Genomic DNA, 71901 nt, shown 5'->3' with positions numbered 1-71901 from the left:
ACGGTCCGGAGTCCCAGGCGACGATCTACGGTCCGGAGTCCCCGACAACGATCTACGGTCCGGAGTCCCCAACGACGATCTACGGTTCGATTCCTCCGGCGATGATTCACGGTCCGGAGTCCCCGACGACGATCCCCGCACCAGAGGCGCCACTGAAGTTGGCGGAGCCACGAGCGGAGCGGGGTCTGCGTCCCGCACCGGAGCCGCCACCGAGGGTAGATGCCCACCCGGACCCTCTCCTATAGGTTCAGGTTTGCGGCCAGAGTCCGCACCTTTGGGGGGGGGGGGGGGGGGTACTGTCACGCCCTGACCTTAGAGATCCTTTTAATTCTCTATTTGGTTAGGTCAGGGTGTGACTAGGATGGGCAATCTATGTTTTCTATTTCTTTGTTGGCCGGGTATGGTTCCCAATCAGAGGCAGCTGTCTATCGTTGTCTCTGATTGGGGATCATACTTAGGCAGCCTTTTTTTCCACCTGTAGTTTGTGGGATCTTGTTTTTGGTACTGTGCTGTTTAGCCCTACTAGACGTTACATTTCGTTTTGTATTTGTTGTTTTTTCGGTGTTCATTTAATAAATCAAAATGTACGCCTACCACGCTGCACCTTGGTCCGATCCTTCCATCGACGAACGTAACAGGCCCATTATCAGCAACCATTACTCCTGTGTTCCAATGGCACATTGTGTTAGCTAATCCAAGTTTATCATTTTAAAAGGCTAATTGATCATTAGAAAACCCTTTTGCAATTATGTTAGAACAGCTTAAAACCATTGTTCTGATTAAAGAAGCAATAAAACTGTCTGGCTTTAGACTAGTTGAGTAAATGGAGCATCAGCATTTGTGGGTTCGATTACAGGCTCAAAATGGCCAGAAACAAAGACCTTTCTTCTGAAACTCGTCAGTCTATTCTTGTTCTGAGAAATGAAGGCTATTCCTTGCGAGAAATTGCCAAGAACCTGAAAATCTCGTACATTGCTGTGTACTACTCCCTTCACAGAACAGTGCAAACTGGCACTAACCAGACTAGAAAGAGGAGTGGGAGGCCCCGGTGCACAACTGAGCAAGAGGACAAGCACATTAGAGGGTCTAGTTTGAGAATCAGACGCCTCACAAGTCCTCAACTGGCAGCTTCATTAAATAGTATCCGCAAAACACTATTATTATTATGTGACTTGTTAAGCACAGTTTTACTCCTGAACTTATTTAAGCTTGCTATAACAAAGGGGTTGAATACTTATTGACTGAAGACATTTCAGCTTTTCATTTTGAATTAATTTGTCAAATTAAAAACAAAACTCCACTTTGACATTTTGGGCTAAATTATGTGGTGTGTAGGCCAGTGACACATAATCTACATTTAATCAATTTTAAATTCATGCTGTAACATAACAAAATGTGCAAAAAGTCAAGGGGTTTTAAAACTTTCTGAAGGCACTGCATGTAATGTGTTGTCATAAAGAGTTTCATTTGAATGATAACATTCGCCTAGGAACTCACTTGAACTCAAATGAAGGAATTAAAAAATCTGTCACTAAAAATTACAGTCAAGGATGGTAACTATACAATTCACTTGAAAGGCAAGGCACTGGGAAATAAGCAAATAAGGCCTTACAGTAAGAGTATTTGTTACTGTAAAATGACTAAAGTAGAATTATTAGCACTTGAAATATATTACAGTAACGGTATTGGTATTCTGTAAAATAGTATACCGAAAAAATAGTAACAGTATACCATAAAATACTGTACAGTAACATACTGTTCCTTTTTTTTACAGTAACTTACAAGTAACTTGCTGCCAGTAAGTTACTGTAAAATCAACAGGACATTTTTTACAGTGTAACATTCATTACATAAACAAGTATAGTAGATATGCTTTCCTGGAATCTCAAAAATGTCCCAGTAGCAGCAGGCATATGGAAAATAATGACATACAAAGTTGGGGTTTGTAAAGACAAATGCCTTAAACCTCAATGAATTCATGAATTGATTAATCCATCCATTTATTCATTCATTACATATTCACGAAATAGATGCTGAATTTACAATGACCGTGTCATGAATAACCCACACTGACTTCAGAACAGAACAGAGATGAATAGGCTACTGCATCATAACGCAGTGCCCTTTCTTCCTCCATCTCACATGATGAGAGGTCGTGATCGTGGTCCCTGTGTCCTTTACCCACATCGCCCCTAGCGAGAAAGTAGGCCTAAGAGGTGTATCTAAACACCACCAGAGCTATTCTCAGATATTATGACCTTTCCTATCTGCTCATGTTTATGGAACATTTCTGGGACAATACTGCCTGTGACTCATCAATCTTAAAACTCACTTAGACTTGAACCCAAAAATAGTGAGCCAACATTATGGACTGGAGGTAATGCGTACAAGTTGATCAGATTTGTTGATATGTCTCCATTACTACAAGTTAAAACATGTGTCACTTATTTTTATAGTTTTTGTTTTTGTCTGTAGAAAGGGAAAGAAAAAAGAGGGGAGGAAAAAGAAGAAGGAGAAAAGAGAGAGAAGAAGAAGTAACAGCCAAATGAACTAGCTCCCCGAGTGAGCGTCAGCAACGGTGTTGAGAAACACCACATCACTTGTTAGCAGATAAGTATGTCATCAATGTAATAGGAAAATAATGTAGTGCTTTGCTGTAAACCGCATACCGGTCAGGGAGGAAATGTTCATGGCTCACAGACAGAGAAGTGACTGTGTTTGGCATTTTACACTGAGGCTCATAGAAGCTGTGTGGGTGTCAGAAGAATCGGTCAGTGAAATCGTTCAGTGAAACATTGTGGTTTTAAAGAGAGGACCAGAGGTCACGTTTGGATGAGCCACTAAAATGTGTCAAGGCTGAACTCTATTCACCTATCCAGCCTCTTTCAGGCTCTCTGCCTTTATGGACATTTGCCCTTTTATCGCATCATGATCGTTGACCTTAAACATGTGCTCAGGCCAAATTTATATGAGCTTTATTATATAATTATGCTATATTTAAATTCCGTTTCATACAGTAAGTAGGGAGTCACCTTACACTTCCTGAGAAAGAAAGCATGCCAAACTCCAGACAGCAACACACTCCATAATTACAATGGAAACACACTCCATAATTACAATGGAAACACACTCTATAATTACAATGGAAACACACTCCATAATTACAATGGAAACACACTCCATAATTACAATGGAAACACACTCCATAATTACAATGGAAACACACTCCATAATTACAATGGAAACACACTCCATAATATGTGTTGCCTGCAGTTACGGCAAAAATCTCAATTTCCTTTGGAGGTTGCGTTAAAAGAATTAAGACTAGTTCCATAGTCCCTGTTGACCACACATGACCACCAGTAGGGCTGCAGCCAGAACGTGCCTAATTAGAGCCTGACGAATAATAGGATGCCATTGTTTCTGTTCGGACTGCAGTCAACGGAGGAAACTGAGCTGTTGAGCTATATATATATTTAGTCCTATGTACGTAACGTTCACACATCTATCCAAGGCCACTGGCTGTACGGCATATCCATCATGAGTCAAGTCACTGGTGGAAGTATTAGTCATGATAATGACGGAATGAACGCGAGAGAGAGAAGAGAGAGGGAGAGAGAGAGAGAAAGAGAGAGAAGAGGGAGAGAGAGAGAGGGAGAGAAAGAAGAAGAGACAAGATAACAACGATAGTAATTCAATCATATCATACAGTAACAGCTGCAACATCTGTTAACATCTGTTTGTATAGACCATCTCGTCTGAGAGGGAGGACATGATCCTTTGACCCTCAAAAGTGTCAATCAGGGAAGAAGTAGGATTTTGGTTCTAGTGGGGGGGGGGGGTCAGAGTAGCGGTTTAAGAGGGGCTTGGGGGGACTGAAGTGGAGTATGGGTCGAGGCCTATGTTAGGGCTGGAGGTAAGCGCAACACCAAAGGTTAATGGACCAGAATTAGGCAGCAGGACTGACCTTAACTCAACTCTGAACTGGCCCGAGGCTCCACTGCCAACACCAATCTACACCAACCTCCCCACTCTGGATCTGAGTGCCAACACCAATCTACACCAACCTCCCCACTCTGGATCTGAGTGCCAACACCAATCTACACCAACCTCCCCACTCTGGATCTGAGTGCCAACACCAATCTACACCAACCTCCCCACTCTGGATCTGAGTGCCAACACCAATCTACACCAACCTCCCCACTCTGACGGAAAAAAGTAAACAACCCCAAAACAGGATAGCTTGTAATGCTTAGAAACATCATTTATATGTAAACAGCTTCATATTTGTGTTTATATGAAGGACATTTATATTGAAGCGTTTTAATACAGTGCGCTAGCTATTTAACCACTCTAGGCCATGATGGGAAAAACGGAATAAAAGTAAATACCAAGAGCAATGGAAAATTAGATCTGGAACCCTTGACCCGTTTTGGATCTGTGAAAAAGCCCTCAAATATTTTAGTGAGTGCTGTCATTTCTCAATGGCTGATAAAGCTCTCTCTGTTTGGAGGAAATGGGGGTTAGACAAGGCCAGTGTGTGTGAGTGTGCGAATGTGCGAGGGTGTACATCATTGCGCATTTAATGTAGCTGAATGCTGTTCAATGATCTGCCTGTGTATAAAACGTTCCATCTTATAAAACGATCCATCGTTGTGTGTATGCGTGCATGGAACGTTCACCTTTCTGTTTTATATCTTATACGAGTACGTTATGTATCTGTATGTGGCAAGAGGTCTAAGAATGTACTGTACATGTATGTTGGTATGAACGTGTGTGTGTGTGTGTGTTTTGTAGGAATATGTGTGTCCATGATCCACACAGTATGAATGTGATGTGGTTATTAAGTTGTCACTTCTGTAGAGGGTGATTTATGCCTCTCTCTCCACTTCATGGTTTTGATGTGAGTTGTTATGGGACGCGGGCAGATGTAGGATCCTCTGTTTGATCTGAGTGCTGGTCTTATCTGTGGGGAAATCCCTCTCTCATCAGATGCATACTGTACCTGCTCCTCCCTTTCCATTTCTATCTCTCCCTGGAAACCAAATACAGGTACACACTCCACTCAAGCTGCAAGACGAGAGGCTATAGTTTAAGATTTCTTTTTTAACGGTTACTTTGTATAGCAAGTGAAGGAGGATTGACACAGAAGTCATTATTCATCTTTTTGTGTGTGTGTGCAGTTTTGAGCTGGCTCATCAGGATTGTACAGTATGATTCTTCTCTGTATTGCCAGCATTGGAGTCATCTACTAAGTATTCTACTAAACCCTGGTCTACAGTTTATCTACCCCCCCTCATCTACAATGTTCCCCTCTTGAGAGGTTAAAGCTACACCTGCACACACAGCAAATGGTCCAGTGTTAAATCAAAACTGAGTGTTAAATTTAACACTGGTCCAGTGTCTATATGGGTCCACACTTTTTATTGTTAAATGAACACACTGCTTAGTGTAAAGCTCATTTGCATATTTCCCATAGTACCTGGCCTTTCGGTGAGTTGTACATTTAACACCCATGACTGTATTTGTTAGTTACAAAGACATGATGGTTGCATTCATCCCTTTTTAGTCCTGTGTCCTTCACCAAGTGATATCTTAAGTGAATATGTTATCATTGAAATGGTATTATTTAATACAATAAAACACATATTTAATTAGGCCTTAATTTGAGGGCCTAGTTTTACCCTAATATAGTTGCCTGAAACTCATGGTTTATAGGCAATATCAGGCCTGCAAGTCATATTATGCTGGCTTGCAAAGTGATGTGTAATTCCTATTGGAATCCAGCCAGAGTGGGGATATCCAACATTTGCAATTTGTATTCACCCGCAACCTGCATTCAGAATGACTGAATATATGAGACTACCTAAAGCATTTAAAATAAGTCCAAGTAACAGATTGGATTAGTTTAGAAAAAGGTATGTTATTTATATTTGAGTAGCATACAATTAATTAATCAATCAATCAATGTACATGCATGAACATAGATATTGAAACAAACAATTCTAAAAATCAACCTGCAATAGACCATGCTGGGAAAAGTGATAATGATTTATATTGGTTTAACACTTGTTATTAACTCCAACACTGGAGTTATCAGCAGCACCTGACCCCTTAAATATATTCATAAATGTGGACTACAATCCCACTTCGGGATATCGCCTCGTGCCATGTGTTACCTATATCCACATGGAAAACGTTATATCTTGTCTATTCCATGCCTATTACAGGCCATATAATTTCATTCTAGGTGATATCTGGCCTATTCCATGCCTATTACAGGCCATATCATTTCATTCTAGGTGATATCTGGCCTATTCCATGCTTATGCTGTTCCACCTTGCCCTTGATCCATGACCAGTCCAGCTCCAACTGACATAATGTCTCAGTAGGGAGCCTTGTGGAACTCCACAGACTGATCTTCCATTAGTGCCTAGCCTGCTGATAACAGAGTATCAAATACACCAAATGGACAGCAGGGAATCATTAGCTCCACCTTTATGCTAGCACCACCATTACCATTCACATGGCTCAGGTTCCCTTGCTGGATGGAGGAATGTGGCTATCTTGATTAAAAAAAATATATATAATAATTATTCGGCTAGAGACAAAACCAATTCTTATGTGGAGACAATGCAAAGCAAACCAAGGAGCCATCTTGTTTCATTGACTCACACTGAATTTTGATAGTGTAAGTTTCCACATAATAAAAGACCACAATGCATGATTATTTATCAAGATAAACCGATAGCAAGATGTTATGTGAAAAAAAATGTACCTAGCAAACATGTTTTCTGTATAAGATGAGAGAAGATGGGCAGGTTGTCAATTGAACCCAAGCCAAAGCCTTATTTGCATCCAAGCAGAAATATTCAAGGACAGTCTAAAGCTCTTTAGGATAGTGCACAGATTACTTTGGCAGGCAAAAGTCCGCATCTCGCCCCCAGGTGACCATAAGTTAACTAATGCAATAGATGAATGTGGTCGACATGCATGATTCTTATGAAATAGACTAAATGCTCATATGATTAAGTATTACTGCACGGCAAAAGTAAGCAGACAACAGCAGAACTACAGTTTCTTCAGAAAGTATTTAGACCCCTTGACTTATTCTACATTTTGTTGGTGTTACAGCCTGAATTAAAAATGGATTAACTAGATTTCTTTTCGTACCCATCTACACACAATACCCCATAATGACAAAGTGAAAACAGGTTTTTATAATTTTTCGCAAATTTATTGAAAATGAAATACAGAAATACAGTGCCTTCGGAAAGTATTCAGACCCCTTGACTTTTTCCACATTTTGTTACGTTACAGCCTTATTCTAAAATGGATTGAATAAAAACATTTCCTCAGCAATCTACACACAATGCCCCATATTGACAAAGTGAAAACAGGTTTGTAGACATTTTGGCACATTTATTAAAAAAACTAAAACAGAAATAACTTATTTACATCAGTATTCAGACCCTTTGCTCTGAGACTCGAAATTGAACTCAGGTGCATCCTGTTTCCATTGATCATCCTTGAGATGTTTCTACAACTTGATTGGAGTCCACTTGTGGTAAATTCAATTCATTGGACATGATTTGGAAAGGCACACACCTGACGATATAAGGTCCCACAGTTGACAGTGCATGTCAGAGAAAAAACCAAGCCGTGAGGTCGAAGGAATTGTCCGAAGAACTCCAAGACAGGATTGTGTCACGGCACAGATCTGGGGAAGGGTACCAAAAAAGCAGCATTGAAGGTCCCCAGGAACACAGTGGCCTCCATCATTCTTAAATGGAAGAAGTTTGGAACCATCAAGACTTTTCCTAGAGCTGGCTGCCCGGTCAAACTGAGCAATCGGGGGAGAAGGGCTTTGGTCAGGGAGGTGACCAAGAACACGATGGTCACTCTGACAGATCTCTAGAATTTCTCTGTGGAGATGGGAGAACCTTCCAGAAGGACAACCATCTCTGCAGAACTCCATCAATCAGGCCTTTATGGTAGAGTGGCCAGACAGAACCCACTCCTCAGTAAAAGGCACATGACAGTCAGCTTGGAGTTTGCCAAAAGGCACCTAAAGACTCTCAGACCATGAGAAACAAGATTCTCTGGTGTGATAAAACCAAGATTGAACTCTTTGGCCTGAAAGCCAATATCACGTCTGGAGGAAACCTGGCACCATCCCTACGGTGAAGCATGGTGGTGGCAGCATCATGCTGTGGGGATGTTTTTCAGCGGCAGGGACTGGAAGACTAGTCAGGATCGAGCCAAAGATGAACGGGAGCAAAGTACAGAGAGTTCCTTGATGAAAACATGCTCCAGAGCGCTCAGGACCTCAGTCTGGGGCGAAGGTTCAATTTCCAACAGGACAATGACCCTAAGCACACATTTACATTACATTTACATTTAAGTCATTTAGCAGACGCTCTTATCCAGAGCGACTTACAAATTGGAAAGTTCATACATATTCATCCTGGTCCCCCCGTGGGGAATGAACCCACAACCCTGGCGTTGCAAGCGCCATGCTCTACCAACTGAGCCACACGGGACCACAACCAAGACAACGCAGGAGTAACTTCGGGGCAAGTCTCTGAATGTTGTTGAGTGGCCCAGCCAGAGCCCGGACTTGAACCCGATCTAACATCTCTGGAGAGACCTGAAAATAGCTGTGACGCAACGCTCCCATCCAACCTGACAGAACTTGATATGATCAGCAGAGAAGAATGGGAGAAACTCCCCAAATACAGGTGTGCCACGTTTGTAGCGTCATACCTAAGAAGTCTTGAGGCTGTAATTGCTGTCAAAGTTGCTTCAACAAAGTACTGAGTAAAGGGTCTGAATAATTTGTATAAATTAGCAGAAAATTGTAAACCTGTTTTTGCTTTGTCATTATGGGGTATTGTGTGTAGATTGATGAGGGATTTTTAAAAAAAGTTTTTTTTTAATAAGGCTGTAACGTAACCAAATGTGGAAAAATGTAGTCGATACATGTTAGTATCACCTTTGGCAGCGATTACAGCTGTAAGTCGTTCTGGGTGAGTCTCTAAGAGCTTTGCACACCTGGATTGGACAATATTTGCACATTATTCTTAAAAAATTATTCAAGCTCTGTCAAGTTGTTTGTTGATCATTGCTAGACAGCCATTTTCAAGTCTTGACATACAGTTGAAGTCAGAAGTTTACATACACTTAGGTTTGAGTCATTAAAACTCATTTTTCAACCACTCCAGAAATGTCTTGTTAACAAACTATAGCTTTGGCAAGTCGGTTAGGACATCTACTTTGTGCATGACACAAGTCATTTTTCCAACAATTGTTTACAGACAGATTATTTCACTTATAATTCACTGTATCACAATTCCAGTGGGTCAGAAGTTTACATGCACAGACTACGGTTTGCAACTGCACATGGGGACAAAGATCATACTTTTTGGAGAAATGTTCTCTGGTCTGTTGAAACAAAAATAGAACTGTTTGGCCATAATGACCATCGTTATGTTTGGAGGAAAAAGGGGGAGGCTTGCAAGCCGAAGAACACCATCTCAACCGTGAAGCACGGGGGTGGCAGCATCATGTTGTGGGGGTGCTTTGCTGCAGGAGGGACTGGTGTACTTCACAAAATAGATGGCATCATGAGGGGGGGAAATTGTGTGGATATATTGAAGCAACATCTCCAGACATCAGTCAGGAAATTAAAGCTTGGTTTCAAATGGGTCTTCCAAATGAACAATGACCCCAAGCATACTTCCAAAGTTGTGGCAAAATGGCTTAAGGACAACAAAGTCAAGGTATTGGAGTGGCCATCACAAAGCCCTGACCTCAATCCCATAGAAAATTTGTGGGCAGAACTGAAAACGCTTGTGCGAGCAAGAAGGCCTACAAACCTGACTCAGTTACACCAGCTCTGTCAGGAGGAATAGGCCAAAATTCACCCAACATATTGTGGGAAGCTTGTGGAAGGCTACCCAAAACATTTAACCCAAGTTCAAAGGCAATGCTACCAAATACAAATTGAGTGTATGTGAACTTCTGACCCTCTGGGAATGTGATGAAAGAAATGAAAGCTGAAGTAAATCATTCTCTACTATTATTCTGACATTTCACATTCTTAAAATAAAGTGGTGATCCTAACTGACCTAAGACAGTGAATTTTTACTCTGATTAAATGTCAGGAATTGTGAAAAACAGAGTTTAAATGTATTTGGCTGAGGTGTATGTAAACTTCCAACTTCAACTGTAGATTTTTAAGACGACTTTAAGTCAAAGCTGTAATAAGGCCACTCAAGAACATTCAATGTCGTCTTGATAAGCAACTCCAGTGTATGGCCTTGTATTTTAGGTTATTGTCCTGCTGAAAGGTGAATTTGTCTCCCAGTGTCTGTTGGAAAGCAGACTGAACCAGGTTTTCCTCTAGGATTTTGCCAATGCACTTGCTCTCTTCCGTTCCTTTTTATCTTAAACAACTCCCTAGTCCTTGCCGATGACAAGCATTCCCATAACATGATAACCAATTTGCCTGAAAATGTGAAAAGTGGTACTCAGTGATGTGTTGCGTTGAATTGGCCCCAAACATAATGCTTTGTCTTCAGGACATGAAGGTAATTTGTTTGCCACATTTTGTGCAGCTTTAATTTAGTGCCTTATTGCAAACAGGATTAATTTTGTATAGGCTTCCTTCTTTTCTTTCACTTTGTCATTTAGGTTAGTATTGTGGTCATTTAGGTTAGTATTGTGGTCATTTAGGTTAGCATTGTGGAGTAACTACAATGTTGTTGATCCATCCTCAGTTTTCTCCTATCACAGCCATTAATCTCTGTAACTGTTTTAAAGTCACCTTTGGTCTCATGATGAAATCCCTGAGCGGTTTCCTTCCTATCCGGCAACTGAGTAAGGAAGGACGCCTGTATCTTTGTAGAGACTATGTTTGTTGATACAGCACCCAAAGTGTAATTAATAACTTCACCATGCTCAAAGGGATATTCAGTGTCTGCTTTTGAAATGTTTATCCATCTACTTATAGGTGCCCTTCTTTGCGAGGCATTGGAAAACCTTCCTGGTCTTTGTGGTTGAATCTGTGTTTGAAATTCACTGTTCGACTGAGGAACCTTACAGATAATTGGGGTACAGAGATGAGTTAGTCACTCAAAAATCATGTTAAACACTATTATTACACACAGTGTGTTATTATTATGTGACTTGTTAAGTACATTTTTACTTCTGAACTTACTTAGGCTTGCCATAACAAAGGGGTTCTATTCATTTGTCAAAATGTCTCAAAACATTATTCCACTTTGACATTATGGGCTATTGTATGTATGCCAGTGACACAACATCAAAATGTTATCCATTTTAAATTCATGCTCTAACACAACAAAATGTGGAAAAGTCAAGGGGTGTGAATACTTTCTGAAGGCGCTGTATATCTTTTCCATCTCTACAGAGGCCTTGGCAAACTGAACTTTACATTATGGCGACTTCAATTGTCCATGATTTGTCCGTTTACATTCAACATGGATGCACCTAAAAGTACTGGAGTTCAGAAATGTTTCGCATTACTACAGTAAATAGCAAAACACTCAGATACTATTTGTCTTTAAAAAGCACCAGTAAATGATTTAACGGTGTCTGCCAGTCATTAATTTCACTGAGAATATTCTCCTGGTCAGCGATAGAGAGGTGAAGTTGCTGTGTGTGCTGATGTGAAGAGTGTGACGGAGCAGGTAGACTACAGAGTTAATGTGGCACACATTACATTCTTGACGGTCCAGGTAGTCATGTTTCAGCAGAACACTGTAAAGTAGTGCCAAGAGAACGACTGAGTCTAGGAGAGGGAGTGCGAGATAGAGGGAGAAAGAGAGAGTGAGAAAGAAAGAGAGCAAGAGAGAGAGAGAGGGGGGGAGGGAGAGAGCGAGAGAGAGAGGGGAAGGGAGGGAGAGAGAGAGCGAGAGAGAGAGAGAGAGAGAGAGAGAGAGGGGAAGGGAGGGAGAGAGAGAGAGCAAGAGAGAGAGAGATGGAGAGAGAGGGAGGGGGGCGAGAGAGAGAGAGAGAGAGAGAGAGAGAGAGAGAGAGAGAGAGAGAGAGAGAGAGAGAGGGAAAGAGAGAGAGAGAGAGAGAGAGAGAGAGAGAGAGAGAGAGAGAGAGAGAGAGAGAGAGAGAGAGAGAGAGCAAGAGAGGGAGCGAGTGAATGAGCGACAGAGAGGCATTACTAGAACGTACTGTGTCTGTAGTAATACATAGAGGAGAAGGAGTGAAGGCTTGACAAGGAGAAGGAGTGAAGGACAAACAGAACATGCTAAAAGAGAGGGATAATAAAGACGAAGAGAGAGACAGCAAAGGATATATATGGAGAAATGAGACACAAACTCACACAGATGTTCACAGAGCTGAAGGTATGCATGCTGTTTCAACACATAGTCGAAGTCTCCCCCTTCCAAAGGCGTTATTCTGGCTACGAGCCAAGAATCAAGATCCTCTAACATTTGCAGGCTTAGTTGCCCAAAGTAATTTACAACTTGATCATCTCCTGAATGTTTTTCTATCTTCATGCCTCCCTGTACGCTGGCTAATGTAAATTACATTTTTCCAAGCTACGTGTATGTCTGCACTATGGTCCTGTAGTTTTGCACGTGCCAACACCCTACCCACCTACCCACCATCCATTAAACTGATTATTGGATCCTTAGGTAATTTATGAGGAAATGATGCCAATACTTGTTATTCACTTTGCCAAAAACATGTCCTGACTGTGTTTTGGCACACATTTGCCTGCTCAACATATTAAGCCTCGATGATCTGTAGGGTAAATGCCAGGCATGCCTGTCTCGGGATGTCAACATGCTCTGTTTGCTAATGGTGTCTACTTTTCTCTCTATACTGATGTCAACACTGGTCTGAGATCAGATCATGCCTGTCTCGGGATGTCAACATGCTCTGTTTGCTAATGGCGTCTACTTTTCTCTCTATACTGACGTCAACACTGGTCTGAGATCAGATCATGCCTTACTAAGGGCTGTCATTGAATCTGTGCCATAGGGACAGGCATTTGGGTCTCTAAATACAGAATTATACAGAAGTAGAGAACCACAACAATCGAAATATGTTGTGTTGTACACATATCAGCCCTCCTTTGACTGCCTGTCCTCAGTACCTGCACTTGTATACAGTATATTCTCTGACTGCCTATTCTCCCTATCCTGGTTGAGAGGGGGGCTTAATATAGGATATATTAATATCCTATACAGGTCTCTGCCTGAGACTATTCCTATGACAGGAAACCCATTACCTCACTACACAACCCCCCTCCCATTTCTCAAACAAAATCCCTCCAACATTATTTCAACCCACCATCAATATTCCCTAAATCTCCACTCAACTTCCCATCAACCTCCTCCCAACCTTCTCCCAAATTACGATCAACCTTCACCCAACCTCCCAGGTCTGAGCAACATACAGGCGTTGTCAGAGAGGAGCACACACCTCAGTAAATGTAAATGTACATAAAAACTAGCCAAACAGAACAAGGGAGAGAGTGTGGAGAGGAGAGCAGGAGACAGCCGGAGAGGAGACCAGGAGACAGCCAGACTGGGAGGGACCGCCACATCCACCACAGAAATAGAAACAGGGAGGGTCACAGGTGTGTACTCTACTGGTCAGTCTGAAGGCTCTTCCCTTCCCCCCACCGCTGTCCTTCCTGTTTAGAGTGTAGCTTCCTGATGACGTTGTCAGAGTGTCATATTCCCTCATCTGGTATTGCTCTCAGATGAGAGATCACTGTAAGACAGGAGGTCTAGGCACAGAAATATGATTATTAGAACAGACATTCTCACTTGAGTCAATGTTCTGTGCTGTAGCGGTAATACTATTTCTATTGGTCTAGATTCCTGGAGGCTGGGACTGTGATTACATTCAAACCAATATCAAACGGAAAGCATACCAAGTTTCAACAAATTGTTCATTTTGCATTATAATCATATGCATTTGTAACCGATATTTAGTCCGTCCCCTCCCCCCGACGCGAACCAGGGACCCTCTGCACACATCAACAACTGACACCCACGAAGCGTCGTTACCCATCGCTCCACAAAGGACGAGCAAGGGGAACCACTACTTCAAGGTCTCAAAGCGAGTGACGTCACCGATTGAAACGCTATTAGCTCGCACCACCGCTAAGTAGCTTGCCATTTCACATCGGTTACACTCACCCCCCTTTCGACCTCCTCCTTTTCCGCAGCAACCAGTGATCCGGGTCAACAGCATCAATGTAACAGTTTAACTTTACGTCCGTCCCCTCGCCCATACCCGGGCTCGAACCAGAGACCCTCTGCACACATCAACAACAGTCACCCACGAAGCATCGTTACCCATCGCTCCACAAAAGCCGGGGCCCTTGCAGAGCAAGGGGAACCACTACTTCAAGGTCTCAAAGCGAGTGACGTAACCGATTGAAACGCTATTAGCGCGCACCACCGCTAACTAGCTAGCCATTTCACATCCGTTACACATTCTCACGGGACAAGAGGAATGTTGTGTTTTTATTTCTTGCTGAAAAGTGTGTTTTTATTGTTTTTATTGTTCAAGTCCAAAGCACTTTATTGCTTGTTACATGGTTGTATGCATTTACAACTAAGCCTCCCAGTTGGCGCAGTGGCCTAAGGCACGGCATCTCAGTGCAAGAGGCATCACTACAGTCCCTGGTTCGAATCCAGTCTGTATCGCATCTGGCCGAGATTGAGAGTCCCATAGGGCGGCGCACAACTGGCCCAGCGTCGTCCGTGGTAGGCCGTCATTGTAAATAACAATTTGTTCTTAACTGACTTGCGTAGTTAAATAAAGGTTCCATTTATTATAGTGCCTGGTCAAGTTCAGGTGAGAAACAAGTAACATGGACAAATTAAGAGAGTAAGGAACACAAGACGTAGAAGGTTGAAAAACAAAGATAATTCATTTGTCCCAATGCCTAACCCAAAACCTTTATAGTGTTGCCATGCAGCTGCACAACCAAAGTGAAAATCCTTATAGGAACTCATAAATTAAAGACGTCAGATCAACTGGGATTCTTGGAAGACATTTATACACAGCAAATCACATCTGCACTTACGTCAACACACGCACACGTACTGTGTATACACACACCATGCAAACACACAGTGGAGGAGTAGGTGCTGACTGGTTCACCTCAGGACCCAACAATCAAAGCAAATATTCAGACAGGCCCAGACAGCACTGAGCCACTGCGCAATAATCACAAAAGACAAAAAGCAGTAACCACATCCGAATATCTACCACATTTATATCCCTGTGTCTATATACACCTCCTCAGTATACAGTTGAAGACGGAAGTTTACATACACCTTAGCCAAATACATTTAAACTCAGGTTTCACAATTCCAGACATTTAATCCCAGTAAAAATTCCCTGTCTTGTGTCAGTTAGGATCACCACTTTATTTTAAGAATGTGAAATCTCAGAATAATAGTAGAGAATTATTTATTTCAGCTTTTATTTCTTTCATCACATTCCCAGAGGGTCAGAAGTTTGCATACACTCAATTAGTATTTGGTAGCATTGCCTTTAAATTGTTTAACTTGGGTCAAATGTTTCGGGTAGCCTTCCACAAGCTTCCCACAATAAGTTGGGTGAAATTTGGCCCATTCCTCCTGACAGAACTGGTGTAACTGAATCAGGTTTGTAGGCCACCTTGCTCGTATGCGCTTTTTCAGTTCTGCCCACAAATTTTCTATAGGATTGAGGTCAGGGCTTTGTGATGGCCACTCCAATACCTTGACTTTGTTGTCCTTAAGCCATATTGCCACAACTTTGGAAGTATGCTTGGGGTCATTGTCCATTTGGAAGACCCATTTGCGACCAAGCATTAACTTCCTGACTGATGTCTTAAGATGTTGCTTCAATATATCCACATAATTTTCCCCCTCATGATGCCATCTATTTTGTGAAGTGCACCAGTCCCTCCTGCAGCAAAGCACCTCACAACATGATGCTTACACCCCCGTGCTTCACGGTTGGGATGGTGTTCTTCGGCTTGCAAGCATCCCCCTATTTCCTCCAAACATAACGATGGTCATTATAGCCAAACAGTTCTATTTTTGTTTCATCAGATCAGAGAACATTTCTCCAAAAAGTACGATCTTTGTCCCCATGTGTCACGGCCGTTGAAAAAAGAGGACCAAGGTGCAGCGTGGTGAGTGTACATGTTCCTTTATTAAACAAGACGCCGAACAATACAATAAACACTACAAACAAACCGTGAAGCTCAAAGGCTATGTGCCCTAAACAAAGTCAAATTCCCACCAAGACAGGTGGAAAAAAGGGCTACCTAAGTATGGTTCCCAATCAGAGACAACGACAGACAGCTGTCCCTGATTGAGAACCATACCTGGCCAAAACATAGAAATAGAAAATCATAGAAACACAAAACATAGAATGCCCACCCCAACTCACGCCCTGACCAAACCAAAATAGAGACATAAAAATTATCTCTAAGGTCAGGGCGTGACACCATGTGCAGTTGCAAACCGTAGTCTGGCTTTTTTATGGTGGTTTTGAACCGGTGGCTTCTTCCTTGCTGAGCGGCCTTTAAGGTTATGTCGATATAGGACTCGTTTTACTGTGGAAATAGATACTTTTGTGCCTGTTTCCTCCAGCATCTTCACACGGTCCTTTGCTGTTGTTCTGGGATTGATTTGCACTATTCGCACAAATTGTACGTTCATCTCTAAGAGACAGAACACGTCTCACTCCTGAGCGGTATGATGGCTGCCTGGTCCCATGGTGTTTATACTTGCGTCCTATTGTTTGTACAGATGAACATGGTACCTTCAGGCATTTGGAAATTGTTCCCAAGGATGAACCAGACTTGTGGAGGTTTTAAAATGTTTTTCTGAGGTCTTGGCTGATTTCTTTTGATTTACCCATGATGTCAAGCAAAGAGGCACTGAGGTTGAAGGTAGGCCTTGAAATACATCCACATGTACTCCTCCAATTGACTCAAATTATGTCAATTAGCCTATTAGAAGCTTCTAAAGCCATGACACATTTTCGGGCATTTTCCAAGCTGTTTAAAGGCACAGTCAACTTAATGTATGTAAACTTCTGACCCACTGGAATTGTGATACAGTGAATTAGAAGTGAAATAATCTGTCTGTAAACAATTGTTGGAAACATTACTTGTGTCACGCACAAAGTAGATGTCCTAACCGACTTACCAAAACTATAGTTTGTTAACAGGAAATTTGGGGAGTGGTTGAACCTAACCTAAGTGTATGTTAACTTCTGACTTCAACTGTATATAAGTGAAATGATCATTTATTAAATAGTTTTGAGAAGACAGCTGCCGGTAAAGAATGATGATGATCATTGAGTGAGGTCCATGGGCAAGCCAGACCTGGGTTGAAAATCGTTCAAATACTTTGTATTTTGGTTGAGCCTGCCTGGAGTGCAGATGCCACAGAGTCCCTGTGTTTGGACTTGTGGAGCTATTCCATTGGTCCCATTGCACTGAGATCAATCAAGGGCATCTTAAGTAGTTGAAAGCAAACACTTACACATAACACAGGTGTCTACACTGTAAAACTGTGACCTCCCTGCCTAGAGCAGAGGAGTGGTAAAGAAGCAAGAGGAGGAAGAACCCCATCAAATAAAACACATAATGCTTTACCAGCGAGGGTAGGAAATGAGAGGGTAGGAGTGAGCGTTAGCGGTTAAAGAGGGAGAGAGGGAAAGAGAGAGAGAAGTAGGGAAAATCCACATTTCACCTCTCTAAGGATGAGAGGGAGAGGGTGTGCCACCTGTTAGGTGTGAAGCCAAAAGGCTTGACTACATTCCTAGTCTGCAGCTCTCCTCTCCTGCAGGGCTTTTCATTGGGTTGTCCCCTCCTGGTACTCCAAATACAATGACATTTGTGTCGGGAAACAATGCGAGCTCTCGGCGCAGTGGAAAGAAAGGTTTGGAGTGGCCTACTTTGACAGGGTAGCAGAGAACTGTGTCAAGGATGTGATGCCTGACTGCATGCACAACAGAGCAGGGGACTGACAACATTTTATAACGTGTGGCCTTACTATTTAACCTCAGATCTGAAAGTTTCTTCATTCACACTGGTAGCACCTCACCATGACGTTAGCTGTCAATGCAACACCATGGCAAATTCACCTTGTGCACTTTGCTAGCCCGTACAAACAGAAACATTTGTGAAGTCTACATTTTCGGGTTGGTGTTATGGGTTCATGAATCAACACAGGCATGGTGGGCTTGATTCCAAATTGACCTTTGATCCCTGGATGATAGTCAAATCAGCACGTTTGAACTAAAGGTTATGAGACAAGAACTCTTTCCATCGTTGGTCTGCTTTCATACAGTACAGAGCAGCCATATCCTGCCCCGCCCTTCCTTGCTACTAGCACCACATGGCTTTCACATCAGCTCTCCTCTCGCCTCTTCCTCTCCTCTCGCCTCTCCTCCTTCAGCTTCCTCTCCTGTGTTTGTTTGTCCTCCGTTCAGGTCCCAGGTGTTTTCCTCCCCTGGCTCAGGATCTGCGTTCTGTAGCGGAAAGAGTTGGTCATCCGCTCTGACTCAGATACCAGTGGTTTCCCTCCCTCTCCCTCGCTCCTCTTCTCCTCCTTTTACCGCCGTGGTCCTACACCTCCCGACCCGGGATCCTGCTCCCTGCTCCCTCCCTCTTTCTCCGGCATCCAACAATAACACAACAAACTCCACTTCCTGTCTGAACGGGGAACAATAGTAGGATAGCTTTGATGGCGTGCGGTAGGTTGTTGCACTGTAGGTGCTGGCTTATCAACATTGAAATCACAACCTGAGTCATAGATCTGGAGTCAAACTGAATCTTGGTTGTTCTTTAAGTTCTTAATATCCTTGAAATAAATCGTTTTTTTCATATGGTGTGGTCCTTTTACTGTAGCAGACGCTTACAGTATATTCAGTCAACACGTATATTCCGTATATAAGGGATGAAACCCACGACTGACCCAACAAACTGTTCCCTAACAACAGTTGTACAGATTAGTTGTGTATGTGTTATGATACAAACCCCAGCGAAGTGGAAAGAGGTGTATGTGTTATGACACAGACAGCAGCTGGACAGGTGCTGCAGAGGGCACAGGTAGTCATTATTAAATGCATCAGGAGACTACTGTGTAAACACTGAATACAGCATCAGCTCTCTCCCTCTGCCATATGGTGCCTTCAGTCCCCTGCCTCCAGCCTTCAGTCTCACTAGCACAAAGAGCCTGGACCTTACCTCTCCTGGACTTTACCTAATAAAACAGCTATGTATGTCTGAAATGGCACCCTATTCCCTATATAGTGCACCACTTTTGTACGGAGCCCTATGGGCCGTGATAAAAAGTAGTGCACTATATAGGGAACCGGGTGTCATTTCGGCCGCAGCTCCTGGACAGCCAGCAGACTGAGTTCACTCACAGAGCCTCTCTGATGTGTTAGTCATAAACATCTTTCTTTCCCTCTCTCTCTCTCTCTCTCTCTCTCTCCCTCCTCTTCCTCTGTCTCATTCTCTCCATCTATCAATGCCTCCATTTATTCGATTAGGCCCGAGTCCTCCCGGGGTCATCCTTGTGTTAGGATTCAGAGTTGCCCGTGGCAACAATTTGATCATCACGCCTCCACACCAAGTCCCTGTCCCTTTTGTCCACACATACAGCGGACGGACGGAGGGCGTGGTGGTTCCGAAGGGTGTGTGGGAAGGTTAGAGAGGAAGGCAATGACTCATGCCACATACCACCCTGCGGGGCACAACAGCACCCCCTGTTGATGGGCAGGGGAAACCCCGTGGCGTGGGTGTATTGTCTCTAGAGAGTGGAGTGCAGACATGACATCACATAACAGGATCTCTCCCACTCACCTCTTTGGTTTATGTGGAGGAGGGTGGGGCGGGGGTCGGGGGTCGGGGCACAGGTGGATACTAGAGTGTTGTTCTATCTTTCCACTGTGCCCATGGCGATAAGCTACGGTTACTCGATCAATGCCCTCCATTGTTTCATTTCATGAGTATTTAGCAGGATTAACAGTGCACAGCATTGATGGATATATACTGTATAATACTCTGACAGACGGTACACATTGAGGAGTGCGAGGCCACTACTGTAGCAATCGCCTTTGAAATCAGACTCGTTAAACAAACAGCTGTTCTGTGATGCGGCCGCATGTCTTGACGACGTCATAATCATAATTGAATGACTATTATCCTTTTCATGTGTTACTATGTGTTGCTATTTGCTCCTATGCGCCTACTTGTTGTTTTGTTATTTTTTGCCATGCGTAACACGTCTGTTAGGCAATGACGTCATCCCTCAGCACCACCGTCTGGGTCCTCATACAGGAAGCAGAGTGTTTACTGAGTTGTGAGAACGACGGGTCGTCTTGTCAAAAGGTAGACCTCTGGTCTCGTCTGGAACACGTGTTAAGTGAGTGTGAGTGCCCTCTCTGCCTTCACACTAGCCCTGTCCTGTGTTCCCTTAAACACACACACACACATCCACACGCATGTGCACACACACACACGAACGCATGCCAGCACGCACGCACGCACGCGCATACACATACACAAACACACACACACCAAGACACACTCGCGACACGGCAGGGAGAGGAAACTGCAACACAATGATAAGGTCTCAGAACACAATGGGTCCAGCAGAGCTCACACAGAGCCAGGACCAGTTTAGCTCTGAAAGGTCAACAAGCCTCTCCAGGCTTTCATTCGGTTCCCGCCGTTCTTATGGTTAACGTTGTAATGATTACTCAGATGGTTTTTATTTTGCAAAATGTGGAACCATCCGGAAATACCGATGAAATATGAAAATGCAGGCCAGAAAAAAAAGAGAAGGCGAATGTGTTTGACGTCAAGCTTCCCATGGCCTGGGAGTTTTTCAGCTCTGTGGCTGCTGCTGCTGGGATCGCTGGTGAGCTGCCAGGTTAACAGCCCTTAGTCCTTTTGTCTTTGTCTGGGCAGCTAATGGAACAATGCCCATCATTGGACAATGCATGGGGCTGTTTTGGAGGTTTGGGTTGTGTTTTGTGAGTTTTCCAGTATTCAGACTGAATACAGCACAGTAGAATGTCTCGTGTGGAGATGCTGAATGTCAGGAGAAGGTAATGAATTGTGTCCATATTTTCCCCTCAGATGTTTTAGAGTAGCTACAGTTTATTACAAAATCCCACGGCTTATTTAAAGATACTATATTGAGCGTTTCCCTCCGGTGGTGATCTTGAGCCGAAAAGGGGCGCCGAAATAGAGACAAACGTTGACTACGGAGTGAAACTTTCCCTTTAGGTTAGTCATGAATCACCCTATAGACAGAACACAGAGACAGGACCCGTCTTAACTTCAGTAAGACCGGATCAAGAAAGACAGCATTTCTTCCCAACAACAGTGGCTATGTAGCAGCATCTGTCTGATCTATCCTCAAAGGAGAGGGGAGCAGGAGCAGGTCAGCCCACCCAAATGTCATCCCCGGCTGTTACATAAGCCAGCACTGTGTTCTATTCTCCAGTATGACACCTATACCACGAACATTCTCCATCCGGAACACTCCCAACGCGGCGGAAAAGTCACGGTCATGACCGATGGCATCATGCAAAAGGTTAGCATGGAGAGATGATGACTTTGGGTGCATTTTTGGAGGCTGTTTACCCGCCTGATGTCATGTCTGTGATTCATGCATGATGTTTTATCCGCAGTGAATGGATTGCACTCATTTATCAATACCATTATACAGGTGAAACTTGAACCTGAACCGTATGGACATAAGGCCATTGTTGACCCTTACATCTCAATCATCAGTTATCTGTAATTAAAACCTTTCTGGACTACCCATCCCGGATCCGGGATCATTCTCATCAGAAACGCTGACTAGCATAGCCTAGCCTAGCGCCACAGGGATATAGGACACCTGCAATAGAATTTGTAAAACTACCCTCCATGTTAGTTTGAAACGTTCCAGGTCCATGAAGACAGCATCCTTTAGAACGGCTGCAATATCATACTGCACACAAAGACAGTGTGCAGTGCATCACAATAAAAACGTCAGAAGAACAAATATAACCCCAACTATAACTGTTGGTTATGAGTTCGTCATCGTTTCGTTTCTTTAAAGTAACAGTTTGATGAGCTTCGTAAAAAGGACGGATCCTAGACTCTCACTCCTGCTGCTACTGGGAGGCTGGCACTCAGAGAAATCCGACCTAAAGGCAGAGACGCTCATTCTTGGAGCCTCTTTAGTTGTAATTACATGGTGAGAAGACGACAACAATGACACATTGCCAGAGAAATTAAGGAAGAACCGTGGAGGAGATAAAGTGTTAGCTCCACTCTTTCTCATCTCTACTCTTTCTTTCTCTCTCTCGCTGTCTTTCTCTCTCTCACACACTCACGCGCACACTCACACACTCTCAAATGTCCGTCTCACCAAGTATCTCATCTAGATCAAACGACTGTCTTTGCGTGAGCGACTGTGAGGTGTGGAATTCAGCCTCGGTTTGACTGTCAGCTTGTCACAACAGAGCTAAATCAAGACCGAGACGGAGAGAGGGCTGATTTGACGAAATGAGAAGACAAGGAGAACATATGCTCGGGAGAAACTGATGCAGTATGTTAGCTGACCAGAGCAAAGACGATAGCCACTGGGCACGTCAATTCAATGTCTATTGCACTGTGGTTCAATGTAATTTCATTGAAATGACCTGGAAACAACGTTGATTCAACTAGTGTTTGAGATACACAAAGTGTGCATGAAGGTTTGCACAGAATATAGGATTATTATTGCTAATTGATAGGTTAAATTGTCGATGTTTCTTAATCCTGGTCCTTTATTTTTCCCCGGCACTACACACCTGATTCCACTAATCAAAGGTTGGATGATGAGTTGATTAGTGGAATCAGGTGTGTAGTACTAAGGCAAAAACTAAAAAACCACCAGGACTAACAAACTGGGTTAAAAACTTCCCCAGGTATTGGAAAGATTTGTCGATCTATTTACGCCTGCAAAATATCTGTGCCTCTCAAAGCCGCACATTGGGAGTGGGTTGTGGGATGACAAGGAGAGGGGACAGAAGGCAGAGAGATGGATGGGAGAGGTACATTGTCCAAATAGCAAGAAGACAAGGCAGTGAAGGAGTGAATGACACAGAACGTGGACTTCAATGCAGGACTCAGGGATGGACATGTGAATAGCAGTGTAGGAGAAGAGAGTCAGGCCAATGTAAAGGAACAAGCACGTTCATTGTCTCTCCATTACTCTCGCCTTCCACTTGCCCCGTGTGTGTGTGTTTGTGTGTGTATCTATGTGTTAAAACACACTACAAGAAGGGGGAAGTTCTGCATTGTCTAAGTTCTCCATTCAGTCAGCTCTCCACCACCATCATCATCAGGCTACCCCCTTTCCCCTCACTCCCTGTCTAGTGCATATTAACAATAGTCTATTCTGTGGCATCCCGTGCAAGAAGGGACACACCCAACCCAAGGCCGGGCTGCAGGGAGAGAAATTTGGGAGGTGGCCAGTCATCAGGGACAGTGGCTTGATTCTCATCTGGGAGCGTGGACAGGGGGGGGGTCTGTCTTAACTGTCCCATGCTAATTGTCATGGTATGTGAGTGAGTGAGTGAGTGAGTGAGTGAGTGAGTGAGTGAGTGAGTGAGTGAGTGAGACAGACATGACAGGACAGACAGAGACAATGTGTGTGTGTGTGTCATTGTTATGTTTCAGTCTGTTCATATCAGCCCAGTACATCTTATAGCATGGGGCATTTTTGTCTACTCTGGGTTATTGTCTCACTGTGAAGTGACTTGGTCTCTCTCTCTCTCTCGCTCTCAATCCCTCCCTTTCTCTGTTTTTGTACATTTCATGGGTCCCCGTGTCCAGCAGCTAGTGCCGATTGGGCCGCTGACCCAAAAAAGTCCCCACCCGCGTTACATAGAATCACAATGCACCGCATTAGAGTGGGGGACAGACCAGACAGAAGGTCACTCATTCGCCCTCATGCTCCGACACAACAATCTCCCTCCCTAACTGCACAGCCCACTGTCTTTTGAGCCAGACTTCCTCCATTGTCACATACACAAATATACCGTTTCTGAGTGGCTGGGTCTGCACACTAGTGCAATTATATAATTATGTGATTGTCGCGCGCGGGGGGGAAGAAAGAGACGAGGGCTTTTGTGTGCCGGTGGATGGAATGTGGTGCGCTTGGCATTTTTCTGCAAAAGGGCAGCTTTCTGGAACCTTGTGCCAAGGAGAGGAGGGTGAGATCACAGCTGGTGGTGCCCACTCTGTATCTCTCTCTCTCTCTCTTACTCTTTCCCCCCCCACCCCCGTTTTCTCTCTCATTCTCTCTTTATATATATAATATATCCCTCTATCTGTCCCGGAGAATTCCAGGTTCGTGCCGCTGCTCTTGGACAGACGTGGCCTTTCGCTGGGTCTTGAACAGGATTTGGGGAATCAGAAGATAAGGGTTAGGGCACACTGTGAGACCATGGTCCGAGGGCCTGGGGCGAGTGCTCTGTTCTGCGATAGTGGAGCAGAGCTATTGTTGCTGGTCAAGAGCTGTGAGTGGGATAAGAGCAATTTGAGCCGAGGCAGGTGTTTATTGAGATTACAGTAGGCTGCAGCACGGCGTCCTTTTGAATCAAAGTCAAGACTAACAAATCAGGCGTTTCGTCAACCGTTCACTTTGACTGGAAGAGAATGTCTCACTCTCAACCGTTAAAAGATGTACATCAATGACCTCTCTGTATTTGACTCTCATTTTTAAAAAAAAATAGGTTTATTTGCTTTATCAGGGGCCTCCTTTGCCATTTAATGAAAACACCTGGACTAGTTTAGGAATTCCTCCTCATTAGATGCACCGTACGCAATTTCAATCCCATCTAGTGAAGATATGTAGTAATCTATGATACTTAATCCAAGTTATGTTCCCACTCTACTTACAATGTTTCACAGTATTAGGCCTGCATTGCTCCAATGTCTTACTGAGAACACTATAAAACAAAAAACTAAGTTTGAAACGACACCAAAAAAAACGAGTACTTGGGGAAAATTCCCATAGAATTCCAGCATGTCTGATCCCCTCGCCTCTCGTCAAAGGCCCCCTCTAGAGATCACACAGCGCGGAGTATGTGAAAGAATGCTAAGGGGACGGGGGAAAGGAGCTAGGGGGCTTGAGATTCCCATCTAAAACCCATTACTCCGTACTAAAACGGGCGCCACAGATATTTTATAGCGGCAGTAAAAGTTATGAAATACAAAGAAGTAGAATCAAAGGTAATTTAATATCAACATCTTGTCCATACAGACTGAATTGGATAAAAGTGGAGATGAGCCAAGGACCCCTCCCATCACTATGGCTGGCCCTATGAGCAGCCAAGTTACTCAGTTCATCTTAAAATACCCCTAACAAATTGTTGTGAATGCAAAATGTCTGGCCCGATCAGGGGTATCTTCCAAAATGTTTTGGCATGTCACCAGAACGACATTTTCCCATCAGTATGATAATGCAATGTTGCTCCATAGTGTCTCCGGTGGCCATGTCTGTTCCTACATGTCCATGTCTGTTCCTACACAGAGAACATCTATGGAGTGGAGTAGAAGGCGCCAAACTAACGTTAGACGAGCCTAAAATCACGAGAGCATTTGAAGGGGATAGGCGCAAATCTTTCTCACAATTAAAAACGTTGTGTTTTCTTAGCTGTTTGAAATAGCTCACGGAATATATGGTACCCACAGAAGTAAGCTGTGTGGCATAGTCGGGCTATAAAAGACATGGGAGATAAGACCGCAACTCAGTGTTGTATTAACCTTTGAATGTTTTTAATACCTGATATAAACGCAACATTCTGTATTTCTACATTATGACAAAATTGCTGCTAAAGAAAATGTGACATTTATATAGTAATGACATTCACATGATATCATTGTGAACTTTTCCTTTCCTGCTCTCTCTCTCTCTCTCTCTCTCTCTCTCTCTCATTGTTAGCCAGCTGACAGGTGGAGAGATAGACAAAGGCCAGACTTTTCCTGATATGGTGACAAAATGCTACTGCCAAGTGTTCAATTCACACGTAACACACCATTAGATAAACACACTACTACTCCATAAATAAGGTTGCAAAACATGGCAAAACTACCCAGTCTGTAAGACATATATTTAATGAATTTACTTTTGTTTTGTGATTAAAAGATATGTTGTATACCGTAAAGGCTAAAAACTATTCAGTATGCGGAAATGAGTATAGGTCAGTAGACGGATGGGCCAACCATGTGGTAGAATTAACTAAATACAGTCCAGCACCTCTAGGTCATCCTCACCCTGCAACATTCTGACAACATAATTAAATAGACCCCGTCTTTCAAATGTAATTCGTAAAAATCCAAATAACTTCACAGATCTTCATTGTAAAGGGTTCAAACACTGTTTCCCATGCTTGTTCAATGACCCATAAACAATTAATGAACATGCACCTGTGGAACGGTCGTTAAGACTCTAACAGCGTACAGACGGTAGGCAATTAAGGTCACAGTTATGAAAACTTAGGACACTAAAGAGGCCTTTCTACTGATGCCCAGGGATCCTGCTCATCTGCGTGAACTTGCCTTAGGCATGCTGCAAGGAGGCATGAGGACTGCAGATGATAGCGCTACAGGGAAACAGGACGGACAGCTGATCATCCTCGCAGTGGCAGACCACGTGTAACAACACCTGCACAGGATCGTTACATCCAACCATCACACCTGCGGGACAGGTACAGGATGGCAACAACAACTTCCTGAGTTACACCAGGAACGCACAATCCCTCCATCAGTGCTCAGACTGTCCGCAATAGGCTGAGAGAGGCTGGACTGAGGGCTTGTAGGCCTGTTGTAAGGCAGGTCCTCACCAGACATCACTGGCAACAATGTTGCCTATGGGCACAAACCCACCGTCGCTGGACCAGAGAGGACTGGCAAAAAGTGTTCTTCACTGACAAGTCGCGGATTTATCTCACCAGGGTTGATGGTCGGATTTGCGTTTATCGTCAAATGATTGAGCGTTACACCGAGGCCTGTACTCTGGTGCGGGATCGATTTGGAGGTGGAGGGTCCGTCATGGTTTGGGGCGGTGTGTCACAGCATCATCGGACTGAGCTTGTTGTCATTGCAGGCAATCTCAATGCTGTGTTACAGTGAAGACATCCTCCTCCCTCATGTGGTACCCTTCCTGCAGGCTCATCCTGACATGACCCTCCAGCATGACAATGCCACCAGCCATACTGCTCGTTCTGTGCGTGATTTCCTGCAAGACAGGAATGTCAGTGTTCTGCCATGGCCAGCGAAGAGCCCGGATCTCAATCCATTTGAGCACGTCTGGGACCTGTTGGATCAGAGGGTGAGGGCTAGAACCATTCCCCCCAGAAATGTCCGGGAACTTGCAGGTGCCTTGGTGGAAGTGTGGGGTAACATCTCACAGCAATAACTGTCAAATCTGGTGCAGTCCATGAGGAGGAGATGCACTGCAGTACTTAATGCAGCTGGTGGCCACACCAGATACTGACTGTTACTTTTGATTTTGACCCCCCCTTTGTTCAGGGACACATTATTAAATTTATGTTAGTCACATGTCTGTGGAACTTGTTCCGTTTATGTCTCAGTTCTTGAATCTTGTTATACAAATATTTACACATGTTAAGTTTTCTGAAAATAAACACAGTGAGAGGACGTTGTGAAACCATGTGTTTGATAACATTCCATTTATTCCATTCCAGCCATTACCATGGGCCCGTCCTCCCCAATTAAGGTGCCACCGGCCACCTGCGATTCCGATGAGACCGTTGGTGCTCTGGGTCTCGCTGAGACCTTGCTTCTGCACAGTGAGCTGGTGACAGTCGATGTGACGGAACTCAGACCAAAAACAGGTCAAACAGGCCAAAGAAGGACATGACCAGAGCCCACTCAGAAATGGCCACTTCCAGAGCGGAAGCGCAAATGAGAGAGTATGCCTATAGACACTAAGGAGGGAAAAGACAGTCATGGAAAATACATTGGTTTCCGCGCAGACAGTACAGCTACATGATCTTCCTCATTCTGTAGAGACAGACTCTGATTTGATGGTTCTGCCATGGAATCAAACACACTTCACCATACAACATAGCTAGGCAACAGCATATTTAACTCAACAAAGTAAACATTTGAGAAACCATATGGCACTCAGTCAGACTGCCAAAAACAAGGGGGTCAAAAATCGAAACAAATCAAATGTTGTTTGTCACATGCGCTGAATGCAACAGGTGTAAACCTTACCGTGAAATGCTTACTTACAAGCCCTTAATTAACCAACAAAGCAGTTAAGAAAAATAAGAGTTAAGAAAATATTTACTAAATAAACAAAAGAAAAAAAGAAAAGAGCAACAATAAAATAACGAGTCTATGTACAGGGGGTACCCGTACTGAGTCAATGTGCGGGGACACAGGTTAGTCGAGGTAATTAAGGTAATATGTACATATAGGTAGGGGTAAAGTGAGGGGTCAATGCAAGTAGTCCGGTTAGCCATTTGATTAGCTGTTCAGTAGTCTTATGGCTTGGGGGGAAAAGCTGTTAAGAAGCCTTTTGGACCTAGACTTGGCACTCCGGTACCACTTGCAGTGCGGTAGCAGAGAGAACAGTCTATGACTAGGGTGGCTGGAGTCTTTGGCAATTTTTAGGGTCTTCTTCTGACACCGCCTGGTATAGAGGTCCTGGATGGCAGGAAGCTTGGCCCCAGTGATGTACTGGGCTGTTCGCACTACCCTCTGTAGCGCCTTACGGTCGGAGGCTGAGCAGCTGCCATACCTGGTGGTGATGCAACCAGTCAGGATGCTCTCAATGGTGCAGCTGTAGAACTTTTTGAGGATCTCAGGACCCATGACAAATCGTTTCAGTCTCCTGAGGGAGAATAGGCGTTGTCGTGCCCTCTTCACGACTGTCTTGGTGTGTTTTGACCATGATAGTTTGTTGGTGATGTGGACACCAAGGAACTTGAAGCTCTCAACCTGCTCCACCACAGATGAGAATGGGGGCATGCTCGGCCCTCCTTTTTCTGTAGTCCATGATCATCTCCTTTGTCTTGATCACGTTGAAGGAGAGGTTGTAGTCCTGGCAGTGTCTCTGAGCTCCTCCCTATAGGCTGTCTCATCGTTGTCAGTGATCAGGCCTACCACCGTTTTGTCGTCGGCAAACTTAATGATGGTGTGGGAGTACTGCACAGACAGACAGACAGACAGACAGACAGACAGACAGACAGACAGACAAGGAGGATAGAAGAGGCTGTCGCATGCCAAAGACAGAAAATAATGTTGAGTACAGTGGTTTGAACTAACCTTGAAAGTGCTGAATAAATCCACTCAGCCAAGACAGCACAGATGTTGCAGACCTGGGAAAAGATACAGCTCTGTGGATCATAGGTGCCACATTCACTGGAAGACAAATTCAAAATGTCAATTCTCTACAGATACTGAGAAAGCATTAGGAGCACACTGTACATTACACTGCAGTGGGAGAACTGAGGAAATAGTAGTTGCATCTGTTAGGGAAAATACTGCAGCAGTTTAACTGGTCTGTGGTGGTGCCGATCCAAGATGCTGATTGAATAAGATGACTTAATTCACCAATTGTCCAAAACGTCCAAACAAAATGTAACTTCTGCTGTATCCCAACCCCTCCAAAACACAGACATACGTATACAGGTTGGAGCAGGGGGCTGCCACACTGGGCGCCTATGGAACAGTTGTTGTGGGGGGTTACGTGCCTTGCTCAAGTGCACAACGGCAGGCAATGTCATCTAGGATTGGATAGTAGCAACCCTCCGGTTTCCAGCTCACTTCCCATCAGACCTGGATTCAAACTGGCAACCATTCGGTTGCTGGCACGCCTCTCTAATCGCTAGGCTACCTGTCGCACTGCCGATTGAATAACTTCCCAGCCATCATTTAATTTCATGATGACACACAGCGACAAACGACCGCAAAAGTTTGTTCTATCTGAGGAATCACTACTTGGTAACAAGAGAAAGTATTGCCACTGGACTTTTCCTCTCTATGCTCAATCATAGAATTCCTAAACTTCTCCACTCCACTTCTCCATCTCCACTTAAGTTGGATATATTTGTGGCTCCATGATTTGCGTACTGTAGGTCCGCATTACTCTGGAATCGTTAAACCCTTCACAGTGTTGTAAAGACCAGTGTGACTCCTACCTGATGTGGTGGAATCTCTCCGTGATATTATTAAAAGTCTCAGCGATACCTTGCAAGAACAAGAACTGTGTTAAGTATTTCAACACTTCAGTGAAACTGAAACCTTTTTCAGAACACACCGTGGAGTTTGACACTAACAAGATTGAGTTATTCAGTTAATGTGTTTTGTTTCTCGCGCTCAGAAAATACGTTTTCTGTGTCTGTTACTTGCACCAATAGTACTTTTTTTTAATTATAGACACCATTTCATTGTACATTAGCTTGAGGTCTCAGTGACCACAGCAAACCAGCCGGTCAGATACTCGCACCGTCCATACGCCCACAGTGCCAAACACCGCCAAGCCGATCGGAAGTAGCGCACAGGACCACCTTATGATCCACGTAGGTCACCTGGGAGAGATGAAACGAGACACCACGGGGCCATTAAATGATCCTCTTTGCTCTTCTAATGATTATCTAATCACATATAGACACAAGTTATGGACTAAATATGTCATATGTTCTCTACTCTGTTTTGGAACACAGAGATGCAGTATAATGTACTTTAAAAGTTCAAAATTGTAAGCTGAAAGATATTTGCCACTCAGTTGGTATGATTCTGTACGTAAATGTGAAACTCCATTTAGTATGATATATTTAGGTTCCATTCTTAATTAGGTTACGTTAGGTTACATTATTAATGGAAAAACGCTCGTACAATATCATCCGAATTATAGGAGCCATAATGTCATACATCTTACCCGGTCGTACAATAGCATAGGAATTGGATGAGACCAGGTTGCTTGCTGCGCTGTAGCAACAAATTAGAATTATGGGGAGAATTTACATTGATGGTTAGGGAAACTAACTGCAAAGGTTAGGATCATTTACATGAAAGGTTAAGAAAACTAACATGACAAAGGTTAGGTGAATTTATGTAGCAGGTTAGTTTTCAAGATCTGTAACTTTCAAAATACAGAAATCATCCCATGTATGTATGTATGATTTTTTCCCATTAATAAGCAAAATGCATCATATGGGGATGATTTCTGTACTTTGAAAGTTAAAGATCTTGAAAATATGATTGCTGACAATCAAAACATTGTGGGAATATGTTTACAATGAACTAATGAAACAAATACCAAAAGTATGTTTCGTATGGCTCTGAGGTCAGGCTGACTTACATGGCCTGATGGTGCCACCATGTGGTAGAATGGACTAACTACAGTAGAGCGCCTCTCACCCTCACCCTACAGATTCTTGTAACCGTGAAAGCAATACCATCAGACAACCTACAGAGAGAGAAAACATAGCAACCACCACTGCTGTAGTCAAAAGATGAACAAAGATCCAAAAAATCACTCTCTTTTTCCCATAAACTCAACAGAAACCAAACAAAAAGAGGTTTAGCTAAGGAGACGCCGCATCAAAGACAGTAGTATTTTATCAAAGAAAAAGAGTAGGATTTTATTCAACAATAGGTTTCAAATATGTACAGTTAAGTGGAGCTTCATCAGTCAGAGCTGAATGTTCAAATGTTATGTAATTATTACATTACTGTTCCGTTGGCTGTACTATTGTACATTATGATCCCACCACTGTTGATGCTCTGGGTCTTGCTGAGGCCTTGGTTCTGCCCGGTGAGCAGGTGACAGTCGACGTGACGGAACTCGGATGCAAAGAGGCCAAATAGGACAAAGAAGCACATGACCAGAGCCCACTCAGAAATGGACGCCATTGAGCGGTAGCCAGTATCAAAGAGTAGACCTATGGCCACTGAGGAGGAAAGGGGAGTCAAGGAGCATAACCCAAACAGGTGACAATGTCTAAAACATAGCGGTTTGTAGGGAGGACATACAGTTTTATGATATTATTTTTATGTGCAATGTTTTCACTGTACATTCAGGTAAAGAAGCATGATTTGGGATTTTTTTTTTTTATCATTTACAATTAGCTGTGTTGACCCTGGGTCACCATTCAGCTGTGTTGATCTTGGATCGTCGAGCACTCCCCTTGTGCTCTCCCTCACTCGGATTTATCTCCGCTGATCGATCTGATGTTAAAGGATACTGGTGATGACCAAGATGGTGCAGATGCTAGAGAGGGCAGCTCTGAGAGGCCCCATCCAGCCACGGTCTGTAGAGGGCTGGACTTTGTAGGTGAGCCACACCTGCAACCAGAAGTAGGCCAAGCCCACAAAGAAGGCCAGAAAAGCCCCGAACACATGGATGCCAAACAACACGGATTGCTGAAAGAGATGGACGGAGAGAGGAATGGCGGTGAGAGGGAAAGAGCCAGGCAGGATATTGTCAACCGTATATCAGGGTATGTCAATATGGCATCTTTTTAAGGGAACATGCTAGGATTGGGACGATATTGAGATTCGTATGACGATAATACTGTAGATATAGTATCCTATTGTAATCGTAAAGCGATACCCGAAAGCTGCCGAGGATGGAGATGCCCAGAGATGAGATGAAGCCCAGTACGATACTGCCGATGTTCACCTTGCTGTTCTGACCATAGTCCCTGACCTGCTGAAACCGGATCACCACAACCCACAGAACTGACAGAGATAGGAGGAGAGGGAGAGAGCGAGAGAGAGAGCGAGAGAGAGAGAGAGAGAAAAGAGAGAGAGGGGGTGTAGAGGAGGGTAGAGTGGGGAGGATAGAAGGGAAAAGAAGGTTGAGGTGACATACAAAAGACAAGAAAGAATAATAAAGTGGTATGAACCAATGTAAAAGTGCTGAATAAATTCACTTACTCAAGACAGCACATATGTTGCAGACCTGGGAAAAGATACAGCTCTGTGGATCATAGCTGCCACATTCACTGGAAGACAAATTCACATTTGAATTATTTATACATTTGGAAATGACTTGGTAATGAAATATTGACTTTAAAACAAATAGCCACCAGTGTGTCAATGGTATTGTGGCATTGTGTGCTCAGTAACATTTCCCAGCATGTTTTGTTAGTGGTTATACCAGTTTAACTGGTCTGTGGGAGTGCCTCTATTGACATAGTCCAGTTACAGAGTGGAATTCAGGGTAAACCCTTTACAGTGTTGTAAAGACCATCTTACCTGATGTAGGGGAATCTCGCTGTGATATTAACAGTCTCATTTGACACAGCGATACCAAACCTGGGAAGAACAAGAACTGTCGTTAGCATATCAATACTTCAGTGGTTTTCTGTTTGTTATTTATTATCATCAACACCATCTCATTGTACCGTAGCATAAGACCACACTGTTATTATATCTAGACAAGTAGCTGGAGAGAGCAGACCAGTCTGTTAAGATACTCACACCACCCATATCCCCACAGTGCCAAACGCCGCCAAGCAGATTGGAAGGAGTGCCCAGAGCCACATTATTGTTTACTTACGTCCCCTGGGAAATATGAAACGAGACAACTGAGACACCCAGATACACTTTAGCCTCATTTCAATAAAAAAGGGACAAAGGCCCTCAACTAAGGAACTCAGGAATCCATAAAAATAAAAATATCTTACCCCACGACATTTCACATGGTGACTATCCCAGAAGAAGATTTCTGCGATGATCTTTGATGATCACCTTCCTCAGAGCCTTAGACAGGAAACTGTCAGAGGCACCTATAACCTGGTAACGGAGAGGCCCAAGAACAGTCAAACAAAACTAAGGTTAATCAGTGTATGTTGAAGTGAGTATAGGCTTAATGGTGCCACCATGTGGTAGAATTGACTTAGTGCAGTACAGCGCCTCTGCATCACCCTCACACAGATATTCCTGTAACAGTGAAAGCAATACCATGTGACGAACAGGTAGAGGGACGAAACATAGCATCCACCACTGCTGCAGTCGAAACATTGAGGACATATTCTCCCCTTTCAACAGAAACAAATATATAGGCTCTAGGTGAATAGATGCTGTAGACTACTTACCGCGAAACAAATCTTGACCTGTATTTTCTGCAATAACGCTCAGGGTTGACTGAGACATCATGTAGCATGCTGTCTTTCTAATTCAATGTGAAACAGTCAGTCTTCACCTTCAGCTCGATAGCCTGGCTAAACGGACTGACAAAACAGAGCCTGAAGAAACTGCAGCATTCTCCTTGGCGGGCAGCCAATCTGTCTGTGCCGGTGCAACCGCGGAGTACCGGGTGTGTTCAGGAGGGTGCAACGTTAAAAAACATTCAGATATAAATGCGTTACGTAGAACAGCTATCCTTATATGTCACATAGAATTAGGTGTCATGCCACGTCTATAAATTGTATTTCTATCTGCAATGTTCTTAATGCTTTTACCTCTCTGAATACATCTCTGGTTGTTTGTGTGAGAGGGTAGTTCTGAAGAAAATGAAGGGCAGACCAGCTGATGACAGCCACCCCCTGCACACAGCACTCACCTAGAGCAAAGGCTTGGACACACAGTGCTATATGCCTATTTAATCAAAAACACTAATAGCACTGAAAACAGATTTGGTACAATATATATCAACAATATGGACCTTTGATGCAAAAACATTGATTGTTTAAATGTTTGTAAAAAAAAAAATGATCTGCTGTTTTACAATGCAACATTAATTTATGCAACATTTACATTAAATTACATGTGTTTGCACTGAGAGAACAAATGTCATGTTTTTTTTTTTTTTTTACATGACAGACACTGATGGAAGGCTCGATACTCTCTGTACAGTATGTTTAAAGTTACATTTTATTAAACATTAGTCAAATAAAAAACACTTACAGTTACGTAAACCCTCATCAGACACATGACTTTAAAAATAACTTTGTTGAAGTATCAAATCACATTTAACATTACATTTAAGTCATTTAGCAGACGCTCTTATCCAGAGCGACTTACAAATTGGTGCATTCACCTTATGATATCCAGTGGAACAACCACTTTACAATAGTGCATCTAACTCTTTTAAGGGGGGGGGTTAGAAGGATTACTTTATCCTATCCTAGGTATTCCTTAAAGAGGTGGGGTTTCAGGTGTCTCCGGAAGGTGGTGATTGACTCCGCTGACCTGGCGTCGTGAGGGAGTTTGTTCCACCATTGGGGTGCCAGAGCAGCGAACAGTTTTGACTGGGCTGAGCGGGAACTGTACTTCCTCAGAGGTAGGGAGGCGAGCAGGCCAGAGGTGGATGAACGCAGTGCCCTTGTTTGGGTGTAGGGCCTGATCAGAGCCTGAAGGTACGGAGGTGCCGTTCCCCTCACAGCTCCGTAGGCAAGCACCATGGTCTTGTAGCGGATGCGAGCTTCAACTGGAAGCCAGTGGAGAGAGCGGAGGAGCGGGGTGACGTGAGAGAACTTAGGAAAGTTGAACACCAGACGGGCTGCGGCGTTCTGGATGAGTTGTAGGGGTTTAATGGCACAGGCAGGGAGCCCAGCCAACAGCGAGTTGCAGTAATCCAGACGGGAGATGACAAGTGCCTGGATTAGGACCTGCGCCGCTTCCTGCGTGAGGCAGGGTCGTACTCTGCGAATGTTGTAGAGCATGAACCTACAGGAACGGGTCACCGCCTTGATGTTAGTTGAGAACGACAGGGTGTTGTCCAGGATCACGCCAAGGTTCTTAGCACTCTGGGAGGAGGACACAATGGAGTTGTCAACCGTGATGGCGAGATCATGGAACGGGCAGTCCTTCCCCGGGAGGAAGAGCAGCTCCGTCTTGCCGAGGTTCAGCTTGAGGTGGTGATCCGTCATCCACACTGATATGTCTGCCAGACATGCAGAGATGCGATTCACCACCTGGTTATCAGAGGGGGGAAAGGAGAAGATTAATTGTGTGTCGTCTGCATAGCAATGATAGGAGAGACCATGTGAGGATATGACAGAGCCAAGTGACTTGGTGTATAGCGAGAATAGGAGAGGGCCTAGAACAGAGCCCTGGGGGACACCAGTGGTGAGAGCACGTGGTGCGGAGACAGATTCTCGCCACGCCACCTGGTAGGAGCGACCTGTCAGGTAGGACGCAATCCAAGCGTGGGCCGCGCCGGAGATGCCCAGCTCGGAGAGGGTGGAGAGGAGGATCTGATGGTCCACAGTATCAAAGGCAGCCGATAGGTCTAGAAGGATGAGAGCAGAGGAGAGAGAGTTAGCTTTAGCAGTGCGGAGCGCCTCCGTGACACAGAGAAGAGCAGTCTCAGTTGAATGACTAGTCTTGAAACCTGACTGATTTGGATCAAGAAGGTCATTCTGAGAGAGATAGCAGGAGAGCTGGCCAAGGACGGCACGTTCAAGAGTTTTGGAGAGAAAAGAAAGAAGGGATACTGGTCTGTAGTTGTTGACATCGGAGGGATCGAGTGTAGGTTTTTTCAGAAGGGGTGCAACTCTCGCTCTCTTCAAGACGGAAGGGACGTAGCCAGCGGTCAAGGATGAGTTGATGAGCGAGGTGAGGTAAGGGAGAAGGTCTCCGGAAATGGTCTGGAGAAGAGAGGAGGGGATAGGGTCAAGCGGGCAGGTTGTTGGGCGGCCGGCCATCACAAGACGCGAGATTTCATCTGGAGAGAGAGGGGAGAAAGAGGTCAAAGCACAGGGTAGGGCAGTGTGAGCAGAACCAGCGGTGTCGTTTGACTTAGCAAACGAGGATCGGATGTCGTCGACCTTCTTTTCAAAATGGTTGACGAAGTCATCAGCAGAGAGGGAGGAGGGGGAGGAGGATTCAGGAGGGAGGAGAAGGTGGCAAAGAGCTTCCTAGGGTTAGAGGCAGATGCTTGGAATTTAGAGTGGTAGAAATTGGCTTTAGCAGCAGAGACAGAAGAGGAGAATGTAGAGAGGAGGGAGTGAAAGGATGCCAGGTCCGCAGGGAGGCGAGTTTTCCTCCATTTCCGCTCGGCTGCCCGGAGCCCTGTTCTGTGAGCTCGCAATGAGTCGTCGAGCCACGGAGCAGGAGGGGAGGACCGAGCCGGCCTGGAGGATAGGGGACATAGAGAGTCAAAGGATGCAGAAAGGGAGGAGAGGAGGGTTGAGGAGGCAGAATCAGGAGATAGGTTGGAGAAGGTTTGAGCAGAGGGAAGAGATGATAGGATGGAAGAGGAGAGAGTAGCGGGGGAGAGAGAGCGAAGGTTGGGACGGCGCGATACCATCCGAGTAGGGGCAATGTGGGAAGTGTTGGATGAGAGCGAGAGGGAAAAGGATACAAGGTAGTGGTCGGAGACTTGGAGGGGAGTTGCAATGAGATTAGTGGAAGAACAGCATCTAGTAAAGATGAGGTCAAGCGTATTGCCTGCCTTGTGAGTAGGGGGGGAAGGTGAGAGGGTAAGGTCAAAAGAGGAGAGGAGTGGAAAGAAGGAGGCAGAGAGGAATGAGTCAAAGGTAGACGTGGGGAGGTTAAAGTCACCCAGAACTGTGAGAGGTGAGCCATCCTCAGGAAAGGAACTTATCAGGGCGTCAAGCTCATTGATGAACTCTCCAAGGGAACCTGGAGGGCGATAAATGATAAGGATGTTAAGCTTGAAAGGGCTGGTAACTGTGACAGCATGGAATTCAAAGGAGGCGATAGACAGATGGGTCAGGGGAGAAAGAGAGAATGTCCACTTGGGAGAGATGAGGATCCCAGTGCCACCACCCCGCTGACCAGAAGCTCTCGGGGTGTGCGAGAACACGTGGGCAGACGAGGAGAGAGCAGTAGGAGTAGCAGTGTTATCAGTGGTAATCCATGTTTCCGTCAGTGCCAAGAAGTCGAGGGACTGGAGGGAAGCATAGGCTGAGATGAACTCTGCCTTGTTGGCCGCAGATCGGCAGTTCCAGAGGCTGCCTGAGACCTGGAACTCCACGTGGGTCGTGCGCGCTGGGACCACCAGGTTAGAGTAGCAGCGGCCACGCGGTGTGAAGCGTTTGTATGGTCTGTGCAGAGAGGAGAGAACAGGGATAGACAGACACATAGTTGACAGGCTACAGAAGAGGCTACGCTAATGCAAAGGAGATTGGAATGACAAGTGGACTACACGTCTCGAATGTTCAGAAAGTTAAGCTTACGTTGCAAAAAATCTTATTGACTAAAATGATATAGTACTGCTGGCTGGTGAAATAGGCTAGCTAGCAGTGGCTGCGTTGTTGACTTTGTTTGAAAGTGTAGCTGGCTAGGTAACCTCTAACTGGCTAGGTAACCTCGACAATTACTCTAGACTACACAATTATATCTTGGATACAAAGACGGCTATGTAGCCAGCTAAGATCAAACAAATCAAACTGTTGTACTGTAATGAAATTAAATGTAATACTACCTGTAATACTACCTGTGGAGCAAAGCGGAATGCAACTACTCGCTCCAAACCAAACCGGAAGTGCGTATCGTAGAGGGAGAGGCAATAGAAGTGTTGTTTCTTGTATTATTGTCTTTTGTGTCTTTAGAGGACTGCTTCACCTTAATGTCCCCTTTCCCTTTTCTTCTGTCCTTATTTTGTCCCACTTTGTCCCTTCTTTGTCCCTTCTTCTCTTCTGCCAACTAGACACTCCTTGTTAGCTAGCTAGCTTCTTTCAGGAATGTCCCTAGCAACTGCCTAGCAACAGGTAAACAACCTAGCTAGCTAAGAAAACAGTATAATTTTATGAAAAATTGTTACTTTTTCAAAAGCCTTTCTTCTTTGTTTGCTGCTTGTTTGGTCTCCTATTCAGTTTGCAGTTTTCTTTTGATTTTTTTTTTTTTTTTTTTTTTTTTTTCCGATGTACTTTACTCTAAAAAAACATTTAAATTTCAATATTTGTAGGAGCTCATCTTTTCAGCTGCTGCTGCTTAATTCGGAACTCCGGAACACAAATCACATTAAAGTTGATTTCAATTTCCATGGCAATAATCAGTTAATTCATCTTCCTCTAGATAAATACTGTAGATATGTTTCCAGTGTTCATGTTTTGATGTGGCATTGAAATAATATCTGTTGGTACAAAAATAAAACCAAAGGGGAGAAAATCTTAGATCCGTTTGACTGAATAACAGTACAAGACAATTAGAATTGTGAAAAAAAAATATTTATATAACTTTTTGCATTTTTTCAATACTTTCATAACATAATATTCAATAAGTAAATAAATAACAGTAATACAAAAGTTGTTTGTGCGTGTACAACAAAATGCTGGGTTGTTTGACCCAACTGCTGGGTTGCAGGCATTGGGCCACTTAGTTGGGTTGTTTTCTTTAAAAAACTGCTTGGTTATTGATGCTGGGTTATTGAGATATAACCCAGCGGGTCAGCTCAGAAGACTGGAGTCATGGCTTTGTAGGGGCGTGGCTTTCAGATAGTTATTTTTGGCCACCCGTGAGCGTAAATGTTATTCTGGTTCATGTGTTCTGTTGTATTGTTATCACATGTTACGGTTAAACACTGACACTGTTGGAGCTTTAATGAGGCTTATACAAGTATGTGAGTTCCCCAAGAGCTTATGCTAATACATATCCCCAAATATGGGATATCTCAATGTTGGGATATGTAAATAATAATGTTATGAATGTTATATTCAAATATGTAATGTTCAAAAATATTCAAATAAAATTGAAATTTGCAGTGTACAAACTTAACATGATTAACAGGAATGACCTTTACTCTTACAGGTGGCCAAAAATCATTATTTGAAAGCCACGCCCCTAATAGGCCACGCCTCATGAAAATAACCTATGGATTACATTAAAAAAAGACCCAGCTGCTGGGTCAACCCAACTGATGGTAAAAAAATAACTAATGATGGTTAAATTAACCCATGTTTGGGTATTCACGCAAACCAACTAGCTGGGTCAAAATAACCCAGCGTGTGTGTGTGTTTTTAGATGCTAAGCGATGAACAGTGTATCAATGCATGGTTATTGTCACGGTCTCATTGGCTGTACTATGAAACGTAATTCATTCTGACCACTCCGTTGGTGCTCTGTGTCTTCAGACCTTGTTTCTGCACGGTGAGCTGGTGGAAGTCGATGTGACGGAACTCGGACCCAAAGAGGCCAAAAAGGACAAAGAAGGACATGACCAAGGCCCACTCACAAACGGCCGCTCCAGATTTGTAGCTGGTAGTATGAAGTATAACCACTGGGGAGGGAAAAGCCAGGCAAGGAGCAACAACACAAGCAGATGACCTGTCAATGTCGAAACTATACAGTTTGTATACCGTCTCATTCCCAGCTAAGTGTAGTGTACCACTGTACTGCCATTCTGGTCAGGGAATATATACTACAGTCCATTGTTTATGTGTCATATTCTCACTTGTATTCAAGTTGCTATATTTTGTATAAACACTGTGAAGCATGCATCAACAGTGAGTAATAGATGTGTTTTTTCTTCCTACATGAAGAGACATTCTCTGAGAACGGCGAGCGCCCCCAGCGGTATGGTCTGTAAGGATACTGGTGATGACCAGGACGCTGCAGATGCTACAGAAGGTAGCTCGGAGAGGTCCAACCCAATGGCGGTCTTTAAAGGGGTGGGCTTTGTAGCAGAGCCACACCTGCAGCCAGAAGTAGGCCAGGCCCACGAAGAAGGTCAAAAACGCTCCCAACAAGTGGATCCCTATCACTACAGATTGCTGAAGGAGAGGGATGAAGAGAGGGAGGGAGGGATGGGAGAGAAGATGAAACGAAGGAGATATTGTCAGCAATTGTCAAGGTTTAACAATATGTCAACTTGCTATGTGTACATGCGAGGGCGGAGGATATTTAAGCAATAAGGCCCGAGGAGGTGTGGTATATGGCCAATATACCACGACTAAGGGCTGTTCTTAAGCATGACATAGCCTTTAGCCGTGGTATATTGGCCATATACCACAAACCACCGAGGTGCCTTATTGCTATTATAAACTGGTTACCAACGTAATTAGAGCAGTAAAAGTGTATGTTTTGTCATACCTGTGGTACACGGTCTGATATACCACGGCTGTCAGCCAATTAGCATTCAGGGCTCGAACCACCCAGTTTATAATAGGACTTGTATCACAATAATACAAAGATAATATAATAGTATTGCGATAACTGCCCTTAATCACAATAGTTTACACTGAAGCGAGATTCTAAACGATACCTGGAAGTTTCCGATGATGGAGATGCCCACACAGGAGATGAAGCCCAGTACGATACTGGCGATGTTCACCTTGCTGTTCTGACCATAGTCCCTGACCTGCTGAAACCGGATCACCACAACCCACAGGGCTGACACACAGAGAGAGAAGGGGATATTCAGAGTGTGTGTGTGTGTGTGTGTGTGCGTGCGTGCGCATCTATTCACTTACCCAGGACAGCACAGACGTTGCAGATCTGAGCAAAGATGCAGCTCTGAGGATTATACGTGCCACATTCACTATGGAACACAAATATTCACATTTCAATTCTCTACGATTATAAACAAATAACATCAAAATGTGTATTTGTTGATTTCACAATACACACCTTATTGTTTCCCTCTCATACATTATGTAAAAAATGTATCTTAGTTTTTGCTTCAAATCATCCTAAAGTATCTAAAAGATGAGTGTGTAACTCAATGAAGTTGCTTATAGATGATTTGGACATGAGGCGCAAAAAAGCTAATATAAGTACCATTGACTTGCAGACCGGTAAATACAACCAAAGCATGGATTGCTGTCATTTTTTAAATGTAACCTTTTTTTTAACTAGGCGAGTCAGTTAAGAACAAATTCTTATTTAAAATGACGGCCTACCCCGGCCGAACCCGGACGACGCTGGGCCGCCCTATGGGACTCCCAATCACGGCCGGATGTGATGCAGCCTGGATTCAAACAAGGGACTGCAGTGACGCCTCTTCCACTGAGATGCAGTTCCTTAGACCGCTGCGCCACTCTGGAGTCATACATTGTCCATAGACTGCTTACAGGGTAAGGAAACCAATGTCATTTTATAATTTGGGTGAACTTTAATACTCCATGCTAGCTATCGGCATGCCGCCCCGGGTCCTCTCCAAATAGTACCTCTGGACCATTGAGCGCGTCCTGACCGGTTGCATCTGGGCATGGGACTGTGTATGTCTGTGTGAGTGCATGTACATGTGTGCTAACGTGTGCAGAATCAGAGCAGGTGGTCAGTCCAATTCAAGTGTTCAGCAGTTTGATGACTTGTGGATAGAAACTGTCTCTGAGCCCGTTGATATCAGACCTCATGCTCCGATACCATCTTCCGGTCTGATACCAACAGGCTTAGAGACAGTTTCTATCCACAAGCCATCATACTGCTGAACACTTGAACTGACCACCTGCTCTGATTCTCCACACCTTAGCACACGTGCACTCACTCACGCACTCACGCACGCACGCACGCACGCACGCACGCACGCACGCACGCACGCACGCACACACCCACTCATACATTCATTATACACACACATAAATTCATTCATTACACACACATCACAACTGCTGCTACCAGACTTGTATTATACTGCTCAATTTATACACGTGCACCCCTACCAATACACGTGTAAATATTGGACAATAAATTGTGCTTTCCTGTATTATACTTACACGGAGTGTACAAAACCTTAAGAACACTTGCTCTTTCCACGACATAGACTGACCAGGTGAAACCTATGAACCCTTATTGATGTCACCTGTAAAATCCACTTCAATCAGTGTAGATGAAAGGGAGGAGACAGGTTAAAGACGGATTTTTAAGCCTTGAGACATGGATTGTGTATATGTGCCAATGGGCAAGACAAAAAAATTGAAGTGCCTTTGAACGGGGTATGGTAGTAGTTACCAGGCTCACCAATGAGTGTGTAAAGAACTACAATGCTGCTGCTGGGTTTTTCATGCTCAACAGTTTCCTGTGTATCAATAATGGTCCCCCAAAACACATCCAGCCAACTTGACATTGCAAAGTCCATGCCCTGACGAATTGAGGCTGTTCTGTGTATGCTAAAATGTTTATTTTATTTTCTGCCATTTACGTTATGTTCGTATTCTTATATTGATTATTTTTTATTGTTTTTGCATTGTCGAGAAGTAACCTGCAAGCATGTTTTTAATTGGACGATGTATACCGTGCGTGTCCCGTGCATACGACTAATACAATTTGAATAATGTTATAACTTTAATATTAAAGTGATCAAATCAAATCAAAGTTTATTTGTCACGTGTGCTGAATAAAACAGGTGTAGACCTTACAGTGAAATGCTTACTTACAGGCTCTAACCAATAGTGCGGAGAAAGAAAAGTGTGTGTGTGTGTGTGTGTGTAGGTAAGTAAAGAAATAAAACAACAGTAAAAAGACATTTGAAAATAAGAGTAGCAAGGCTATATACAGACACCTGTTAGTCAGGCTTATTGAGGTAGTATGTACATGTAGGTATGGTTAAAGTGACTATGCATATATGATGAACAGAGAGTAGTAGTAGCGTAAAAAGAGGGGTTGGCGGGTGGCGGGACACAATGCAGATAGCCCGGTTAGCCAATGTGCGGGAGCACTGGTTGGTCGGGCCAATTGAGGTAGTATGTACATGAATGTATAGTCAAAGTGACTATGCATATAAGATAAACAGAGAGTAGCAGCAGTGTAAAAGAGGGGTTGGGGGACACACACAATGCAAATAGTCCGGGTAACCATTTGGTTACCTGTTCAGGAGTCTTATGGCTTGGGGGTAAAAACTGTTGAGAATACTTTTTGTCCTAGACTTGGCACTCCAGTACCGTTTGCCATGCGGTAGTAGAGAGAACAGTCTATGACTGGGGTGGCTGGGGTATTTGACAATTTTCAGGGCCTTCCTCTGACACCGCCTGGTGTAGAAGTCCTGGATGGCAGGCAGTTTTGCCCCAGTGATGTACTACGCACTACCCTCTGAAGTGCCTTGTGGTCGGAGGCCGAGCAATTGCCGTACCAGGCAGTGATGCAACCGGTCAGGATGCTCTCGATGTTGCAGCTGTAGAACCTTTTGAGGATCTCAGTACCCATGCCAAATCTTTTTTAGTTTCCTGAGGGGGAATAGGCTTTGTCGTGCCCTCTTCACGACTGTCTTGGTGTGTTTGGACCATTGTAGTTTGGTGTGTGTGGACACCAAGGAATTTGAAGCTCTCAACCTGCTCCTTACAGCCCCGTCGATGAGAATGGGGACGTACTCAGTTCTCCTTTTCCTGTAGTCCACAATCATGGCCTTAGTCTTGGTTACAATAGGCTGTCTCGTCGTTGTCGGTGATCAGGCCTACCACTGTTGTGTCGTCAGCAAACTTAATGATGGTGTTGGAGTCGTGCCTGGCCATGCAGTCGTGGGTGGAACAGGGAGTACAGGAGGGGACTGAGCACGCACCCCTGGGGAGCTCCAGTGTTGAGGATCAGCGTGGCAGATGTGTTGCTACCTACCCTCACCACCTGGGGGGCGGCCCGTCAGGAAGTCCAGGATCCAGTTGCAGAGGGAGGTGTTTAGTCCCGGGTTCCTTAGCTTAGTGATGAGCTTTGAGGGTACTATGGTGTTGAACTCTGAGCTGTAGTCAATGAATAGCATTCTCATATAGGTGTTCCTTTTGTCCAGGTGGGAAAGGGCAGTGTGGAGTGCAATAGAGATTGCATCATCTGTGGATCTGTTTGGGCAGTATGCAAATTGGAGTGGGTCTAGGGTTTCTGGGATAATGGTGTTGATGTGAGCCATTACCAGCCTTTCAAAGCACTTCATGGCTACGGACGTGAGTGCCACGGGTCTGTAGTCATTTAGGCAGGTTGCCTTTGTGTTCTTGGGCACAGGGACTATGGTGGTCTGCTTGAAGCATGTTGGTATTACAGACTCAATCAGGGACATGTTGAAAATGTCAGTGAAGACACCTGCCAGTTGGTCAGCACATGCCCGGAGCACACGTCCTGGTAATCCATCTGGCCCCGCAGCCTTGTGAATGTTGACCTGTTTAAAGGTCTTACTCACGTCGGCTACGGAGAGCGTGATCACACAGTCGTCTGGAACAGCCAATGCTCTCATGCATGCCTCAGTGTTGCTTGCCTCGAAGCGAGCATAGAAGTGATTTAGCTCGTCTGGTAGGCTCGTGTCACTGGGCAGCTCGCGGCTGTGCTTCCCTTTGTACTCTGTAATAGTTTGCAAGCCCTGCCGAGTCACTGGTGCTTGATGCTTTAATTTTTGCTTGTAAGCAGGAATCAGGAGGATAGAGTTGTGGTCGGATTTACCAAATGGAGGGCGAGGGAGAGCTCTGTACGCATCTCTGTGTGTGGAGTACAGGTGATCTAGAATTTTTTTCCCTCTGGTTGCACATTTAACATGTTGATAGAGATTTGGTAGAACTGATTTAAGTTTCCCTGCATTAAAGTCTCCGGCCACAAGGAGCACCGCCTCTGGGTGAGTGCTTTCCTGTTTGCTTATTTCCTTATACAGCTGGCTGAGTGCGGTCTTAGTGCCGGCATCTGTCTGTGGTGGTAAATAAACAGCCACGAAAAGTATAGCTGAGAGTGTTGATTCCTCAATGATTCACTTTTCATTTTGATCCATGCCATTGGGAATATTTATGGAGTACTGTGAGACATTGACTTGATTGCAAGACCCGTGTGACTCCTACCTGATGTAGGGGAATCTGTCTGTGATGTTAACAGTCTCATTCGATACAGCGATACCAAACCTGGCAAGAACAAGAACTGTAGTTAGTATTTACTTCGGCAAGTATTCAGACCCTTTTACTTTTTCCACATTTTGTTAAGTTACAGCCTTATTCTAAAATGTATTAAATTGTTTGTTTCCGTCATCAATCTACACACAATACCCCAGAATGACAAAGCAAATACAGGATTTTAGAGATTTTTGCTAATTTATCAAAAATTAAAAATACAAATTCACATAAGTATTCAGACACTTTACTCAGTACTTTGTTGAAGCACCTTTGGCAACGATTACAGCCTCAAGTCTTCTTGGGTATGACACTACAAGCTTGTCCCAGACTTGTCCCAAAGCCACTCCCGTGTTGTCTTGGCTGTGTGCTTAGAGTTGTTATCCTGTTGGAAGGTGAACCTTCGCTCCAGGGTGAGGTCCTGAGCGCTCTGGAGCAGGTTTTCATCAAGGATCTCTCTGTACTTTGCTCCGTTCATATTTCGCTCGATCCTGACTAGTCTCCCAGTCCCTGCCGCTGAAAAACATCCAAACAGCATGATGCTGCCACCACCATGGTTCACCGTAGGGATGGTGCCAGGTTTCCTCCAGAAGTGACATTTGTCATTCAGGCCAAAGAGTTCAATCTTGGTTTCATCAGACCAGAGAATCTTATTTCTCTTGGTCTGAAAGTCTAGGTGCCTATTGGCAAACTCCAAGTGGGCTGTCATGTGCCTTTTACTGAGGAGTGGCTTCCGTCTGGCCACTCTACCATAAAGGCCTGATTAGTGGAGTGCTGCAGAGATGGTTGTCCTTCTGAAAGGTTCTCCCATCTCCACAGATCTGTCAGAGTGACCATCGGGTTCTTGGTCACCTCCCTGACCAAGGCCCTTCTCCCCCGATTGCTCAGTTTGTCCGGACGGCCAGCTCTAGGAAAAGTATTGGTGTTTCCAAACTTCTTCAATTTAAGAATGATGGAAGCCACTGTGTTCTTGGGGACCTTCAGTGCTGCAGAAATGTTTTGGTACCCTTCCCCAGATCTGTGCCTTGACACAATCCTGTCTCGGAGCTCTACGGACAATTCCTTCGACCTCATGGCTTGGTTTTTGCTCTTACATGCACTGTCAACTGTGGGACCTTATATAGACAGGTGTGTGCCTTTCCAAATCATGTCCAATCAATTTAATTTACCACAGGTGAACTCCAATCAAGTTGTAGAAACATCTCATGGATGATCAATGGAAACAGGATGCACCTGACCTCCACTGAGTGTCATAGCAAAGGGTCTGAATACTTAAGTGAATAAGGCATTTCTGTTTTTTATTTTTAATACATTTGCAAACATTTCTAAAAACCTGTTTTCACTTTGTCATTATGGGGTATTGTGAGTAGATTGCTGAGTTAAAAAAAAAACATTTATTCATTCCATTTTAGAATAAGGCTGTAACATAACAAAATGTGGAAAAAGTCAAGGGGTCTGAATACTTTTCAAAGGCACTGTATATCTTCCAGACCAAACCCTGTGGAGGGTGACTCAGAGCACAAGTGTTCTATTTTTGTTACTTGTACTGAAAGTAAGTAAACATTAACATTTTCTTCATCATCATCATCATTGCCATATCGTTGTAGCATAAGTGACCACAGTATTCTTCTGCCTATTGCTAATAAAGAAGTGGTTGAAGAGGGGAGCACACACAGACGTCAGAGAAATACTTACACAACCCATATGCCCACAATGCCAAACACTGCCAAGCAGATCGGAAGCAGTGCCCAGAGCCACATAATGGTCCACTTAGGTCACCTGGGACAGACACAATTACTCCTGTGTACAGTAGTTGCTTTCAATGCCATGTAGAATCCTGACCCGAGTTTTTAAATATTTAAGTATATTTTATTTTAAGTATTTAAATAACAAATTATGAAATACACATTTTCTGTGTATTTGAGTACTTTCAAATAACGTGGCCAAAATCAACTACTTCTATTGGAAGTATTTGAATTTATTGTCAAATCATTTCATATAAAAAAAGATAGCAAAAAAATATTAAAAAGATACTTTGAAAATATTTTCAAATTCATTATTTCAAATGCATCTGAGTATTTAGTTGTATACTTCCAAGTATACTTCCAAATACATTCCAATATTCAACTACTTTCAAATAAAAAAAAACATGTGAATACTTCATTTGAAATGGATGTGAACGTAATTGAAATAACTGAAATAGTATTGGAACCCAGGTCCGGTAAAGATGAGTATCTGTTGATATCTGTTCGTACACATCTTACAGGATCAAAGCTGATGAGGTGAAAAGGAACATTTGAAGCTATAGGCTTACTCAATTGAGAAATCATTTTGAGTGATAGGAAGAGAATGGAATCACAGAAAAATAACTGTCTAGTTTAAATAAGCTCCCTGCTCTTCCAGACTGTTAAAACCTCATCAAATGACACCCAGAAAAATCGTTACTTAAAAGGAAAGTGAAGAAAGCAAGATACAGAAAGAGCAATAATGTCATAGACACAATTTACACAAATAAGATATATTGACAAGTGTCATATTTCATGTTAATGTCACATGCACAAGTACAGTGAAATGCCTTTCCTGCTAGCTCTATGACATGGTAACCTAGAAGAAAATAATATTTAACTGTCAGAGAAAGAGAAGTTAAGTAAAAAAAATAAAAAATGGTTTAAACTCACAGTTTTCTTGTATGTACAGACGGGAGGTAAAGCTGAAGCAACCTCTTGACTTTTTCTCCTCAATAGAGGAAATGCATCTCCCCCCTTGGCCATCACCGTCAAATATACCGTAATAACACCAGAAGAAAGTTGTTTCTCACTCGCTTTACCAGAGAGAAGGTTGTATGGTACAATTATTACATTGGGTCAGGGCTGAATTAAGAAATAATACGCCGCGGAGCTTAGATATTTTATTTTATTATAATGGTGATAACGAAGATTGGTATGAGGATGGCAGTATTGATTGAAGTGTGACGATGTGATCCGATAGCGATTTTGACCATGACAGTGTTATAATTTGATTCATTCGAAATAAAGTTGCCACGTATCACCATGAAGAAACAGGTCAGGACATAGCTCATGTCTGAGTATCGGATCATGCCCATTGTGAGTGGAACTGGGGAATTTAGACACATACGTGACTTTCCTTGTTAATACTGTACTTCATGGGATTATTTCTGTTCATGTGTGTTAAGTGTATATCCTAGATTTTTTTTTAAACACATTGTGGAGGATACGGCAAAGGTGCCCGAGGAAGAGCTCCAGGCCCATCTACAGTATCTGATTGACACTTCTCCCTTCCTGTACCAGCAACACTCCCTCCACTGCCTTTCTGAACTGCCTCAACACCCGGTCAGCTGTGGAACACCAGCACTTGCCAATGCCAGCACCCGGAATGGATTATTGTTTTTAAAGCGTATTTGAAATTCTCTTTGTAATGAAAACCACTATATACAATAAATCTATTATTTTTAGATTGTGTAACTATTCTACGTATAAGCATTCCTTTTTTGAAAGTACATTTTTGAAGGGGTTTGCTATGCAAGACATTACGGTAACAGTCTGGCCAACAATGTCTTGATTTACAACTACTTGCTTGCACTAGATCCTCCCAGTAACATACTGTACAAGCTGTGGGCTTCCTCTGCACGCCTCGCTCTCTCTCTCACTCACACACACAACCACATTACCATAAATTATTGTGAAACCAAAAATATTTCAGAAGGACTTGATATACTCTTCTTTCTCTCTAGACTGAAAGCTGTAACAGGGTGTCTACTGTTCAGCATTTGATAAGTCAAACACAAAGGAATAAATGAGTGTAATAATGGTCCCACTGCACCAATATTATCAGCTTCCTATAATGACGCTCTTGTAATAAAGATTGGTGGGACAAAGGACCTTTGACCCCAACCATTTGAAGAGGAAGCTGGGTCCTTTAGTCTCCATAGGTTTACTGTGCCTCAAATAGCTAACAAGTTATTTCATTAACCACCATGTTGATGTTTTACTTGGTGAATCATACATTCATTTAGGAAAATATAGTGTTGGAACAGTCTGGAATTCAGACGTAGGCCCTGAAATTTAAGATTTCACACAGTTGAAGTTTTTCAACCATTCCACACATTTCTTGTTAACAAACTATAGTTTTGGCAAGTCAGTTAGGATATCTACTTTGTGCATGACAAGTCATTTTTCCAACAATTGTTTACAGACAGATTTCACTTATAATTTACTGTATCACAATTCCAGTCGGTCAGAAGTTTACATACACTAAGTTGACTGTGCCTTTAAACAGCTTGAAAAATTCCAGAAAATTGTCATGGCTTTAAAAGCTTCTGATAGGCTAATTGACATCATTTGGGTCAATTGGAGGTGTACCTGTGAATGTATTTCAAGGCCTACCTTCAAACTTAGCGCCTCTTTGCTTGTCATCATGGGAAAATCAAAAGAAATCAGCCATAACTGAAAAAAAATAATTGTAGACCTCCAAGTCTGGTTCATCCTTGGGAGCAATTTCCAAACGCTTGAAGTTACCACATTCATCTGTACAAATAGGACGCAAGAATGAACACCATGGTACCACGCAGCCGTCATGCCGCTCAGGAAGGAGACGCGTTCGGTCTCCTAGACATGAATGTACTTTGGTGAGAAAAGTGCAAATCAATCCCAGAACAACAGCAAAGGACCATGCGAAGATGCTGGAGGAAACGGGTACAAAAGTATCTACTGCCACAGTAAAACGAGTCCTAGTCGACATAACCTGAGAGGCCGCTCAGCAAGGAAGAAGCCCCTGCTCCAAAACCGCCATAAAAAAGCCAAACTACGGTTTGCAACTGCACATGGGGACAAAGATCATACTTTCTGGAGAAATATCCTCTGGTCTGATGAAAACAAAAATAGAACTGTTTGGCCATAATGACCATCGTTATGTTTGGAGGAAAAAGGGGGAGGCTTGCAAGCCGAAGAACACCATCCCAACCGTGAAGCACGGGGGCGGCAGCATCATGTTGTGGGGGTGCTTTGCTGCAGGAGGAACTGGTGCACTTCACAAAATAGATGGCATCATGTGGCAGGAAAATTATGTGGATATATTGAAGCAACAACTCCAGACATCAGTCAGTAAGTTAAAGCTTGGTCGCAAATGGGTCTTCCAAATGGACAATGACTCCAAAGTTGTGGCAAAATGGCTTAAGGACAAGAAAGTCAAGGTATTGGAGTGGCCATCGCAAAGCTCTGACCTCAATCCAATAGAAAATTTGTGGGCAGAACTGAAAAAGCTTGTGCGAGCAAGGAGGTCTACAAACCTGACTCAGTTACACCAGCTCTGTCAGGAGGAATGGGCCAAAATTCACCCAACTTATTGTGGGAAGCTTGTGGAAGGCTACCTGAAGTGTTTGACCCAAGTTAAACAATTTAAAGGCAATGCTAGCAAATACTAATTGAGTGCATGTAAACTTCTGACCCACTGGGAATGTGATGAAAAAAATAAAAGCTGTAATAAATCATTCTATTATTCTGAGATTTCACATTCTTAAAATAAAGTGGTGATCCTAAGACAGGGAATTTTTACTAGGATTAAATGTCAGGAATTGTGAAAAACTGAGTTTAATGTATTTGGCTAAGGTGTATGAAAACTTCCGACTTCAACTGTATGTATACGTTGTAACCCTGCTAGTTTAGCATTACATTACAAACTCACCGACTTTTGATTTCAGTCTTTTATTGTCTTACAATACAGCACGCAATTAGTCAGTCATGAGGTTTATTTTGGCGTGTAACAGTATGTGTTTTAGTGAAAAGGCCACTCCTGACCTGCAAAACAATATCATCATTTCAGAATTGGTTAAAACTAAGTAAGTGTTAAATTAGTAGTTTTACAGGTCAGTGTCCCCTGTTTTAGAGCTCCAGCTCGATCTTGACGTCAATCTCGGCCTTGTAAGGTTCCAGCAGAGGGCGTACCTCCTCAGAGAGAAACCTCGCCACCTGAGCGGGAGACAGAATGATGAGTTAGGGTGCGTCAAAACTATAAGCGCATGGAGAAAATCTGTATACTGTACTAAATACCAAAGAGCACACTAGTGATATTGATGCTCAGATTGAATGGATATTTTGCCACCATGAAATCTGTACCAAGACCCCCAGTGTGCTGGAGATTATTTTATTTTTAACAAAAGGTATATTAAAAAGATCTGACAATAATCTGAGGCCAAGTTGTGAAAAACAAAGATAACGGGTAGTGGGGTGTTCTGTATAGTACCTGTTGGGGGGCGCGGCCGATGAAGGTCTTGGGGTCCAGGATGTTGTCAAGATGGCCCAGGATAGGGGCGAAGTAGGGGTCAGCCTGGACCCTGGCCAAGAGGTCATTGTCCCCCCCCTCCTGTTTCACCACGTTTGCAGCCTGCTGGGATAACACACGGATCTTCTCATGGCAGTCCTGGAGCAAGAAAACAGGCACGAGAGAAACTGTTACTGTGTGATTACACAAAAATATAAAAACGCAACATGCAACAATTTCAAAGGTATTGACTGGGAATATAGATATGCATCTGTTGGTTACAGATACCTTTAAAAAAAAAAGTTGCCTCATGCAGCAGACATCTCCTTCGCATAGAGTTGATCAGGCTGTTGATTGTGGACGTAGAACGTTGTTCCACTCCTCTTCAATGGCTGTACGAAGTTGCTGGATGTTGGCAGGAACTGGAACACACTTAACGGGTGACATGTCTGGTGAGTATGCAGGCCATGGAAGAACGGATATTTTCAGCTTCCAGGAATTGTGTATAGATCCTTGCGACATGGGGCCGTGTATTATCATGCTGAAACATGAGGTGATGGCGGTGGATGAATGACACGACAATGGGACTCAGGATCTCATCACGGTATCTCTGCATTTAAATTCACATCAATAAAATGCAGTTGTGTTCATTGTCCGGAGCTTATGCCTGCCCATACCATAACCACACTGCCACCATGGGGCACTCTGTTCACAACGTTGACATCAGCATCGTTGACATCCCCCACACGCCATCTGCCCGGTACAGTTGAAACCGGGATTCATCCGTGAATTGCGCACTTCTCCAGCGTGCCAGTGGCCATTGAAGGTGAGCATTTACCCACTGAAGTTGGTTACGACGCCGAACTGCAGTCAGGTAAAGAACCTGGTGAGGACGACAAGCATGCAGATGAGCTTCCCTGAGACTGTATTTGACAGTTTGTACAGAAATTATTCGGTTGTCCAAACCCAGACGATCCAGCAGGTGAAGCCGGATGTGGAGATCCTGGGCTGGCGTGGTTACACGTGGTCTGCGGTTGAGGCCTGTTGGACATACTACCAAATTCTCTAAAACGACGTTGGAGGCGGCTTATGGTAGAGAAATTAACATTTAATTCTCTGGCAACAGCTCTGGTGGACATTCCTGCAGTCAGCATGCCAATTGCACGCTCCTTCAAAACTTGAGACATCTGTGGCATTGTGTTGTGTGACAAAACTACACATTTTAGAGTGGTCTTTTATTGTCTAGCAGAACAAGGTGCACCTGTGAATGGATCATGCTGTTTAATCAGCTTCTTGATATGCCACACCTGTTCGGTGGATGGATTATCTTGGCAATGGAGAAATGCTCACTAAATAGGGATGTAAACTAATTTGTGCACAAAAGTATAGAGAAATACCCGTATGGAACATTTCTGGGATATTTTACTTCAGCTCATGAAAGATGGGACCAACACCTGTTGGGTTTATATTTTTGATCAATATACAGTATCCTGTATGCCCTCCGGACGCTTGTTCCCGTTTTCTAAACGTTTTGCGCATGTGCTACGCAAAAAACATATCACTAATATTTACACACTCAATACAAGACATATTGAATTAACTTCACACTGTATAATAGAATACTGCATAGGCCTTTGCAAATATCAGCCGTTCTATCTGATTTGGCTGGAGGAAAATACATGCATAATGATCTGCATGTCATTGTAGCAGTAAGGGGAAACCACTGTATTAAACTTTAACTCTTCAGTTCTCTCACAAACACAGTTCCCAACTTAGGTGCCAAACAGAATTTAAGGAGCACCAGAAAGAGATTGACTTTTGGTATAGTTTACGCTCACATTAGGCCTGTATGAATCTTGCCTTTGAAGCAAATATCATAAGTAGCAGACCCCTTTTCCTTTCTGCTCGTGCCAATCAAATTTGTCTAGACCTACTGTCAAGTTACCAGGTTGTTAGCTAGCTAGTTAACAATGTTGTTCAGCCAGGTCATGTTATCAGTCATGTCATGTTATCAAACTAATAATTAGCAACCCGGGATTAGTTTAAAAAGGGACGGAACATTGTGACATTATCTAAAACGTGCGCGAAATCACGCCTGAAGAAAAGGGTAGCTCCAGTAATATGGGTCATATTTTATTCACCTTTTAAGCTATAGACAAGCTATTTTCCTTCCTGTAAAGCTGCAAGCATGCCTGTCGCAAAACGGTGCTTCCTTGTTCCTCTATGTCACTCAGAGGCTGCGTGACAGCAAACTTGCAGCTGAAAAGCCTACTCAGACTGGCAGGTGCTCTTGGTTATACCGGGCGATGAAAAAGACGCAATGTATCGACTTCGCTCGCTGCGCCGATGTATAAAATGCACACGTAACAGAAGACTCATCAGGCTCTGCATCCCTACTCACCATCACAGCTAAATTATATTTTAAACTGATGGAGGAAGAGATGCACTGGACTCAAGTGAAGCTAGGAAAAAGAGTAACGGAAAGGTATACAATCCAGGACTAATTATGCAACGTGGAGTCTGAGAAATATGTTCTGTTCTAAAAAGTTGTGTGGCGTCATGCGGTACTAGAAGGGTGTGTACCTGTCTGTTGCCGCCAGCCTTCACCATAGCCATGATGATGTTCTCTGTAGCCATGAAGGGAAGCTCATGATGGATGTGTCTCTCTATCACCTGAGAGAGAGCGAGAGAGGATGGGAGAAAGCGAGAGGGAAAGATAGATGAAAATTATGATGAGAAAGGGATACATAACATTAGGAGTGTAACGGTTCACCAAACCCAGGGTTCGGTACGTATTGCGGTTTTGGGGTCCTGGTTTAGTTTAGTTTCGGTACAGCAGGAACATTTTAAAAAGGCAACAGTTACTGTAGTTAATTTTAGATTTGGCAAAATATGTCAAACTAACCCAGGAACAGATCATGAGCCATATAATGTAGGGCCCAATAAAAATAGTTTTGCCCCTGTTTTCCACTGTCAAAATCACTTTAAAAGAAAAACAACAATGCACCAGACATTGGTCTGGCAAAAACCAAATACATTTAATCTTTGGGTGTAGATACCCTTTCATTTAGGCGCACTCCTGCAAGAGCCTTGCTTGGTTAACAGTGTTTCTGTAGCACATGTGATTGCAGAGTTTGCTGAACAAATCACTGCTGGATTGATGCAAATAATCATGAGATCCTTCTGCCAGGTAAACAGTGACTTCGGAAAGTATTCAGACGCCTTGACTTTTTGCACATTTTGTTAGGTTACAGCCGTATTGTAAAAAAAAATTTACTTTTTTTTATTCATCAAATCAAACACACAATAACCTATAATGACAAAGAAAAAAACTGGTTTATAAATGTTAGCTAATTTATATTTTACTTTTTTTACTGAAATATTAAATTAATATAATTATTCAAACCCTTTACTCAGTACTTTGTTGAAGCACCTTTGGCAGCGATTAAAGCCTCAAGTCTTCTTGGGTATGACGCTACAAGCTTGGCACACCTGTATTTGGGGAGTTTCTCCCATTCTTTTCTGCATATCATCTCAAGCTCTATCAGGTTGGATGGAGAGAGTCTCTCCAGAGATGTTCGATCAGGTTTAAGTTCGGGCTCTGGCTGGGCCCCTCAAGGACATTCAGAGACTCCCAAAACCACTCCTGCGTTGTCTTGGCTGTGTGCTTAGGGTCGTTGCCCTGTTGGAATGTGAATCTTTGCCCCAGTCTGAGCTCCGGAGCAGGCTTTCATCAAGGATCGCTCTGTACTTTGCTCCATCTTTCCCTCGATCCTGACTAGTCTCCCAGTCCCTGCCGTGGAAAAACATCCCCACGGCATGATTCTGCCACCATCATGCTTCACCGTAGGGATGGTGTCAGGTTTCCTCCAGACATGACGCTTGGCATTCAGGGCAGAGTTCAGTCTTGGTTTCATCAGACCAGAGAATCTTGTTTCTCTCTTTAGGTGCCTTTTGGCAAACTCCAAGCTGACTGTCATGTGCCTTTTTTACTGAGGAGTGGCTTCCGTCTGGCCACTCTACCATAAAGGCCTGATTGGTGGAGTGCTTCAGAGAAGATTGTCCTTCTGGAAGGTTCTACCATCTCCACACAGGAACTCTAGAGCTCTGTCAGAGTGACCATCGGGTTCTTGGTCACCTCCCTGACCAAGGCCCTTCTCCCCCAAATTCTCAGTTTGGCCAAATTTCTTAAATTTAAGAATGATGGAGGCCACTGTGTTCTTGGAGACCTTCAGTGCTGCAGAAATGTTTTGGTACCCTTCCCCAGATCTGTGGCTCGACACAATTCCTTCGACCTCATGGCTTGGTTCTCTGACATGCACCGTCAACTATGGGACCTTGTATTGACAGGTGTGTGCCTTTCCAAATCATGTTCAATCAATTGCATTTACCACAGATGGACCCCAATCAAGTTGTAGCAACATTTCAAGGATGATCAATGGAAACAGGATACACCTGAATTCAATAGCAAAGGGTCTGAATACTTGTGTAAATAAGGTGTTTTCTTATTTTTTATAAATTTGCAAACATTTCTAAAAACCTGTTTTCGCTTTGTCATTATGGGGTATTGCGTGTAGATGTTAATTATAATTTATTCTAAAATTGATTTAGGCTGTAACATAACAAAATAAGGAAAAAGTCAAAGGGTCTGAATACTTTACTTTGTAGTTAACATTTCATTGAGAAGGTTTTGGGGAAAGACTACCAGAAGACAGCTGTCATTAGCATCATCGTGTACAGCTATACACAGACAGGGGCATCCCGCGCCATTGCCTCTTCAGAAAGTTGAAGGAATACACTAATGGACTTGGCCATTTTCTTCATATCTTATCATCTTGGGCAAATTAATGCTCTAATAAAGTTCAATACATTTTTGCTTCTACTAGGAAACCGAAATGTTCCCTAACTGGAGATTTAAACAATGATGGAGGATCCTCCCATTCTGAGATAGATATACACACAGTTGAAGTCAGAAGTTTACATACACCTTAGGCAAATACATTTAAAATCAGTTTCACAATTCCTGACATTTAATCCTAGTAAAAATGTCCCTGTCTTAGGGCAGTTAGGATCACACCACTTTATTTTAAGAATGTGAAATGTCAGAATAATAGTAGAGAATGATTTACTTCAGCTTTCATTTCTTTCATCACATTCCCAGTGGGTCAGAAGTTTACATGCTACCAAATACCAATTGAGTGTATTGCCTTTAAATTGTTTAACTTGGGTCAAACATTTCAGGTAGCCTTCCACAAGCTTCCCACAATAAGTTGGGTGAATTTTGGCCCATTCCTCCTGACAGAGCTGGTGTAACAGAGTCAGGATTGTAGGCCTCCTGGCTCGCACACACGCTTTTTCAGTTCTGCCCACAAATTTCCTATAGGATTGAGGTCAGGGCATTGTGACGCCACTCCAATACATTGACTTTGTTGTCCTTAAGCCATTTTGCCACAACTTTGGAAGTATGCTTGGGGTCATTGACAATTTGGAAGACCCATTTGCGACCAGGATTTAACTTCCTGACTGATGTCTTGAGATGTTGCTTCAATATATCCACATAATTTTTCTGCTTCATGATGCCATCTATTTTGTGAAGTGCACCAATCCCTCCTGCAGCAAAGCACCCCCACAACATGATGCTGCCACCCCTGTGCTTCACGGTTGGGATGGTGTTCTTTGGCTTGCAAGCCTCCCCTTTTTCCTCCAAACATAACGATGGCCATTATGGCCAAACAGTTCTATTTTTGTTTCATCAGACCAGAGGACATTTCTCCAAAAAGTACGATCTTTGTCCATATGTAGTTGCAAACCGTAGTCTGGCTTTTTTAATGGCGGTTTTGGAGCAGAGGCTTCTTCCTTGCTGAGCGGCCTTTCAGGTTATGTCGATATAGGACTCTTCACAAGGTCCTTTGCTGTTGTTCTGGGAGTGATTTGCACTTTTTGCAACAAAATACGTTCATCTCTAGGAGACAGAACGCGTGTCCTTCCTGAGCGGTATGACGGCTGCGTGTCCCATGGTGTTTATACTTGCGTCTTATTGTTTGTACAGATGAATGTGGTACCTTCAGGCATTTGGAAACTGCTCCCAAGGATGAACCAGTCTTGTGGAGGTCTACAATTTTCTTTCTGAGGTCTTGGCTGATTTCTTTTGATTTTCCCATGATGTCAAACAAAAAAGGCACTGAGTTTGAAGGTAGGCCATGAAATACATCCACAGGTACACCTCCAATTGACTCATTATGTCAATTAGCCTATCAGAAGCTTCTAAAGCCATGACATTATTTTCTGGAATTTTCCAAGCTGTTTAAAGGCACAGTGAACTTAGTGCATGTAAACTTCTGACCCACTGGAATTGCGATACAGTGAATTAAGTGAAATAATCTGTCTGTAAACAATTGTTGGAAAAATTACTTGTGTCATGCACAAAGTAGATGTCCTAACCGACTTGCCAAATCTATAGTTTGTTAACAAGAAATTTGGGGAGTGATTGAAAAGCGAGTTTTATTGACTCCAACCTAAGTGTATGTAAACTTCAACTGTGTGTGCTATATTCACTCACAGTGCTGACCAAACAGAGGTCCCTGTCCGAATGGTTCGGGTACGAATGTGTGTACTGTTACACCCATACATAACATCAAATCACATTTTATTGGTCACATACACACGGTTAGCAGATGTTAATGTGAGTGTAGCGAAAAGCTTGTGCTTCTAGTTCTGACAGTGCAGCAATATCTACCTAATACACACAATCTAAGTAAAGGGATGGAATAAGAATATATAAATATATGGATGAGCAATGACAGAGCGGCATAGGCAAGATGCATAGATGGAATAAAACACAGTATATACATATGAGATGAGTAATGCAATATATGTAAACATTATTGAAGTGGCATTATTAAAGTGACTAGTGATCAATTTATTAAAGTAGCCAATGTCTGTATGTTGGCAAACAGCCATCACAAACACAGAGGCTGCTAACAGTCTGATGGCCTGCAAGACAGTGTGAGTTGAATGTTGTTCCTCTGTGTGCAGAGATGCAGTTGTGTGCATTACTCATGAAATGACAAGGTTTAAAACGGTGGTGATAATACCTTATGAGGACAATGGAAAAAAGCCTCCGGGTTTATTGTGTTTTTATCCTCAATTTCTGTCTGGAGAAGCTTACTACTTCTACTTATCTAATAAACCTCAATGAATCTACCTTGGGGTAGACCACCAGGCCTTCAGTGATGTTCTGCAGGGTGCTGAGGATGATGTCAGCGGTAAGGAAAGACTCAGGGAGAGAGATTCTCCTGTTGGCACTGTCATCTAGTGTTCTTTCCAGCCACTGGACAGAGGCGGTCTGGAGGGGGTCAGCAAGCAGCGCTATCAGGTGGCGGGCCAGACTACAGCAACGCTCACAACGCATTGGGTTCCTCTTGTAGGCCATGGCACTGGAGCCTGGTGGGGGAGAGGGGGAGAGACTGTCAGTGGGACCCAGACAAGTAACAATGGGTTGGCATTTAGGAAAGATCTTAAACTAGCTGTTTACTCAGAGCCATCAGGATGATTTTACTGGTTGGTGCCTTAATCAAAGTGAAATCTAGGGCCGAAACTCAATTGTATATTATTGATTCCTCACATCCTTCCTCCACAGCTCCTTGTCAAAGCACATTGGAGCAGAAGATCAAAGGGGAAGGATCTTCTGATCTTTTGCTCCAATCCGCTTTGAGAAAGATGCAAGGAGAGGACGCGAGGAATTGAGATTCAACCTAGTTTTGGGATTAGATTCCCCTATACCTGGGTAGGAAGTGGACCAATTTCCTTCTTATAACTCACCGATCTGCTCCTTCTCAAAAGGCTCCTCAATCTCTTTAAGGTTAGCCAGCAGGCGGATGTCAGTGCAGATCTGAGAAGGAGAGTATAATTTATTACCTGTGGGTCATTCCACTACTGTTAACTTCTTTGGGGTAGGGGGCAGTATTTTCACGTCCGGACGAAAAGCGTGCCCAGAGTAAACTGCCTGCTACTCTGCCATAAAAGCTAGAATATGCATATTATTAGTATATTTTGGATAGAAAACCCTCTGAAGTTTCTAAAACTGTTTGAATGATGTCTGTGAGTATAACAGAACTCATATGGCAGGCAAAAACCGGAGAAAAAATCCAACCAGGAAGTGGGAAATCTGAGGTTGGTCGATTTTCAACTCAGCTCCTATTGAAGATACAGTGGGATATTGGTAATGTTGCACTTCCTAAGGCTTCCAGTAGGTGTCAACAGTCTTTAGAACCTTGTCTGATGCTTCTACTGTGAAGTGGGGCCGAATGAGGGGGGATTGCGTTAGGTCTACCATGAGCTGAACATGCGCTGACCATGCGCGTTCATGTGAGAGCGAGCTCTGTTCCATCGCACTTCTGAAGACAAAGGAATTCTCCGGTTGGAACATTATTGAAGAATTATGTTAAAAACATCCTAAAGATTGATTCAATACTTCGTTTGTCATGTTTTTACGGACTGTAATATAACTTTAACTTTTCGTCCGTAGTTTCCGCTGGACTTGCCCGCGCGTCGTGAGTTTGGAAAGTGTACTGAACGCTAGAACAACAAGGAGGAATTTGGACATAAATTATGGACATTATTGAACAAAACAAACATTTGTGGAACTGTGATTCCTGGGAGTCCATTCTGATGAAGATCAAAGGTAAGTGAATGTTTATGTTATTTCTGACTTCTGTTGACTGCACAATATGGCGGATATATTTTTGTCTTGATTGGGCTCCGAGCGCCGACCTCAGATTATTGCATGGTTTGCTTTTTCCGTAAAGCTTTTTTGAAATCTGACACAGCGGTTGCATTAAGGAGAAGTGCATCTAAAATTCCATGCATAACACTTGTATTTTCATCAACATTTATAATGAGTATTTCTGTAAATTGATGTGGCTCTCTGCAAAATCACCGGATGTTTTGGAACTACTGAACGTAACACGCCAATGTAAACTCAGATTTTTGGATATAAATATGAACTTTACCGAACAAAACATACATGTATTGTGTAACATGAAGTCCTATGAGTGTCATCTGATGAAGATCACCAAAGATTAGTGATTCATTTTATTTATATTTCTGCTTTTTGTGAAGCCACTCTTTGGCTGGAAAAATGGCTGTGTTATTCTGTGAATAGGCACTCACCTAACATAATCGTTTGGTTTGCTTTCGTCGTAAAGCTTTTTGAAATCAGACACTGTGGCTGGATTTACAACAAGTGTATCTTTAAAATGGTGTAAAATACATGTATGTTTGAGGAATTTTAATTATGGGATTTCTGTTGTTTTGAATTTGGCGCCCTGCAGTTTCACTGGCTGTTGAAGAGGTGGGACGCTACCGTCCCGCGTACCCTAGAGAGGTTAAAGACCACCAGGAGTCATTGTTTCTCTGTATATAGACTTGTGACTTTGGGCTGTAAGGATGACAAACTGATTTCCACTAAAGTAAAATCTCATCTCGACCTTGTGGATGGTGGCTCCCATGCTGGCTAGGTGAGAGAGGGAGTCGATGTCCACCTTACGACTGTACGTCTGTCCGGTCACCATGTAGGCCCTGGGAGGAAAAATTAACAGGATTGGAGAACATAAACCTAAAAAAAAAAGTTATGAGGGATCTGTTTGTACTAGGCTCCAATTACAAAACTTGTGGTAGATAGGAAAGTCAAGAGACTGTTGACATAAAAGTATAAATTGAACTCACTTTTTGAAGCCTGCCATCTCTGTGACCATTCTGTCCAGATCCTCCACCTTATCATGGTCCCCCTGGAAGAGCTGCAGGAAGCTGGCCTGGGTGCCCGTAGTACCCTTCACCCCCCGGAAACGCAGGTCTTCGCGGGCACGCTGAAGGTTCCGCATGTCCATGGCCAGGTCCTGGAGCCACAGACATGTTCTCTTACCCACTGTGGTCAACTGGGCCGGCCTGGTAGAGAGAGAGAGCGAGAGACAGAGAGGTGGAGGAGAAAAAAAATACAGAAAAGGTGAGAAAAGGTCAAATAAAATGTGGGGGGAAAAAAATAAAGATTCAAATAAAAACAGAAAGATGAAGACTGAGAACTAAGCCAGAGAATAAAGTGGACTCAGAAGCACTGAATATATCACTTTAATCCTAGAGGAATATAAGAATATTTCAAAGATACACAACGTACAGGATGAGAGGACAGGAGAACTAAAAAGTACCAATGGTCAAAAGGGAATTGTCAATGGAAATAATTGGTCTTCAGTTCAACAGCTGTTCAGAATCTATGGAATGTCAGACTCAGAGCTACGTGTGCCACGTTTTCATTGATTTGTACATTGAGTCTGGAGCAGGATACTTGTTATTTGGCCATTGGCCCAGTTGTACTGCAAGGACTTCTGATTGGTCAACCCCAGGCTAGGGTGGGGGGGGTTATAAATGGCATCGTGTTCCTTTGTTCTGTGGAGAAAAGTTGAGGACAGGGGGAATGAACATCTACCTCCCAGCATAACAGCTATGATTTGTCTTTTTCAAATAAATACATTTTTCTCTCCCTGATTTGCTTTGGGGTTTGTGTTATTGAAGAATAACATCAACTGCTAACAGGAACATGAGTGTTCATATACAAATGGGATATACAGTTGAAGTCAGAAGTTTACATACACCATAGCCAAATACATTTAAACTCAGTTTCACAATTCTAAAAATGTTACCCTCGTAAAAATTCCCAGTCTTAGGTCAGTTAGGATCCCCACTTTATTTTAATGTGAAATGTCAGAATAATAGTAGAGAATGATTTATTTCAGCTTTTATTTCTTTCATCACATTCCCAGTGGGTCAGAAGTTTACATACACTCAATTAATATTTGGTAGCATTGCCTTTAAATTGTTTAACTTGGGTCAAATGTTTTGGGTAGCCTTCCACAAGCATCCCACAATAAGTTGGCTGAATTTTGGCCCATTCCTCCTGACAGAGTCATGTTTGTAGGCCTCCTTGCTCACACATGCCTTTTCAGTTCTACCCACAACTTTTCTATAGTATTGAGGTCAGAGCTTTGTGATGGCCACTCCAATACCTTGACTTTCTTGTCCTTAAGCCATTTTGCCACAAGTATGCTTGGGGTCATTGTCCATTTGGAAGACCCATTTGCGACCAAGCTTTAACTTCCTTACTGAGGTCTTGAGATGTTGCTTCAATATATCCACATAAATTTTCCTCAAGATGCCATCTATTTTGTGAAGTGCACCAGTCCTTCTTGCAGCAAAGCACCTGCAAAACATGAGGCTGCCACCCCCGTGCTTCACGATTGGGATGGTGTTCATCTTGCAAGTATCCCCCTTTTTCCTCCAAACATAACGATGGTCATTATGGCCAAACAGTTCTACAGTTCTAAGTATGATCTTTGTCCCCATGTGCAGTTGCAAACCATAGTCTGGCTGTTTTGGGGCAGTGGCTTTTTCCTTGCTGAGCAGCCTTTCAGGTTATGTTGATATAGGACTCGTTTTACTGTGGATATAGATACTTTGTACATGTTTCCTCCAGCATCTTCACAAGGTCCTTTGCTGTTGTTCTGGGATTGATTTGCACTTTTCGCACCAAAGTACATTCATCTCTAGGAGAAAGAACGCATATCCTTCCTGAGAGGTATTGACGGCTGCGTGGTCCCATGGTGTTTATACTTGCGTCCTATTGTTTGTACAGATGAACGTGTTATCTTCAGGCGTTTGGAAATTGCTCCCAAGGATGAACCAGACTTGTGGAGGTCTACAATTTATTTTCTGAGGTCTTGGCTGATTTATTTTCCCATGATGTCAAGCAAAGAAGCACTGCGTTTGAAGGTAGGCCTTGAAATACATCCACAGGTACACCTCCAGTTGACCCAAAAGATGTCAATTAGCCTATCAGAAGCTTCTAAAGCCATTACATAATTTTCTGGAATTTTCCAAGCTGTTTAAAGGCACAGTCAACTTAGTGTATGTAAACTCCACTGGAATTGTGATGCAGTGAACTATAAGTGAAATAATCTGTCTGTAAACAATTGTTGGAAAAATTACTTGTGTCATGCACAAAGTAGATGTCCTAACCGACTTGCCAAAAGTATAGTTCATTAACAAGAAATTTGTGGAGTGTTTGAAAAATTAGCTTTAATGACTCCAACCTAAAGTGTATGTAAACTTCCGGCTTCACCTGTATCCACAATGGCACATATAGTCCATGAGCCAGGGGGGGATTGGTCGGGCTCACTCAAGTCTATGTCACTAGAATTAGAAATGTGTCAGTATGCAACAAGTTATATGCTCACGTATACCCAAGTCTATGTCACTAGAATTAGAAATGTGTCAGTATGCAACAAGTTATATGCTCACGTATACCCTTTAATTATATATCACTGGAAATCTTAGATTCACAGATACCAATCAGTCAAAACATTTTTTATTTTCAGGTCAACATAACCTTGACCTTTGACTTCTAGGGTACATATCATAATTACCTGAATAAATTGCTAAAAAAGGAAACCCTGATACATTTTTATCTTTGTTTGACAAGTGGTTCTGAAAGGGTACTCCCAACAGTTAATAGGATAACATTATATAGAATTTTAATCAGCTCACATCCATGACTCTTCACTTGTACATATCCATTTTACATGTTTGAAGAGAAAATATTGCAATTGATCATGCCATCTTCAGAAATCAGCAATTCAGACAGATTTTTAGGCACATTCTTACAGTTCTGTGAATAATCTTTATATCTGCACAGCTGGCTCATTTGGTTGTGTATTCTACATGACTATGAGCATTCTATGATATTATTGGGCATGCTACGGTTACATTTCATACAGGTATGATCGTGTGAAGTTGATACAATAAGACCCTATTGAGTTGTTTGGCAGCCATATAGGAAAAAGGTTTCTGTGGAGTTAATACGTGAATCCTGTGATGGCCCTATATATCTACAAATCTTTTTAAAAGCCTGTTCTAGCAGTGTGTGTGAAATGTGGTGCCTCCATCATCAGGAATTCTGTGGCTAAGCTTCCAACATTCTAATGTCAATGGCACAATATGGGCTTTTTTTTTTTTTACTATAGTTGTAGCTGGTGCTTTCAAAAGTTGGTTACATTATATATAATTTGAAAGGTAAATTCATGACCTTTCAGAACCACTTGTCAAACAAAGATTAAAATGTGTCAGGGTTTCCTTTAAGTGACTTACACAGGTAATTATTATATGTACCCTAGGGGTCAAAAGTCAAAGTTCTGTTGACCTGAACATTCCGAAAATATGTCTGATGGATAGCTGTGAAGCTAAGCTTTCCAATGATATACGAGTAAAGGCTATACGTGAGCAATACCTTGTTCAAAACTGACATTGTTTGTCATAGGGTAAAATCCCTATGGGGAAAATAAATGGGATGGAGGGATGAAATAAAGAGTGATAACACAGAGAACACTACCATTGCTGCACTGCTATCACACATTTTCCAACTCTAGAGACACTAACCTTGAGGAAAATCACTGAGACATCGTCAGCCCGACAGCCCAAATTTGAGGGTCACGCTCATGGACTAATATAGAAGTTCGAACCTCCTGAGGTGTTCATACTTACTGGTAATGTGTGAAACCCAGGGTGGGGAGACCAGCGTATTTTTCAGCAAAGTTTGATAGTCTGTCGATCACTCTGGCCAACTATAGAGACAGAATATTGTTTTTAGTTTACTTGATTGACTTTCTCAGACATTTTCAACAAAAGTTACACATAACTTTACACTATACTATCAGTATCTAGTGCTGCCCTGGGGGTAGTAGTATTAATCCTTCCTGGTCTATAACAACTCTAATTTACCTTCGGCAGGAGAATGTCAAAACCGTCACGAAGCAAGATCAAATCCTGGGAGAAAAAACAGCAGGTATATCAGTCATTATGCATAAAAATCTCAGGTGTACATATACCCATGAGAAACAAACATGACCATTAAGCACACTCATCCTAAAATAACGTGGTCCTCGGGCTTCTCTTACCGTGTTGTCTCCCACGTAACAGGAAGTGGCGCCCAGGTGGATGATGGGAGCAGCGGTGGGGCAGCAGTGGGCAAAGGTGTGCACGTGGGCCATGACATCGTGCCTCAGCTTGCTCTCCTCCTCCGCCGCCATGGCAAAGTCGATGTCCTCAGCGTGGCTTTCCATCTCGGTCACCTGGGCATCGGTGACGGGCAGGCCAAGAGCCTGGAGAAGGGAGGATAAGAAGAGGAGAGAGAGTTAGAAGGAGCAGACCAAGATCCTGGAGGTCAGCGGGGGGGGGGGGGGGGGGCAAGAGGAGCAGAGACAGTTAGAGATGGTAACCTAGGGGTGTAGGGAAAGCACTGCAGCCAGTCATTGTAGCTGATACACTGGATGCATATCTCAGAGTAAGCGCTAGCTACTTTATCAAGTGTTCCCTGGCTTTTATTAAGCCGAAACATCGTTGCAGCATTGCAGCTTGTAGTAGTTGCACATTGTAGGCTCCTATGGAATAAAAAGTAAGCCAATTGGGTCAATGGAACGGTTCAGAGAGTGGGTCAACATTTTCCAATCACTTTCAAACAGATAGCTAGATGGGTTGTTGTTTTGCTCCATATCTCACACAGTAATTAGGAAAACTATTCAGGCACAATCTTCATCACGGTAGGTCTATTTAAAACCATTGAAAAATAGAATGTGGTGTTTGAGTAGGAGATCAGGAGGTTGGCCCTGTGTTTATGAGAATAGCGAGTGACATTACTGGGCAGCGTCTCAACTCCCTCCCTACCCCTCCCCTTAGCCGTAAGTAACACATCAATGTTTTTTACTTGGCTCTGGATAGGTAGGCTACAGGCAGTGCTGGAGTTTCCACCATATTGTATACAACTTACATATCTGCAAACATAGAAGGGTTACTTAGGGCCAAGGAGACGGGAGTGAAGAGAGTAAAGAGGCTAACTCAGGGGGTGTCCTATTACCCTGACATTTTGGCCTGGCTATTTTAGACAACCCCACCAACAGAAAGACACTGTAGCCCAACTTGCTACTTGACATCTGACGAAACAACGTTTTGTATGGGAACACAATGTACATTCATTTTCATAAGGGCACAAGTTTAAAGTATCAACTAGCGAGTGCGAGAAGAGAGATTTCCATGGCCCTGTGCGTGCGTGTCAGCTGAGCTGGTAAAAGTCTCCATAGGCAGAGATGACCAGTATTTAGGGAAAGGGGAATACCTAGTCAGTTGTCCAACTGAATGTATTCAACTGAAATGTGTCTTCCGCATTTAACCAAACCCCTCTGAATCAGAGCGGTGCGGGGGGCTGCCTTAAATCGACATCAACATCTTCGGCGCCCGGGAAACAGTGGGTTAAGTGCCTTGCTCAGGGGCAGAACGACAGACCTTTTCAGCTCGGGGATTCAATACTGGCCCAATGCTCTAACCCAATTTATGTTATATGTATTAAAAATATGTATTTTAATTACTTCAGAGTATTTTGAATTACATTGGGCTGAACTAACTCCAATGTACTTTGTATTTTCAAAATAGTTTACTATATAATTTTGTATAGTGGTTTGGTTCACATTGTGGCTCCCCTTTCACCCTACATTGGTATCAGAATGATAGCACTATGGTGTGATAAAAGCATCTGCTAAATGAATTAAATATAAATGTACAATCAGTCAAAAAGTTGACACCTACTCATTCAAGAGATTTTCTTTACTTTTACACTGTAGAATAATAGTGAAGACATCAAAACTATGAAATAACACATACGGAATCATGTAGTAACCAAAAACACTTGACCAGGGCAGAAATTTGACAAACTGACTTGTTGGAAAGGTGGCATCCTATGAAGTTGAAAGTCAATGAACTCTACAGTATGGGCCATTCTACTGCCAATATTTGTCTATGGAGATTGCATCTCTGTGTGCTCGATTTTATACCTGTCAGAAACTGTGTGGCTGAAATAGCGAATCCATTAATCGGAAGGGGTGTCCACATACTTTTGGCCATGTAGTGTTTATTTGCACACATATTTAGTAGTTTATTTTGATACAAAATATCATAAAGATCAATGTATCTGTATTTTGTCATTTTTGGCCATCCCTGCCTATATCCTTACCTTTGTGTAGTCCATTTCCCCTCCACTAACAGATCAGATGAGCTGATGCATTTGACAGAGGGTCTGATAGTAACGTTAATTACACACACACAGCTTCCCTGTAAATTAGAAGGGTTGTGGAAGTCATTTTTGTCTTTAAGCTAATCAACAAAAAAATTGCTCACATCCGGCCGTGATTGGGAGTCCTATAGGGTGGCGCACAACTGGCCTAGCGTCCTCCGGGTTTGGTCGGAGTAGGTTGTCATTGTAAATAAGAATTTGTATTTAATTGACTTGCCTAGTAAAAAAAGGTTAGATTAAAAAAATTGCCTAGTGTTTTTCTCTTAAAGGTCTTTGCTGTGCAACACTTATTTAGGTTTCAAAGTCTGCACTTTTACTCATGTGGACTAACTAGACATATATCCAGTTTCCAAATAGTTTAGCCCAACAGCAGTGGAATATTGGAATTTGAAGTGTGGTCACAAGGCTGAAAAATATATGGAACCCAGACATTAAGTTAGAGAGGCTAGATTCATTGAAGGGGATAACGTTAAATCTGAAGGACTACTACAGGGTTGATTGACTAGTGCAGTGTTTCCCAATCCTGGTCCTCGAGTACCCCCAACAGTACACACTTTTGTTGTAGCCCTTGACAAACACACCTCATTCAACTCATTGAGGGCTTGATGATTAGTTGAATTAGGTGTGCTTGTCCAGGGGTACTCGAGGACCAGGATTGGTTAACACTGGACTAGTATAACTTACTTTACCAACCTGACCAGTCATTTCCCTGACATAGGCCAACAACTGGGTACTGTTGAGGAATAACTACATGCATTGTTACAGCCCTAATCCACAACCATGCAATGACTATCACAAGACACTACATCCTACTAGCTAAACTAGCTTGTTTAACTGCTGCCTACTATGGTTCGCATCTTCTCTCTTGGAAGGCAAACATATTCTGAACCTGTTCATTTACTGTAAGGTCCTCATATTTAGAGCAGGGAACTTGAAGTCTCTCAAAGTCGCAACTTTTACAATAGACTTCAAAATATATTTGGAAAACTATAGTTAGCTAACGTTAGCTACTGAAATACAGACGAGGGCATGCATACATGTTCATCCATGATGGCTAGCTAAGTTACTAAAAATACCTAACACCTTTTCCGCTTTGGCCAGGTAGATCCACAGTTTTCTCCACGTTGTGAATTTCTTCCTGTCACTGAAGTTGTAGGCCATTTCCTTGCTGGCATATCGAGACACCAGCGGCGAACGATACTTACTAAATTCGTCCATAACTAAACGCGCTTATCACCAGCATGCGTCCAGTGTTGCCAACAAATTTTCAGGGGAATCGCTAGAGGCAGGTCGATTTGTTGCTAAAAGTTGCTAAATTACGTTGTGATGTCATTACGTAATTACGTAAAACTGTGTCATTACGTAGAATACACAATAACGTTACTCAAATTGACTGGCCACCTCGGCAAAAAATATGATTTGACATTTGTTAGTTTAGATTTGTTTGTTTGTTTATTATCATATATTTGTAATAGTAATATAAACACAACACATTTTATATGATCACATTTTAATTTTTAAAACACATTGAATTATTGACCAATTACACATTATTGAATAATTACATTTTATTTATTTTCTTTTTAACTACTAAACCTACACATTCTGAACAATTATAGTTTTAAGCAGTGTATTGGTAGTTAGTTAACATGCTACCTAACTGCTCAACAATTATAGGTACAGGCTAATAACAAGGTATATATGCTATCTTATTGATCAAGCAACTTACCTCAAATAATGATGTATGCGCTAGGCATCTCTCTCCAGCTCTCTCCAGGTTGTTGTGCTGCTTGGCTGGCTAGCTGCTCAATGGTTTCCTCCAGATATTGCCACTGTTTTTGCACACACTGCAGTACACACTGCCACCATCAGCTGTGTGTCTCCGCCAGTTCCAGAAAGTCCACTCCTTGAATACGTTCTGTAAATATGATGAATCATAGGTTGGCAAGGAAATCCTCTTCATCTTCACTGTCCAGCTGCATTGTCATGGAGCTGAAACCAGCAGTAGAGGATGGAGCGGCCTTAAAGCTGTATGCTGCTGTGGTGCCAAACTGCTGCAGAACTTCACTTGGTAGTTTATGCTGGTAACAGGTATCACCAGCCAGCTTCAGTCCATACCGCACCAGGAGTATGGAGTTGAGAGTGTGCAATGACATTCTATTTCTTAACTTTGACTTGACCACACTCATTTGGCGGAACAGCCGTTCAACCTCCGCATTTGAGTGTGGCAAGGAGAGGGCAGCGAGAGCAGCGTTGCACAGTTCTTCAAATGGATTTGACCCGGAAGAGTCCATGTAGTTATTGACTTCACTCCAAAACCTGACTATTTTCAGTTGAGTCCCAACTAAACAGATGGAATTTCTCCATTGGGAAACAATTTTTATCAATTGTTTGGGGCTGGTATCCCAGTAGCTCAGCTACTTTAATAATTGCAGTGGTACCTTTATTGTGCTTTAGCGTTTCCTTAACACTGAACAAGGCCGTGTTTCGCAGGGCTTCAAGGTTGTCTGGGAGCCTTGCTTGCAGCTCCTTGCTTAAAGCAACAATGTAGTTGATGCACTGTCTCCGAATGACCATTTTGTCCTCTGGCGCAAGACTGAGTTGGTACACCGTGCTCTCGAAAAGGTACCGAAGGTATGGTGATGGACTGAGATGTCCATCAATGGCATCCTTCAGGACATCAATTTTTGCCATAGTGTTGACTACTTTGCTGCAAATTGATGTTAAGAGGTGTACCAGATTGTCCAAAAGCTTGACAGGATCTGTTTGCTCTCCCTCAAATGACTTCACTGCAACTTGTACGTCGGACAGGATTGATTTCAAGAATGTCAGGTAGACATAGTTGGTCTTGTCCATGTACATGGCGTGTAGCACATCAGCCATGTAGCAACGCTCACTGGCCTTGGTCAACTCAAAGAGTTTCAGTTCTTCCCACTGGCTCAATATACGAGTTACCGCAGGCTCAATCGATAGCCAACGTGTGGAACACACTTTGGTGATCTGCAGGGGTTTCTGGCCACAATTAATGGTGGTATACACTGCGTTGTACGCCTCGCGCCGTTTTGGGGAAATCGAAAAACAGTTTAAGATGAAGTACTCAACACTCCTAGGGATGGTCTCTTTGGGATGCTGAACAGACAGCCAATTGTAAAGACTGGCACACACAGCGGATGAGTACCAAATTGGGAAATGCACATTCTTCCTTTAAAACCTGTCTAGCCCCAGCGTTCCGCTAGCGGAACTCCTCCCACATTCCACTGAAAAGGCAGAGCGCGAAATTCAAAAAATATTTTTTAGAAATATTTAACTTTCACACATTAACAAGTCCAATACAGCAAATGAAAGATAAACATCTTGTGAATCCAGTCAACATGTCCGATTTTTTTTATGTTTTACAGCGAAAACACCACGTATATTTATGTTAGCTCACCACCAAATACAAAAAAGCACAGACATTTCTTTCACAGCACAGGTAGCATGCACAAAACCAACCTAACTAACCAAGAACCAACCAAACTAACCAAGAAACAACTTCATCAGATGACAGTCTTATAACATGTTACACAATAAATCTATGTTTTGTTCGAAAAATGTGCATATTTGAGCTATAAATCAGTTTTACATTGCAACTACCATCACAGCTACCGTCACAAATAGCACCGAAGCAGCCAGAGTAATTATATAGACCAACGTGGAATACCTAAATA

The 71901-nt window shown here is 43.1% G+C and overlaps 3 protein-coding genes across 7 annotated transcripts; all 3 read right to left on the bottom strand.

The window, feature by feature from the left end:
- Positions 1-31666: 31666 nt before the first annotated feature.
- Positions 31667-34386, bottom strand: LOC139580938 (modulator of macroautophagy TMEM150B-like). The gene is made up of 8 exons (XM_071410116.1): positions 34153-34386; positions 33742-33850; positions 33536-33619; positions 33311-33370; positions 32990-33057; positions 32664-32791; positions 32296-32473; positions 31667-32001 (listed from the first exon to the last, which is right to left on the bottom strand). The coding sequence occupies exons 3-8, from the start codon at positions 33598-33600 to the stop codon at positions 31775-31777; spliced, it is 726 nt and encodes a 241-aa protein (XP_071266217.1). The 5' UTR covers positions 33601-33619; positions 33742-33850; positions 34153-34386; the 3' UTR covers positions 31667-31774.
- A 4801-nt stretch (positions 34387-39187) lies between these two features.
- LOC139580943 (modulator of macroautophagy TMEM150B-like) lies at positions 39188-48587 on the bottom strand. The gene is made up of 7 exons (XM_071410131.1): positions 48432-48587; positions 47449-47532; positions 45709-45768; positions 41437-41504; positions 41229-41356; positions 40560-40737; positions 39188-40244 (listed from the first exon to the last, which is right to left on the bottom strand). Exons 2-7 carry the CDS (start codon positions 47511-47513, stop codon positions 40048-40050), a joined length of 696 nt encoding a protein of 231 aa, XP_071266232.1. The 5' UTR covers positions 47514-47532; positions 48432-48587; the 3' UTR covers positions 39188-40047.
- A 2870-nt stretch (positions 48588-51457) lies between these two features.
- On the bottom strand, positions 51458-69944 carry LOC139580918 (adenylosuccinate lyase-like). 5 transcript variants are annotated; one of them, XM_071410096.1, is made up of 11 exons: positions 69924-69944; positions 66030-66233; positions 65854-65898; positions 65617-65696; positions 61756-61974; positions 61518-61608; positions 59851-59920; positions 59234-59472; positions 54613-54702; positions 52012-52188; positions 51458-51737 (listed from the first exon to the last, which is right to left on the bottom strand). In XM_071410096.1, the coding sequence occupies exons 2-11, from the start codon at positions 66192-66194 to the stop codon at positions 51651-51653; spliced, it is 1263 nt and encodes a 420-aa protein (XP_071266197.1). In that variant the 5' UTR covers positions 66195-66233; positions 69924-69944; the 3' UTR covers positions 51458-51650. The 5 variants fall into 5 exon arrangements, 4 of the variants coding, with proteins under 4 accessions (XP_071266197.1, XP_071266171.1, XP_071266188.1 ...); XM_071410070.1 differs by lacking the exon at positions 69924-69944 and adding an exon at positions 69278-69525; XM_071410087.1 differs by lacking the exon at positions 69924-69944 and adding an exon at positions 69271-69406.
- Positions 69945-71901: the final 1957 nt, after the last annotated feature.

The sequence above is a fragment of the Salvelinus alpinus genome, chromosome 1, assembly GCF_045679555.1.
Source record: "Salvelinus alpinus chromosome 1, SLU_Salpinus.1, whole genome shotgun sequence".
Taxonomy (NCBI): Eukaryota; Metazoa; Chordata; class Actinopteri; order Salmoniformes; family Salmonidae; genus Salvelinus; species Salvelinus alpinus.
The sequence above is the reverse complement of the archived record's forward strand: the minus strand, read 5'-3'. Positions and strand labels throughout refer to the sequence as shown.

Bases quoted from the DNA above. Each gene is read 5' to 3' on its own strand.
- LOC139580918 (XM_071410070.1), bottom strand. From the start codon at position 69,412: ATGGACGAATTTAGTAAGTATCGTTCGCCGCTGGTGTCTCGATATGCC. The intron at 65,899-66,029 runs GTAAGAGAAGCC...TTTTTCTCCCAG, and splicing joins GTTACGTGGGAGACAACACG to GATTTGATCTTGCTTCGTGA. The intron at 51,738-52,011 runs GTACTATACAGA...TCTCCCGCTCAG, and splicing joins TCGGCCGCGCCCCCCAACAG to GTGGCGAGGTTTCTCTCTGA.
- LOC139580943 (XM_071410131.1), bottom strand. From the start codon at position 47,513: ATGTGGCTCTGGGCACTGCTTCCGATCTGCTTGGCAGTGTTTGGCATT. The intron at 41,357-41,436 runs GTAAGTGAATAG...TCTGTGTGTCAG, and splicing joins CAACGTCTGTGCTGTCCTGG to CCCTGTGGGTTGTGGTGATC. The intron at 40,245-40,559 runs GTATCCTTACAG...TTCCCTCCCCAG, and splicing joins CAGCGTCCTGGTCATCACCA to TGGTTATACTTCATACTACC.
- LOC139580938 (XM_071410116.1), bottom strand. From the start codon at position 33,600: ATGTGGCTCTGGGCACTCCTTCCAATCTGCTTGGCGGCGTTTGGCACT. The intron at 33,058-33,310 runs GTAAGATGGTCT...TTTGTCTTCCAG, and splicing joins GCGAGATTCCCCTACATCAG to TGAATGTGGCAGCTATGATC. The intron at 32,792-32,989 runs GTAAGTGAATTT...TATCTCTGTCAG, and splicing joins CAACATATGTGCTGTCTTGA to TTCTGTGGGTTGTGGTGATC.